The sequence below is a fragment of the Lactuca virosa genome, chromosome 7, assembly GCF_052849685.1.
Source record: "Lactuca virosa cultivar CGN04683 chromosome 7, Lactuca_virosa_CGN04683_v6, whole genome shotgun sequence".
Classification (NCBI taxonomy): Eukaryota; Viridiplantae; Streptophyta; class Magnoliopsida; order Asterales; family Asteraceae; genus Lactuca; species Lactuca virosa.
Genome location: NC_136432.1, coordinates 53,305,225 through 53,377,313, shown reverse-complemented (window position 1 = coordinate 53,377,313; position 72,089 = coordinate 53,305,225). Strand labels below are relative to the sequence as shown.

The 72,089-nt window shown below is 35.9% G+C and overlaps 4 protein-coding genes and 1 pseudogene across 4 annotated transcripts; 2 read left to right on the top strand and 3 right to left on the bottom strand.

The window, feature by feature from the left end:
• Positions 1–13,396: 13,396 nt before the first annotated feature.
• On the top strand, positions 13,397–15,773 carry LOC145126650 (uncharacterized). The gene is made up of 6 exons (XM_079061977.1): positions 13,397–13,781; positions 13,861–13,916; positions 14,055–14,591; positions 14,696–14,768; positions 14,895–15,319; positions 15,468–15,773. The coding sequence occupies exons 1-6, from the start codon at positions 13,397–13,399 to the stop codon at positions 15,771–15,773; spliced, it is 1,782 nt and encodes a 593-aa protein (XP_078918103.1).
• Positions 15,774–34,200: 18,427 nt separating this feature from the next.
• Positions 34,201–38,480, top strand: CIPK23 (CBL-interacting protein kinase 23). Its single transcript, XM_079059963.1, has 15 exons — positions 34,201–35,047; positions 35,367–35,429; positions 35,633–35,704; positions 35,798–35,905; positions 35,988–36,068; positions 36,515–36,568; positions 36,662–36,787; positions 36,869–36,958; positions 37,046–37,165; positions 37,255–37,380; positions 37,557–37,673; positions 37,775–37,831; positions 37,946–38,020; positions 38,136–38,211; positions 38,294–38,480. Exons 1-15 carry the CDS (start codon positions 34,874–34,876, stop codon positions 38,317–38,319), a joined length of 1,365 nt encoding a protein of 454 aa, XP_078916089.1. The 5' UTR covers positions 34,201–34,873; the 3' UTR covers positions 38,320–38,480.
• Positions 38,481–38,709: 229 nt separating this feature from the next.
• Positions 38,710–39,713, bottom strand: LOC145124562 (Mitochondrial transcription termination factor family protein). Its single transcript, XM_079059964.1, has one exon. The coding sequence runs from the start codon at positions 39,692–39,694 to the stop codon at positions 38,783–38,785; it is 912 nt and encodes a 303-aa protein (XP_078916090.1). The 5' UTR covers positions 39,695–39,713; the 3' UTR covers positions 38,710–38,782.
• A 3,606-nt stretch (positions 39,714–43,319) lies between these two features.
• LOC145124688 (Chaperone DnaJ-domain superfamily protein) lies at positions 43,320–46,400 on the bottom strand. Its single transcript, XM_079060117.1, has 7 exons — positions 45,563–46,400; positions 44,710–45,218; positions 44,539–44,624; positions 44,377–44,442; positions 44,208–44,297; positions 43,919–44,095; positions 43,320–43,787 (listed from the first exon to the last, which is right to left on the bottom strand). Exons 1-7 carry the CDS (start codon positions 46,108–46,110, stop codon positions 43,737–43,739), a joined length of 1,527 nt encoding a protein of 508 aa, XP_078916243.1. The 5' UTR covers positions 46,111–46,400; the 3' UTR covers positions 43,320–43,736.
• A 20,871-nt stretch (positions 46,401–67,271) lies between these two features.
• LOC145126649 (inorganic pyrophosphatase TTM1-like) lies at positions 67,272–71,340 on the bottom strand (annotated as a pseudogene).
• Positions 71,341–72,089: the final 749 nt, after the last annotated feature.

Below are 72,089 nucleotides of genomic sequence, written 5' to 3'. Positions count from 1 at the left end.
CTTCACTTCCATGACCCATGGGTTTGTAACTCCCATGGAGCATCCTATGGGTGGAACCCAACTTGATAATCCATGGAGCCTCTTAGCCCACTATATAAGATATGGAAGATTTACATAATCTACCCATATATTTAATTAGTTATCTTTTGATCACTTAATTAATTCTAAATTAATTCTTGATCAAACTAATTAAATAATATTATTAATATATTAGAACTTATAATATATTAATAAACCATAAGTGTTATTTCTCTCATTTTAGTTTATCCAATTGCATGGTGCCATGCAACCCAAATGGACCATGCCGGGTCAGGTCAAGTACATACCAGAAATAGTTATGGACTTAGACACCTTATCCAACAGTCTCCCACTTGGATAAGTCTAATAACTATAACTGCAATACCTCAGGAACCGATCGGCAATCGTAGCTCTTTCAAGGTCTCTCGGAACTGAGAAGATGATGATACGCCATTTAAGATAAGTGATCATATAATCCTCTGTTCTAGATATCAGCCGGACAAATACATGGAACAATGTCTTACTTATTGTCCAGCAGTTTGTTTCCTGGTTTCCGATTTGTTTGACAAAGAACTTAATTGAACACATCAACTTAGTTCTGACCGGGCCCGGTACATAGGTCAAAACAAAATCATCGAGGGGCCCAAATATCAGCTTCTAATCCAAGAAGGAACAGATAAACTTCGACTCATATGTTTGTTCTACCACTCATTGAATTATACACAAAAGCACGTTTTATAACATCGAGTTACCAATGCGTTAACGTACAATCAATGCATAACCAACTCATAAGTAACAAATCATATCTCTAGGTTTGAAGACTTATATGATATTACCGTCTCACGATCACTCGAGATAAATTCCATGAAGTGATTCCAGTGAGCGTGGGTTGAGTCCAATGCTCAGAACTTATGAGCACTCATGAGTGTTGTAGCCATGTCCAACAACTTAGACCTCTGCAACCAATCATGACAGTCTTGATTCATACCTACTTCCGACATATGACCGACTGTGGAGGTTCGAATAATATGATATACCAAACATAATTATTCTGGAAGTCAAAACATGTAAAAGAAATATAGTAAACGATCGACAAGAGATAGCAACACTTTACTCATAAATAAAACACCTTTTATTCATCATCTAATGTCAATTACACTTTACAAATTTCAAGGTTATCTAACTACTAAATCTAATATCATCCTTCAGCCCTATGCTCCGAGCATGCTGGAGATGCTTAACCCGAGTCAGTCCCTTTGTGAGGGGATCTGCTGGATTCTCATCCGATGATACCTTCTTTGCCACGAGGAGACCTTCTTCTATTCGATGTCTGATGAAATGGTATTTTCTGTCGATGTGTCTGGATCTCCCATGATCCCTTGGTTCCTTGGCTAAGGCAACTGCACTTTCACTATCACAGAAAATTTCCATTGGCTCTTTAATAGCTGGTACAACTCCAAGGTCTCCAATGAAGTTCTTCAGCCATATCGCCTCCTTTGCTGCCTCGCTAGCTGCTATATACTCTGATTCGCAAGTTGAATCAGCCACTGTCTCTTGCTTGGAACTCTTCCAAGAAATTGCTCCTCCATTTAAGGTAAAGACCCAGCCTGACTGAGAGCGGAAATTATCCCTATCAGTCTGAAAGCTAGCATCACTATACCCTACAACTCTCAAGTCTTCACTCCCACCGAGGGTAAGGACCCAGTCCTTAGTCCTCCGTAGGTACTTGAGGATATTCTTTACCGCAGTCCAGTGTGCCTTGCCAGGGTTCCCCTGATACCTGCTAACCATGCTCAAAGCAAAGGCTACATCAGGTCGAGTACACGTCATAGCATACATGATCGATCCTACAGCCGAAGCATAAGGTATTCGACTCATTTCTGCTATCTCAGCCTCAGTACTAGGGCTTTGTGTCTTACTCAATCTGGCATTACTCTGGATGGGTAACTCTCCTTTCTTGGAGTCCTGCATGCCGAATCTCTTCAACACCTTATCCAAGTAAGTACTCTGACTAAGTCCAATTAGTCTTTTACTCCGGTCTCTCAAGATCCTTATCCCTAGAATATAGGCAGCTTCTCCTAGGTCCTTCATAGAGAAACACTTCCCAAGCCAGGACTTAACTTCCTGCAGAGTTGGGATGTCATTTCCTATGAGTAGTATGTCATCCACATACAATACCAAAAAGCTAACTATACTCCCACTAGCCTTGACATATACACAAGATTCATCTTCACTCCTAGAAAAGCCAAATTCCTTGACTTTCTCATCAAAGCAAAGATTCCATCTGCGAGGTGCTTGCTTTAACCCATAAATGGATTTCTCAAGCATACACACTTTATTAGGGTACTCTGTATTGACAAAACCCTCTGGCTGACTCATGTAAACATCCTCAGCCAACTTTCCATTAAGGAAAGCGGTTTTGACATCCATTTGCCATATTTCATAGTCATGAAATGCAGCTATGGATAACAGAACCCTAATAGACTTAATCTTGGCTACTAGAGAAAAGGTCTCATCATAATCAACTCCCGGAGTTTGTGAGAAACCCTTTGCAACCAGTCGTGCCTTATAAGTGTGTACATTACCATCCATGTCAGTCTTCTTCTTGAAGATCCATTTGCACCCTACAGTCTTACGACCTGGTACATTCTCAACCAAGTTCCAAACTTCATTGTCATACATGGACTGTATCTCGATGTCCATTGCCTCTTTCCACTTGGCTGACTCAGGGCCTGCCATGGCTTCCGCGTAACTGTTAGGTTCATCCAGACCTATCAGTGTCTCATCACTAATAAGTGTATCACCTTCCGCAGTAATATGGAATCCATAGTAATGCTCAGGTGCATTCCTAACCCTTGTGGAACGCCTCAGAGGTACAGACTTGTCAATTGGCTCAACAGGAGTTTCCTCCTCAAGTTGAGTGCTAGGGTTTGAAGTTCCTTCACCACTTGACTCTTGAATTTCTTCAAGGTCAACTTACCTCCCACTGTCTCCTTGGCTTATGAACTCTCTCTCTCGAAAGAAAGCCCTCCTAGCTACAAAGACCACATTCTCACTAGGTCTGTAGAAGAGGTAACCAAAGGATTTATGTGGGTAGCCGATGAAAATACACCTCTCACTTCGAGGTTCGAGCTTATCATGAGTCTCGCGTCTCACGAAAGCCTCGCAACCCCAAATCTTAATGTGGTCTAGTTTGGGTACTTTACCAGTCCACATCTCATGAGGAGTTTTGGCAACTTTCTTTGTGGGAACTAGATTAAGGATATGGGCGGCAGTCTCTAAGGCATACCCCCAAAATGAGATTGGTAGCGAAGCTCGACTCATCATGAAACGAACCATATCCAACAAGGTTCGATTACGCCTCTCAGCTACACCATTCAACTGCGGTGTCCTGGGAGGTGTCAATTGTGAGACAATCCCACATTCCCTAAGATAGTCGAGGAACTCTGAACTAAGATACTCACCACCTCGATCGGATCGAAGCATCTTAATGTTCCTGCCCAATTGATTCTCGACTTCCTGTTTAAACTCTTTAAACCTCTCAAAAGTCTCTGACTTATGCTTGATTAAGTAGACATATCCATATCTACTGTAATCATCAGTAAAAGTCAAATAATAACGATTAGCATCCCTTGTGGCATGTTTGAAGGGCCCACACACATCCGTGTGTATAAGATCCAACAAACCTTCACCCCTCTCACAAGAACCTATGAAGGGTGACTTTGTCATTTTTCCAAGTAAGCATGATTCGCAACTATCATCTGACTTTAGGTCAAATGACTCCAATACTCCATCCTTTTGGAGTTGGCCTATGCGTTTCTTGCTTATATGTCCAAGACGACAATGCCATAATGATGCTTTATCCAAGTTATTATCATTAACAGAATCAATACACAATACATTATTTCCTAAGTTATCAACCACAGATACAGTTTCATACACACCATCACAAGGTAATGCTTTAAAATAAAGAACATTATTAAAGAAAGCATTAATCGAACCAACTTCATTATCAAATGAAAAGGTGAAACCTTGTTTATACAATGCATGAAAGGAGATAATATTTCTTGCCATTTCTGGCGAATAACAACATTTATTCAAATCTAAACTAAACCCACTACTTAGCGATAAAGTATAAACTCCAATCTTGGTGACAGGTAAAGCTTTCCGATTCCCCATGATTAAGTTTATTCTTCCATGCTCCACATTCTCACTTCTTCTTAGTCCCTGCAAATCAGAACAGATATGAATACCACAACCGGTATCAAGGACCCAAGAGTTAGAATGGGGTAAGTTATTAGATATGATAGTGTAAATACCGGCATGGTTGGGTTTAACTTTCCCATCCTTCACATCTTGCTGGTACTTTGGGCAGTTCCGCTTCCAATGTGACTTTTCATGGCAATAGAAGCATTCAGCCTCTTTTGGGTCAGAAGAAGGAGTGACGAAACCTTTCTTGGTTCCACTTGAAGAAGAGCCATCAAGGATCCTAGCCTTGGTACCCTTTGAAGAGCTCTTCCTCTTCTTCCCTCGACCTTTCCCGATTGCCAAAACCGGGGTGGAGTTTGGAGTAGGAGTGTTAACAACCGACTTACCCTTAAGACCTGTTTTTGCGGTCTTGAGGAGTCCCTGAAGTTTGCTGAGTGTGACCTCTTCCTTATTCATGTGATATGTCATGCGGAATTGATCATAGCACGATGGTAAGGAGTGCAAAATGGTATCTATTGCAAGCTCCTCAGGGAAGTTCACATTAAGCTTCAGCAACCGATCCACATACCTTTGCATTTTCTGCATGTGGCTCATGACGGATTCCCCGTCCTTCATCATGGTTGTTATGATAGAGCATATGATTTCATACCTCTCTTGTCGTGCACTTTGATGGTATCTTTCCATCAGATCTTGGTGCATTTCAAAAGGGTAGAAGTCCTCATAGGACTTTTGGAGTTCCGCTGTCATGGTGGCCAACATGATGCATGCCACTTTTGTAGCATCCCTTTCATGTGCCCGGAACTCAGCGATCTCCTGGGGAGTTGCAGTGGTCTCATCAATCTCCTTAAGCTCCTTGTCAAGGACATATTCTTTGTCCTCGTAGCGGGTAATCATCCTGATGTTTCTGATCCATTCATTGAAGTTGGATCCATCAAAAGTGACTTTCCCACACAAGTTCATAAGGGTAAAGGAGCCATTAGGATTAGAGCCAGAAGCAGCATTGTTTGAAGACATCTGAAAGAAGAGAACAAGATTAGTTTAGATATTAAGAGAGTCCTTAATAAAACACTCAAATGTAATATTAAGGCTAGGATCCAATCACAATATATTATAACTTAGAATAGGTATGCCGTAATCCAAGCTATAACATATTTGAAAGGTATGTGAATGACGATTCACCAATTTCCACCATGAAAAACGAAATATAAATATTAGGTTTTTAATTGGTTCTTAGAAATTCCTAGATTCTTTTGAGATTCAATGAACTTTTCAAAGGCATGTTTCAATCTCGAGTGTGCCCTCCAAGTTTTGTGACTGGGATACCGAGGATCACAAAACGAGGTGTGAAGTAACCATGCAAATCACTTGGTACCCTCAAGGTTTATCACTCAATCGATGTGCCGGTAAACCACACACGCTCCACCGACCTATAATAAACTTTAAGTCACCCTTTACCTACCTTGTTAAGTCCAAGTTAGTGTGCCGGTTAACCACATGAGCTCCACTAACGACTTAAACAAAGTGTAAAGTGTAATTTCATGGATTAGCACCTTATTCACATTTTCCTAAAGTAACTAAGATTGGGAATTTAATAAAAGTATTTAGTTACTTTATAATATTCATCATACTTTTAATGAGAATTTATAAGTCCTTGTCCTACCCGTTCGGCTAACGACCCTCCACCGATCAAGGAAGCGGTGGGTGAGAGTGGACACCCATTAAGTTGCCATTTTATAGGCAACAACCTTATACCCCCCTTATAGACCGGCTTCGTGAATGAGGCGTACTAGCGGTAAGACGACTTGACGTTATACATATATATATATATATATATATATATATATATATATATATATATATATATATATATATATATATATATATATTAGTAACTTATAATATTATAAAGTATAAGGGTTAAATTTTAACTTTTAAAATTCTAAGGGTTGGAACTAAAGTTTTAATCAAGACTTTACATGTTCCAAAACTTGAGGGCAAGTTTTGTAAACTTCCAAAACTTTTCATTTCTTATAACTTATGAATTAATTGAGTAATAAAAATGAAGACTCTTCATTTTTATAACTCTTGTGTTCTTTTAATGGCTTTAATAAAAGTGAGACTTTTGGTTTTCCATAACTTGAGGACAAGTTATGGACTCCATTAAAACACATTATGATCATGAATTAAACTACCATGAAGGTTACAAACAATTCCTATGATCATCTAATCTTCATAAGTTCAAGAACATGAATATAAACACTTTCAAAAATCAAAAATTACACTTAAAAAAACTTGTAATTTTAATAATTGCCGTTGTAAATGGATTAGCATAAACATTACACCATCTAAAACAAGCTTTAAAACATCAAAACAGTTTAGGGTAATGTTTCTAGTCCATTTCCAGCAACAAATGTGCAAACTTTTATACGAGCAGAAAACAGAAAAACGATTTTTTTTCAAGCTGTTTGCACACAAAAAAAAAACAACAAACAAACCTAGGCTCTGATACCACTAATGGGTTTTGAGCATTCTAACACTTCCTAAGTGTACATGCAACCCTAATAACCTTGGATCTATGTTTGTCTAATTATCATGCAAAGTTGAATTCCAAGGTTATATTCCTATGTAGCATACATGGGGAACAAATTTTAACTTGCATGAAAGATAGAATAACTTACCTTGTTGTTGCTTATGATCCTTGAAACCTTGTGAGCCTAGCACCCCAAGTGTGATGCCTCAAATTCTTCACACAACACCAAATGCTTTTGGAATGACTTTAGAGAGAATACACACTTCTAAAATCGGCCTAGCCCTCTTGTTTCTTATGTGTCACCGATTTTGGTGGAGAATGGGTTTCTTATATAGTGTTGACACATCTAGGGTTACACCATGTAAACCCTAATGTGTCATGACTCTTCATTTCCATGACCCATGGGTTTGTAACTCCCATGGATCATCCTATTGTGGAACCCAACTTGATAATCCATGGAGCCTCTTAGCCCACTATATAAGATATGGAAGATTTACATAATTTTCCCATATATTTAATTAGTTATCTTTTGATCACTTAATTAATTCTTGATCAAACTAATTAAATAATATTATTAATATATTAGAACTTATAATATATTAATAAACCATAAGTGTTATTTCTCTCATTTTAGTTTATCCAATTGCATGGTGTCATGCAACCCAAATGGACCATGCCGGGTCGGGTCAAGTACATACCAGAAATAGTTATGGACTTAAACACCTTATCCAACATAAAGGAAATATAATAATTCTTTCCTCCTCTTGTAGGTGTTGCTCTAAAATCACATAAATCAGAGTGGATTAAGCCAAGTATTTCATTAGATTTTTCAACTGATTTATGAGGATGTTGTGAAAATTTTGATTCTACACAAACCTCACATTTCATGTTTTTATCTAATGAACATTTTGGTAACATGCCAAGTTTTGCCATTCTTTGAATAGAGCGAAAATTGATATGTCCCAATCGACAATGCCACAAAAATGAAGGATCATGCATATACATAGAAGAGGGGCTAGTAGTGCCCATTATTGCATTAGCATTAACATTGGTTACATCATTGTTTGGTGCTTCAACACCATAGTACAAAGGTAAGACACTGACTTTGAAGAGACCCTCACTAAGGTATCCCTTTCCAACATACACCCCACCCTTGGTGAGAACAAACTTATCAGACTCAAATACAAGTTTGAAACCTTTGTTACTAAGAATAGGACCAGAAATCAGATTCTTAGTAATTTCAGGAGCATGCAAGACATCACTTAAAACAAGTTCTTTTTCAGAAGTCATTTGTAGCTTCACTTTTCCCTTTCCTTCAACTTTTGCAGTAGATCCATTCCCAATAAACATTGGTTCAGATTCCGAGATTTTTTGGTATGTAGAAAACATGGTTCGGGAGTTGAAAATGTGCCTTGTGGCTCCAGTATCAATCATGGTTTGCATCGGATGTGCATCGATTATAGGGAGTTGAACAAGTTAACGGTGAAGAATCATTATCTCCTTCCGCGGATTGATGATCTCTTTGATCAGTTGCAGGGAGCATCTTGGTTCTCCAAGATAGATATGAGGTCTGGGTACCATTAGGTCAGGGTGATGGAGGAGTACATGGAGAAGACCGCGTTCCGGACTCGTTATGGGCATTACGATTTTGTGGTGATGCCATTTGGGATCACCAATGTACCTACAGTATTTATGGATTTGATGAATCGGGTATGCAGGCCGATGCTCGGTCGCTCAGTTATCGTGTTTATTGATGATATCTTGGTATATTCCAAGACCAGAGAGCAACATGAGGAGCATCTCCGTAAGCTTCTTGGGTTTTGAGGCGAGAACGGATTTATGCTAAGTTCTCGAAGTGCGAGTTTTGGTTGCGAGAGGTTCATTTCCTTAGACACCTCGTTAACCAAGATGGGGTTTTGGTCGATCCGACCAAAATCGAGGCGGTGATGCAATGGGAGGTTCCGAAGTCTCCCTCGGATATCAGGAGTTTCCTGGGTTTGGCATGGTACTACCGGAGATTCATTCAGGATTTCTCCAAGATTGTAGTACCCCTCACTCGTCTGACGAGGAAGGGGGTGAATTTACGGTGGGGCCCTGAGCAGCAGTCCGCATTTGAGACCCTTCGGCAGAGACTTTACGACGCCCCAATCTTAACCCTCCAAGAGGGAATTAAGGACTTTGTGGTTTTCTGTGATGCATCCATCACCGGCTTAGGGGCAGTCCTCATGCAGAGAGGAAAAGTGATTGCTTATGCTTCACGGCATCGGAAGCCGCATGAGACGAGATATCCCACGCATGATCTTGAGTTGGGAGCGATGGTTTTCACTCTCAAGATTTGGAGGCATTATCTTTATGGGGTCCGTTGTACTATCTACACGGATCACAAGATTTGAGGCATATTATGGATCAGCCGAACCTGAACATGAGGCAGCGCAGGTGGCTGGACGTGGTCAAGGATTATGACTGCGATATCCTTTACCATCCGGGTAAAGCGAACGTGGTGGCGGATGCCCTGAGCCGCAAGTTGGCTGGACCTTCTGTTAAGGTGGCATGTATGAGGATATCTATGGATTCTCCAGTTGTGAGCTTGATTAGGGATGCTCAGTCTAAGGGTGTTTGAGAGGAGAATTTGAAGATTGAGAGGATTAGGGGTGAGATCACCAGATTTGTGCCAGATAGTCGTGGTTTTTTGACCCATTGCGGTCGAGTGTGGGTTCCTGTGTCTGGTGGGGTCAGACAGATTGTGTTGGAGGAGGCTCATAAGTCTCACTTTTCTATCCATCTGGGGGCCACCAAGATGTACCGGGATCTGAGACTGAGTTATCGGTAGTCGTGCATGAAGAGAGAGATCGCTTGGTATGTTGAGAGGTGCTTGACCTGCAGGATGGTCAAGGCCGAGCATCAGAGGCTGCATGGCAAGCTTCAGCCTCTGGAGGTTCCCATGTGGAAATGGGAGCAGATTTCGATTGATTTCATCACTAAGTTGCCAAAGACAGCAAAGGGTTTTGATGTTGTTTGGGTCATCGTGGATCGATTGACCAAGAGTGCCCATTTTCTGGCAATTCAGGAGAGCTTGTTGGCTGATAATTTGGCCGATGTGTATATTCGCGAGATTGTTGCTCGCCGTGGGGTTTCGGTCTCTATTGTTTCAGACCATGATGTTCAGTTCACCTCTCGTTTCTGGCATAAATTCCACGAGGAACTGGGCATGAGGCTGCATTTCAGCACAACTTATCATCCGTAGATCGACAGCCAGAGCGAGCGGACCATTTAGACTCTCGAGGATATGTTGCGAGCCTACGTCATTGATTTTGGTGGGAGTTAGGACTCCTACCTACCTCTTGCTGAGTTCTCCTACAACAACAGTTTCCACTCCAGTGTTGGTGCTCCGACTTTTGAGCTGTTGTATGGGTGGAGGTGTCGTACCCAGTCTGTAGGGGAGAGGTTGGCCACAGGGTCATGGGTTAGGCCGAGGTGGTTTTGCAGACTACAGAGATGATTCAACAGATCATGAAGAGATTCCAGACTGCTCAGGGTCGGCAGAAGAGTTATGTCGACCGGAGCCGATCTGAGTTAGAATTTCAGGTCGGTGACATGGTGTTACTAAAGGTCCCACCCTGGAAGGGTGTGATTCGCTTCAGGAAGAGGGGGAAGTTGGGACCTCGATATATTGGACCATTCCGGATTATTGACAGGGTTGACAAGGTTGCATATAGATTGGATCTTCCGGAGGAGCTCAGTCAAATTCACAGCACTTTCTATGTTTCATAGTTGCAGAAGTGCGTTCTGGACGAGGATGCAGTGGTATCATCGGATGACCTTCAGGTTGATGAGTGCATGAACTATGTTGAGAGGTTGGTGGCTGTTCTGGAAAGGAAGGTAAAGGTTATGCGTAACAAGGAGGTACCTTTGGTAAAGGTACAGTGGCAGCATCGGAGGGGATCCGAGTGGACCTGGGAGCCAGAGGCTGAGATGCGGGAGCATTATCCGGATGTGTTCACCGCAGTAGGCTTCGAGGATGAAGCCTAGTTCAAGTGGGTGAGAGTTGTAACATCCTGGTTCCCAGGTATGAGAATTTTATTTAAAAAAGGGCAATTTTTCCTTGGAACTCGTCGAGTTGATGGCCTCAACTCGATGTGTTGAAAGTCTATGGGTCGCGGATCTTTTTGGACCAACTCGACGAGTTGGAGAAGAAAACTCGACGAGTTGGTGGCTGAATATGAAACCCCAATGTTTAGGGTGTTGCACCCTATTTAAAGGCCTTAAGTCCCATTGTTGGCCTCCCTAATCGCCCCCTCTGTCCAGAAACCCTAGCCTCGTGTTTTCTCTCCCATTTTTGAGTGTGTGTGAGCTTAAAGAGTGTTTCCTTGGTATTCTCTTGAAGAAGCTTGAAGTTGGTGGTGCATAGCTTGAAGGGGGAAGCTTTAGATCTAGAATCTTCTTGAGTTTAGCTACTCTTTTGAGGTAAAATGTCGAAAACTTGCTCATCTATTGCTTGGATCTCTTCCTTGGAAGTTTATTGTCATTATTGGCTCATTTTTGGGTTTGTTCTTGGTTTGAGCATGTCATGAAGTTATAACTTCAGATCTAGACGTGTTGTGGCCTCCTTGGGCTTAAAGTTTCAAGCTTTATCTAGATCTAGGCTTCCTTCATGTTCTAAGTCCCCTAATAAGCCTTCTTTGAGTGTTTTAGCCTCTTGGTGTTATGCATGGACGTAAAGTTAGCAACTTTACGTGGTTTTTCAGCTCTTGGGATCCAGATCTACATTCTTGAACGTTAGAAGGGATGAAAAAGGACTGAATGAGTTAAGCTGGGAAAACTCGACGAGTTGTCCTCACAACTCGACGAGTTGGATGGGTTTTCCCTCTTTTTTGGGAACTGTAGGAACTCGACGAGTTGTCCTGATAACTCGGCGAGTTGGCTCGGGTTTTCCCCGTTTCTCTAAGTACTGAAGAAGCTCGACGAGTTGGTATGTGCACTCGACGAGTTGGGTCAACATGGACTGTTGACTTTGACTTTGATCATGGTTGACCAAGTTTGACTTTTGAGGGCATTTTGGGTATTTTGAGGTTTTGATGGGTTGGTCATGATGGTTGTAGGCTTTGAGTCGGGAACTGAGTTTTGGAGTTAGATCTTATCAGTTCAGCTGCTTGTGAGGTGAGTCTTCCTCATTATACTTTCGGGTCGAAGGCACCAAGGCCGACCCATTGGTTTAATAACCTGATATTGCTAATATGTTGAGTATGTTATAGTTATGCATGCTAGTCTTGCTATGCTAGTATGGTAGATCAGTAGGACTGCCTGTGAATTGCCTGTTTATCTGTTTACGATATTATCTGTTATATGGCGACATATTGTGTGGGTCGGGTTAAGGTTGTACTGTTTTGTGCTGTAACCAACAAACCCTGGACTATGCTAGATATGAGCTGAGCAGGGAGGGCATGCCAGACTCATACTGAGGACTCATGAGCATTCCAGATATGAGTTGAGGGTTGGGTCGGGCATGCCAGACTCGTACTGAGGGATTAGCGGTATTCAGTATGTTGACGGACCAGGACGGGGAGCAAGCCAGACATAAGTTGTGGGCCTGTGAGGCAATCCAGACTTATGTTGTGGGCTCAGGGGTAATCCGATCTGTAAAGTTTTGGACCCATTGCATGTTGTTATTATATTGTGTTATTTGTTATGTATTGGTATTTTGGGGGAAACTCACTAAGCTTTGGGCTTACAGTTGTTGGATTATGTTTTAGGTACTTCTCAAGATCGCGGGAAGGCGAAGGCGTGATCGTGCACCTCCTCTTGTTTTTATTTCATGATTTTGGGATATCTCTTATATGAATCTTATTTTGGAAACAGTTTGTAAACAATGATAATTTTGAATGTTTTAAAAAGTTTAATTATTTCATGAATTTTATGGGTGTTACAAACACAAGGTGGTAGTGTATCCACTGGATAACACAAAGGGTTGGGATTAAACATGGTCAATAGGTCAATGGGTATTAAAGATTGAGAAAATTGCAAATTTAGACAAAAACCCTAATTACTTTGTGGAAAATAGCCAAAAAAAATCAAAATTGCATTTTTAGCCACCCAAATCGCAGATGGATTAAACTCATCTGCAATTTCGCCAAGCCATTTGCGAACGTACAAGTGGCTAAAGCAGAGACGTGATTTAGCCACTTGTACATTCGCAGGTGGTTTTTTTTTTCACTGTATATATATACGCTGTTTCCAGGCTAAAATCGTAGATGGACTATGTCCATCTGCGATTTCCTCTCATTTTCACCTGCGATTTTGTGATTTTTTTGTTATTTTTTTTGTTTTTTTTTTAATTATTTTGACTACGAAATTGATAGGGTTTGACTACGAAACAAGCTTATTATATAAAAACTTTTTCAAAAAATTATCAGTTTTGTTGTTATTTCTTTGTAAAATTTGTTTAAAACCTCTCTAAAAAAATGAATGAATATTTGGTTTGCGTTGTAACTGGTGGGAGGTATTTCTGAATTCGCTTTGATATTTTCTGAGTATATTAGCTATAGTGAGTTTGTATATTTGGTGAGAAGGAAAACCGGTTTATTAGACAAATATAAAATTAGTCTTCGTTTTCATCATCCTGAATTGAATCATTATATAGCCATGATTGAAGACATGGATGTTAGAAAGTTGATCAATGTAATCAAATGGAGTGGAGGAAGAGCTGTGAAAGTGTTTGTGGTGGCTAATGAAGGTGATGCGGTTACGGAGGGTGGTGAGAGTGGAAATGAGTCGGTTGGTAATTTATGCAGCGATAAAGGGAGCAACAATTCAATAGATACTTTCATGACTCCTAGTGTACCTCAATTTCATAAAGTTGCTGAAAATATTAATGTGAGGTATTCACCTATTCACTATGTGGATCCTGAGAATTACAAGTATGTTGGTGATGATAATGTTGGTACATATCTTAATGACATGGGTGGTCGTTGTGTCGATGTTCCGAAACAAGAAGTTAAAGTTATGAATAGGCGTGTAGTAGATAAAAGTAAAAAAGAAAAAAGTTATGATTTAGAAAGATGAAAATGTACATGGTTACGGGGATTATGTTGATGTTGCTGATGTAGCTTTAGATATAACCGACTTAGAAAGCAATTCTGATGGAGATGAGTTGGTTGATGAAGTTAAAACTTAGTTTCCCGATAACCTTTTTTACAGTATGCCCCCTGTACCAGCATGTCCAGTTGATGTTAATGAAGATATCCCAGCACATATGATAGATATCAATGTTTAAAAGATTGAATGTCTCGGTATATTTAAGAACAAAGACCTTCAAAAATGGGCGATTGGGAAAAAATGTATTCGAGAAGGTTTTCAGACGATGACAAGTAGATCGACCAAATCAAGGTATGAGGTTGTGTGTGTTGGGAAAAATTATTCTTGGTTACTAAGAGCAAATGGAAATAAAAATGCTGACGGACTTTTCCAAGTGAAAAAATTTGTTGACGTACACACATGTTCTTCAACAATTTTGCAACATATTCATCGACAAGCAAACAAATATGTTTTGGGCGAATATCTTGCTGGTGTTTTGGCTGAAGATTATAGTAGAGTATACCGGGGACAATATATTATTAATGATATGAACGCTCAATTAAAAATCAATATCTCATACCATCAGACTTGGCATGCGAAACAATATGCACTGTTGTTGTTAAGGGGTACGAAAGAGGATTCTTTTACCAAACTTCTAGCTTATTTCCACAATTTTGTCAAACATAATTTGGGTACCGTGACACATATTCAAACAGATAGTGATGATCAGTTTGAGTTCTTGTACGTCGCACTTGGTTGCTCGGTTAGTAATATATATATATATATATATATATATATATATATATATATATATATATATATATATATTATTTTGGTGTATTTGAATAGATATACGATGTATTGTAGGTATGCGCTTTTGTAAATTTTCGTAAGCCGACCCTTGTAGTAGATGGAGCCCACCTAAAAGGCGAGTTCAAAGGTACCATGTTACTTGTAGTTACTAAGGACGGACAAAACCAAATATTACTGGTTGCATATGGTATATGCAAAAATGAGTGTACAGATTCTTAGGCATGGTTTTTTCAAAAACTACGTGATTGCATAGACAATATGGAGGAGCTTACGATTATATCTGATAGGTCTCCATCTATAGCGACATCTATTGCCAACATTTTTCCTCACGCTCATCACGGAATATGTGGTGTCCATTTGTATTTCAACATAGTAGCTAGATATGGAAAGAGTAAGACAGTTAAAGGAATTTTTTGGGAGGCTTGTAGAGCGTATACAATTAATGGTTTTGATGCTGCCATGGACCTTATGAAAAAGACAAAAGAACCGGTATGGGAATATTTAAAAAGTATAAATCCTGAAACTTGGTCTAGGGCACATTTTAGAGGGAACAGATACAATCTGATGTCGTCCAACAGTGCGGAGTCTATAAATGCATTATCTAGACGTAACTTTGTTGATCGACTTTTTTTCGTGCAACAATGCAACAATGGTGGTTTCAAAGACGTAACTTTGCAGGTACTAAGTTTTAATATTAATGTTTTTATTAAATGTTATTGATGTTGACTGTGTAATTTTGTCTATTTTTTAAGCGGAAGCAACAACAACACTTACCCCTTGGGTCGATGATATTGTAAAAGAAAATATAAATTCTTTTAGTAATTAGGATGTGCGCATGATCTCAAGTAACAAATGTGAGGTCAAAAAAGGGGCACAAAACGTGATTGTTGATTTCCAACAAAAGACATGTACATGTAGGCATTGGCAACTTGACGACATACCTTGTGGTCAAGTCATAAGAGCGTTAACAGTCAACAATTACCAAGACAGCTCGATGTTTGCATTAAATGCTTACCATACGGAAACATTGAGGAAAACATATGAGGAATCAGTAAACCCTTTGCCAAAGACATCCGAATGGGAGATCCCCGATGATTTGATGATTGTTAAGCCACCTATAATGGATAAATGACATCCAGGCAGACCAAGAAACACATACTTCATTCCATCCCAAGGCGAGGGTCCAATTAGAAAAGAGTGTTCTACATGCGGTCAAGCAGGACACACGAGAAACAATTGTTCTGGAAGGGCGTTCGGTAGTGGAGCACGTCGCACGAGAATTCCTACTACGGAAACGACATTTAATATTGGGCTTCTGCGAGTTGCTCACAATCCTATCATGCCGATTTTGATATAAAACAACCTTAAATTGAATAGTTGTTAATTTAGTATGTATTTTAGTGTTTTTATTAAATTTTCTAAGATGTTGTTATGCTTTTATATTTTAATTTAGTTTGAACATTATAACAACGAATGAAGGTTTTACATTGTAACATGTTTTTTTATGGTTTTATACTTGCAAAATTAACGGTAAACAAACATGTTAATCTAAAATAAATAGCAAAGCCAAGTCATGATAATGTCAAAACAGTTTTTTAACTAATTATTAAACTCAGGGAACTGTAATGGGTATTTCTCTTTCTCGATTGTTATATAGTCATCCCTAACTCTCATTTTATCTTCCAAACGATCCTTTTGCACCCTAAGATGTATCATCTTTGCATCCTTGTCAGCAAACCATTTTTCAGTCATTTTGATTGTCTTCTTACTTTTTTTTATCCATTCTTCATGATCTTTGATTTTCTTTTTATTGAGGTCTATCCATTCTTAAGCTTGTTTGCATTCTGATGCAATAACTTTACGACGTTGACTGAGAAGTCGGGATGCCTCTTTATCCTGTTTTTTTTGTTCTTCAGCCTTTTTCAATTATTGAAAATTTTCATCCGACATATATGGCCTGCCGAAGAGGGTGTAAAAAAGGGATCGACTAGATCACAATAGTAACAATCTACTTCGTTGCATGAGCAAATTTCGAACTTTGGGGATGAACTCATAATAAAGTCGAGATTATATATAGTATTTTTAATAAGAAAACGGTGTTATATGTCGTATTTATACATCCTAGTAATCTGTAAATCATAGTCCAAATTCAACAATTTCGTAGTCAGAGTTGAAATTCATAGTCAAACTTTGAAATGGCCACACATAAATGACAAGTCACTGTAGTACCTGCAAATCGTAGTCAAACTTCGAAATGACAACACATAAATGACTGTTTGACATGATAAGTCACTGTAGTACACATATATTCCACTACACTTGTCAAGTCCATGTTAACTCTCCTTTTTATGATTATTATAAATAGACGTGTAATCTATACGAAACGAACACCCATACCATCTATACGAAACGAACACCCATATTCAGAAAAGTCATCGAATGTAGAAACTTCTTCGAATGCACTACCGGGTTCCAATTCTCCACGACCATGGACAACAAACGAGGTGTTGGTTGTAACATGATGTTGGCTTAGTGTTAAGGAGGGTGTAACACCACTGGCTCCCCCGCATTGCCTGGTTGGTGATGAATGGACCCGCATAACATTTTTGTTCACCCATGAGATGGGAGAAGGACAACACCGACTACAATCTGATATTGTCAGTAAATGGATGGATGTAAAGGGAGAAGTCACATGGTTCAACCGAGCATGTAATTATGCGAAAATTACGAAAACTCGTGATGCAGACGAGGATGAGTTTTTGGGAATTGTTAAAGATTTTTACATTTTGGAGCGTGAAGGCAGAGACTTCGAATATGAGGACGTTTGGAAGCTTGTTAATAATAATCAATATTTCATGTAGACAACTCTATTATTATGAATATTTCATATTTGTAATGTTTAAAGTGTAATGCTTCCTGGAATTGTTATTTGTAATGTTTTAAGTGTAATGTTTCATGTAGACGGCTCTATTATTATGAAAATTATATATGTGTAATGTATTTGTAATGTTTCATGGAATTGTTATTTGTAATGTATTGTAATGAATTGTTAAAAAAAACCAATGGGTTTTCATAAATAACACTAAACAGAGGAGGTACATCTAATACAGACAAAATACATTTAAATAACCTAATACAAACCTAATAGATAGAAATAGATATTAAATAAATGAGACATATTTCAAAATATTCCAAGGGGCTTCATATTGGAATTCCAACCCGCACTTAATGATTTGTATTCATTCTTAGCAGCTTCCAAGATGACCTCCTCGGTAGCATTTAAACGGGCGTCGTCAATTTTGGTATAATGTCCGTTGAATAATAGAATTTTAGTTTTCATTTCATACCATTTTGTTGTGATATCTAGGTTGTCACGACGGTTTGCTGTAGTCGATCGAGTTTCAGCGTTGAAGATATTAGTTAAACGAGTCCAAAACATTGGATCGTTCAACTTGTTGGTCTCGTACACATGAATATATGCACGACTAAGAACCAAGTACTCTTCATCGGCCCATGGTTTTTGAAGTCATTTTTAGTGAAATAAAGAGAGTAAATTTCCAAATCTAATATATGAAGACTTAATATATCGTTAAGTAATTTTTTTTTTTACTGTAAGTAATTTTATAGTAGTTTCTACACAAAATCGAAGTCAAAATTTTTAATTGGTCTGCATTTCATAGTCCAACTTAAGTGAAGAACTCAGTGTACCTATTGACAACAGAAAAGATGATTGTTTGAGTTGACAAGTTATTGCATTGGCTGACAACAGAAAAGAAGATTGTTTGACTTGACAACACAGTATCAGTTATAATAAGAGGCCACTATAAATAATTGTTCATATCCATTTTAATTGTATCACATTACGATTTTACCTTGAAACTATGGACTCACCTGTACCACTTAGATGGAGCAACGAAGAAGAGGTCGCTTTGGTTCAGGCTTGGATTGTAACTATAGAGGAGGATTTTCCACCAGGGCCGCTAGAAGTTCGCGTTGGATCATTTTGGTCCCGTGTCTGTCATTTGTTTCACCATCAAATGGGTCGTACTCAATATTGAAGAAGAAGAGATGTCAAAGCCACGTGTCTGGATTTGAAAAAAAAGGATCAAGCATTTTCAACGTATTTACAACGAGCTGGAGAATGAACATGCGAATATGGATGAAGACATTCTCATACAGGTGACTATGGAACTATACCGTTTCGAATCTGATGGTAGCGAGTTTACGTATGGGGAGGCATGGAATCTTTTAAAGAATGTCCCTCACTTTTAATATGCATGTTAGTTAAATAAGATTAGATGTAGAATGTTCGTTAGTTACATTGTTTGTTTTTTACGTGTGTTTTGTTACTCCTTTAATGTATGTTGTTTCGGTAATGACGATTAAACATTAATTAAGAAAACACATCCATTTTCATTTCATTAAAACATTAACCCATAACAAGTACATAGTATGACATAAAATGCAACGGAGTACATGAATAACTAATACATAATAGGACATAAAATGCAAAGGAGTACATGAATAACTACTTCTATTTGGGAGGTAACAGGACCACCCTTTCATTTGGTATTTCCCATTGCACATGTGATGGTATAGAATTCACCGTCTCATAGAATGCAGCTCGATACATGGCAGCAGTCAACTTATAATCAACCATTTCGTGAATGGATTCAGACGTACGGGTTCTTAGAGATGTTATAACGTGCCCACAAGGTATACCACCTTTTTTTCCATTTCCCACAACTACATACCCTACGTTCAAGTTGTACTTTGCTGGTGTCGAAATTCTCATCGACTTCAAATGTATCCTCATAAATACATCTTGCCTCCCAATTATAAGAGTTGTTCACATGCTTTTGAACCTTATTCTCAACATAAGGGGTCACACCAACATAAATCCTCCCTACAATATTTGTTAATTTATAAATAATCTCTAAATATTATTAAAAGAGAACCCTTAATTCTAAACTGAAAAATCAGGACCATTGATTGTATTTCAATCTTATATTTTCCACCTTTGGATTATTTGCTGACATCATCTTTGTCAACCCTTTAATTTTGTCCACAAATTTATAAAACATATATAACGTTTTAAATTAGGAATTCTATTAATGACAACTAAATATCACCAAAAATAAAATGAATTAAATTAGGAATTCCATTAATTACAATTAAATCTCACAAAAATAAAATGAATTAACTTAGGAATTCTATTAATGACAACTAAATCTAACAAAAATAAAATGCATTAAATTAGAGATTCTATTAATGACAATTAAATCTCATCAAAAATAAAATGAAAAAACACCCCGCCCCACCCCTCATTACCAGTACTCCTACGCTCTCCCCCTCATTTCTTTATATAATTTATCTAACCTAAGTTTTGTAGTGGAGAAGAAAATTGGGGAAAGAAGAAATAGAATATTTGTGGGCTTCGATTTGTGTGGATCATTCGTGTGTTCGATCATCATGGAAGAAGAAGGAATGATATAGCGATACATTTCTTTGGATTCTACTTTAATTTGATCATAGTTTAGATCGATTTTGGGTACGTTTTAGATTATGTTTCTTTTAGTATGTTTTAACTATGAAGTTCCAATCTATAAAACTTTTCGATTTAAGTTTAAATCCATAATGGTTATGTTTTCTGAATCTACTATGATTTTTGTTCTTATGATATGTACTGTTGATTTTGATTTTTTAAGTTATAGGTATCTGGAGAGCAAAAGGATGGACACAACAGCACCACTACCTCTCATCCATTGTTTCGATTTGGAAGATATGTCCGTTAGGTAGTGAATTTGTATATGTCGATTTTATTTTTTATTTTTACATTTTTGTATATGAATTTAGTCGATGATTTTTTGTGGCTTACCAGGTCATGAATGGAAGATATACTCGAGTCAATGTCTATTATGCTTTACCCATTTGATCCCTTCCTGGATTTGGAGATGGAATTCAAACCCTTATACCAGTGAGTGATCCACATATTCTACAACTCAACAAAACTCAGGGGTGATATGTGTTTTGATTTATTGTAAAAAACATCTTTTTATAAAAATACAAATTGGGCTCTTAGAAATAAGTTATTCACCGATCCTTTTTTAATACTATAAAAAAACATCTTGTAGACTCAATAGCAAAGAAAAGACAAAGTTTTAGTATACCATGTAAATAGATTACATCGATAAATCTTATTGGAAAATGTTTGGGATTGATTAATTTTGGTTAATTAGCGGATTTTTTTTGTTTAACTTGTGTTGTCTGGGCATGCCGAGAAGTATAGTAAGAACATTGCATAACCTTATTCTTTCGTTTAACTGGTTTGAATCTTCTTATTGAGTTTACTTTATCAAGGATAAATGGGTATACCCTACACTCTTGAAAATAGCGTTGGGAACATTGTGAGTATCAAGATTTTCTCAGCAATAAGAGAAGATATTAGTATAAAAGTTGGAATATAAACCATTTTTAATTACATAATAATAACAAAACAAATATATGTGAAGGATTATCTTTATACTTTAAATTGCAATATATAACATAAAAATCGTATGAAATTTTCATTATGTTCCATTCCACGCCTCACAAACATGTTTTTGGAAGGGAATTACTCATTCTATTATCTTACTTTACGATTACCTATCCATTCCATTTTTTTGTTGTTCCATTCTTTGCAACCTAACATATCTCAAAGAAGTAATTCAAAAATCCATCACAAAATAGAAAATGTTTTATAAACTCCTATAAGGGAAGAAGAAAGATAATACTAAATGAGTGTATGGTGTTAATCTAATTTTGATGTTCTTTCGTTTCTATTTTCATGTTTCTAGCTTGTTTGTAGTATTGTCTATAAAATATTGTTGTTATATTTGAAAGTTCATTTTACCCTTTTTCATCTTTTTGTGTGTATATTTTAATCTTTCAGGTTTTTTAGAGTATTTGAGGCACCGTTTCTGCTTAGGAGTAGGGTGAAGTCAATGGCCATAAAACTGGAGGGTAGTTGTATTTAGAGCCACTTGAATATTGAAGATTTTTGTTAGTATTAATTTCAATAATCATATGTACCCTAGAAGAGATATCATAACTATAGTTTTTTTTATAACATTTTTTGTATTTTTTTTAAATATTGTACAAGTGATGGCTACAAGGTGTGGTCACCCATGTCTAGGATCAATGGTAATTTGGTAACTCTTTAAATATTACATTCTATTAAAGAGTACAAACGGATATTTTTGACTTTTGGTTCCTTATGAAAGATACAAGGGTATAATGATCCTTTTAATATAAATTGTTTATTTTATTGTTTATTACCTTCTATGTCTACAACATAATTACCACCTTTTGATTATGCTTATTCAATATGTCATAATATTTTATTTGATCTAAATTTAAGATTTTAAGGTGTCTGGAATTGTAAGAGTCAAAGACCGTTTTCAATTCGTTAATCCCAATCAATCTTTTATGTAACCATAAATTATTTTAAAAAATCAGAAACGAAATTTAAATTCCATTAAGTATGCGCGAAATCAGGGATTTATCCATATTTAAAACTGATAGGTATGCTTCCGCTTTGTAAATCTCCATAAACCATTGATGATTTCTATTATTATGCTATTGATCATCTTTATTCTCCATTCTCTCAAAAATACACATAAAGCAGGTTGTTTTGATTTTTACTTAACAATTTAGATTTTTAGTCGAACGACTGGAATTATAATCACATCAGGGAAAGGTAAGAAAGCAAGTAACTCAAATTCCACTTGACAACTTCTTAGTTATCTCATATATGCTTATTTCTTGATAACTGCTATTTGTACTCTTCATCGATATTTGTGCTAAAGTTTCAACAACATGAAAATGATTGTTACTCAAGTTGCTTGATTTTTTTGGATTTCTTGTAGGTTGAAATTGGAGTTAACGAACAACAGAAATGGTCGAATTCATTTGGGTTCTTGTTAATGTAAGTAAAATATATTTTAATTTTTATGCTATGAGGGTATCAAATTTTGTGGTTTGAAAATTAATTGCCGCACTTGTGTTATTTCGAAATTTGAATCAGACCTTTCTATGGGATTCCCCATTTTCTTCATACTTTTCACGAAGTGTTCAATAAGTTGAGCAATCCAATTATAAATGATGGACTCATACACAAGGTATGCCATGTCCTTCGCTTTTGGTTGTTAAAATCACAAATCTGATTTTTTTTATTTTTTCGTTTGTGTTGATGTGTTAGGATTTGAGACCTTGATTTGGATACTTGGAAATTTTGTTTGGTCTATCTGTCTACTACCTGTTCGATGAAATGCTTAAGGGAACAATATTGGGATACATATATGGCCTGATTTAAATTACTTTTTTTAATTACTTTATAAATATATCGGTTTAAATTACTTTAAAAATATACTTGTGGATTTTCTTATCTTTCATAGTTTAAATTTGCATGTTTTCTCCTTAAAGTTTCCCTTTTCATCACTAATATTTATTTGTTTATGTTTTAGTTATAATACCTCCTTTGGCCGTTGATCAGCTTGGTTAGTTTCTCATACTAAGTTTTCTTTGAAAATTATATTTAATTGCAAGTTAATACACTATCTAACACCCCAATAATATCTAATACTTGTATAAGATGGTGACAATTATTATTTTTTATTGCAACTTCTCTTCATTTTGATTATCCAATATGGTTTAAGTTCTGGAATGCTGCTACTCAGAGGATTTCACATTGTGGGGCTTTGAAATTCATTATAGAATGGGGATGATTTATATGCCTTATTTGGAAACGTTTAATTCTTGCTCATGTAGATCGATAAGTATTTTAGAATATGTTCTTTTAACCTTATATTAGGACCTTTTCTGGGAAAAAAATTGTTTTTAGTATTAAACTTCAAAAAAAAAAAAAAGTTCATATATGGCATCGTACTCTTAAAAAATAAATTTTTTGGATTATTTTTAGTTTATATGGAAAGTTACATTTTTTTGTATATTGAAGCTCATTTAAAGGATTGTTTTTTAGAAAAAAAATTCATTAATAGCATTAAACTTTGCAAAAAAAGTTCATCAATAGCATCGTAGTTTCAAAAAATGACTTTTTCGTATTCTTTTTGGCTAATCTAGAAAAGTTTTATTTTTTTTGTACATTAGAGCTCATTAATAGGATTTTTTTTAAACATTTTTTAATGGAAAGTACATTTCATTTTCTTTCACATATAGACCATTTATGTAAAAAAAATATTTCAAATATGGACCATTTATGTACTTTTGTTCACAAGTGAACCATTTATGTAATATATAAATTTAAATGTTAATTAGTAGATCATTAATATGACAATTTTCTAGGGAAAATTTGTTTTTAGTATTGAAATTTGCAAAAAAAAAAAAAAGAAGTTTATTAATGGCATTGTATTTAAAAATATATATATTATTTTGGATTATTTTTAGATGATATTGAAATGTTTCATTTTTCCTACATTGAAGCTCATTTGTAGGACACTGTTTTAGAAGCAAATTTCATTAATAGCGTTGAACTTTGCAAAAAAAATCATTAATAGCATCGTACTTTTAAAATAACTTTTTTTTTTGGAATTCTTTAACTGCAGGTAGATTCCTTGAATGCCTACCTTGATGAACATATGTGGAGAAATCCTTTTGGAAAAGGATAAAATCCTGATATGACAACCCAAACAAGAAAAAGAAAAACTCAGTTTTAACTAACCCAATTTATTTAAAATCTTTATTCATTTTAGTAGCTTACACACTATTTAGATGTTCTCAAAATAACATATGAAATAACTTCGAGATGTAATAAATCTAAAAAGTTATTTGACATGTTTTGTACTTTCTAATGATCATTACCTGGAAACATTTGAAGGATTTTTTTTACCAGAAAGAATGTGATCAATATACAAAACAATGTTGCATATAGAACCTAATGTTTTTAATTTACTTTAATAAGGTCTTCCTGTAACAGTTTATTGGCCCTACCCAACTCTCACATGCAAGGTAATGGATTTATGTTCTAAATGTGTCAAAATGCTTCACTTAGGTGTTACCTAACACATGGTCTGCGAACTATCCACATTAATTTCATGATTGAGAAGAACACATCACATCAACCAAGATCAGACAATCAACCATATTAGTGACCCCCACTAAGATTAGCAATGTACTTTGAGTAATCCTCCAAAACAGGCAATGAACTTTGAACTGTAGTAACTCTTGAATCAATTCCCAAATTGTACATCAAACTTCCAACATTAAACCTTGAACATTTTCAATTAATGTTATCGAGTTGCTATGCATTTGATTATTTAGGTATATCGTAAATTGTTAGGTTCCCCTGTTGATTTTACTACTTTAACCTGTACAAAGGATAAATACCTATAATACCTACAAATAGGAGAGCGTTGTCTTTTCTTTGTGAAATATCTAATAGCTAATTTGACAGTAGCGTTTTTGTTTTACAATAATAAGGTTTGAATGACTGATTTTAAATAATCATTCTATAAAATCATTTAAAAACCAAAACTATTCCTTTTTAAATACTATTACGTTAATAATGCAAAAGTTAAACCATAATCTTTTTGTTTTATTAGTTGTCTTAACTCTAAAATTTATATAATTATTATGTAAATCTGATTACTTATTTAGCTTTTAAAATAATTTACATTATAGTCATATTTATTTATTTGTGGAATAAAACTAGAATGATAACAATATATTAATTAATTTTGTATTTGTCATATATATATATATATATATATAAGTTTTTAAATAAGACATAACGAGGTTACCACCTTATAAAAATAAAAATAGTATAACAACCAATTAATCGATTCTCTATTTCATTATGATCTTTAAACGATTAATTTTTGTTATACGAAAATTTTGTCTAAATATATAAAACTAATCATGTTTTAATTCGTCAAATTATAAAAGTAATCATGGTTTATGTTTTTCATATATGAAAATCATAAAGAGTACAAGCATCAACTTGTTTTAAAATAAACTTCACATATTATTTTAGTTTTTAAACAGATATTTTGACAAAATAACTATTTATTTTGTTTAGGTTTAATGTATACTTATATATGAATGGGAGATGATACAAGAACAATATATTCCGTGTTCTTTAAAATATAGCATGTTCCCGCTAAGAACATATACAAATTTGCATTCATAAATAAGTTTAATTTTTTAACCAATTTGCTAATATTTATTGCAACACACCCTCCCTATAAACCTTAAACCCATAAATAAATGTCTGAAACTAATCATCGAAAGAAACTATTTGGTATCGTTGCATCACTAATAGTCGAAATAAACGATTCTAGAGATTTGGTCCAATGATTCCTCTATGTCCGCATGAAGATGACATGTTCCCAGTCAAGCTGACAAGAAAACAATTTCTAATTTGATTATGTTTTACAATGACAATCAATAAAGCTCAAGAACAAACAATTCCAAATGTAGGTATTTATCTCCCAGAATCGGTTTCTCGTCTAGCCAACTTTATGTGGCATTGTCTAGAGGAATATCACATGCCAATACAAAAGTATTAGAGAACTCGGACGAACAGTTCAATGACAGTGAAGTCTATACATCAAATACGGTCGACAAAGAGGATATCATTGCTTTATAGCTATTTATCTTCCATAATCATTTGGAGGCAAGACCATTTTATTTGGAGGTGACTTTAGACAAATTCTTACAACAATACAAAGAGATAATCATTCAGATATTGTGCAGACATCATATTCATCCAAAATATGGCGTGAATGTACAGTTTTACGTTTAACCATAAACATGAGGCTTTAGTTTGGTTGTCTAACTAATGATTTGGATGAGACAAAAACATTTAATGAGTGGGTTCTTAAATTTGGTGAAGGTAATATTGGTGGTTCTAATGATGGTGAAGCTGAAGTTGAATTTCCAGAAGACGTTGTCGTTCACTCTACAGGTGACCATATTCATTCAATTGTATCCACCATTTATCCATCCTTTGAAAACATTTTAGGATTGATGAAAGATGAAGGGAAAACATATATGAGTTCAAATTCTTTACGTGAGACAGAGGTACCAAAATTTTTTTGAGGAAGCAATCTACTCTTCAGCAGTGTTGAATGGTTTTAAGACATCTAGAATTTCCAACCATAAGTTTACACTAAAAATAGGTGTTCCAATCATGTTACTTCGTAATATCGACCAAACCAAAGGACTATGCAATGGTACTAGATTACAGATTGTTAGACTTGGAAGACACGTCATTGAAGCTTGAATCATATATGCTAGATTCTTCAATGAGACTACTTATATACCTTGCATGAAGTTAACTCCGTCTAATAAAAGAATCTCATTCTATTTTCAGCGAAGCCAATTCCCCATAGTTGTTTACTTTGTTATGGCCATTAACAAAAATCAATGACAATAATTATCAAATGTTGGATTATATTTGCGTAGGCATGTCTTCACTTATTGTCAGTTATATGTTTTTTGTTTCTCGCATCACAAGTGAAAAAGGATTGAAGGTATAAATATATGACGAGGAAGGTCATCCAACTAATAAAAGAAAAAGTTATGTCTACAAAGAGGTCGTTCAACGATTATAGATATTCAGGTGTTTCATTGTTTTTTTTCCAGACATTTCAATGTTACCAATAATGCTAAGTCTGTTTCTGTTACTTTATCTTTTTTTATAGTGCCAACTTTTTAAAACCTTTATATGTACATTTTTATATGTTTCCCCGCGTTTTATGCGGGTCATAATCTAGTAACACAAGAAAAAACAAACTATAACTATAAAGTTACCTGCAATTTCATCCCGTTCAATATACGCCAATTGTATCGACTGATTGATTAACTCAATTATCGTTGTTATAGGTAACTCATGTGTGGAGGTGGATATATTTTTCACAATTTGAGGAATATCAATCGATTTAACATTGTAACGTACTTTAGGGAAAAATGCATGTGCCCATTTTGAAATTGCTATATTCTCAAGCCAGGAAATTGTACTCCTAAGGAAGGTGCGGAAAGGTGGATTCCTACATGCACTTTTCAAGCTTTCCAAACACAAGTAAAATTTATGAACACTATATGCATTGCATGACTTCCAAAACAACGTTTCGACTTCCGTATCATTATGTCCGACAAAATCTCGTATTTTTCGAGCTATATCTTTAGGACAATACCCATGATACGAATCTGAGTAGACTCTCTCAACGGAAAAGTCTATTTTATCACATAGGTTGCTTATATCGTCACCTAAACATTCTTTTAACTTCATCATGAACCATTCCCAAGATTCCTCACACTCTAAGGTTCCCAAACTAACTGCTAAGAGTAGGGGTTCATGGTTTCCGTCCAAAGCCACCGCAAAGTACATTGTTGTTAGATAGTTGCCAAGTAGGGGTAAATAACCCACATATATTAACGGTATCATGCACCTAATGAAGGTACGGATCTGCATAAAAAAACATACTTATATTAGTGACAAGCAAAATCTAAATGAGGTACATTACCTACAACTGTTAATTAACTCAATAAAATAAAGATGTCATACCACGCAACCTAAAGCCACGAAACAGAATTGAAATCAGTTGGTATATGTTTTCTTGATGGCTGTGAAGGTATTAGGATTTGTTCTTTCAAGATTATGAAAGAATATTGGTAGGTGACAAAATCTTCTTTCGGTGTAAGTACTCATTTTCACAAGCAATGAAAGTGTTTTAAATCATCACACGAATCCAATTATAAATATAAACAAGTTGGTGCTTGTCTGCACTTCATAGAAAAACTTGAAGGATTCATAGTCAAGCCAGATGATTTCATAGTCAAACTTTACTGATTGAAAAGACAAGGCAGTGTCCTTGTCTGCACTTCATAGTTCAACTTGAAGGATTCATAGTCAAACCAAATGATCTCATAGTCAAACTTTACTTATTGACAAGACAAGGCAGTGTACTTGTCCGCACTTCATATTTCAACTTGAAGGATTCGTAGTCAAACCAGATGATTTCATAGTCAAACTTTACTGATCGACAAGACAAGACATTATACTTGTCTGCAGTTCATAGTTCAACTTTTTGGATTCATAGTCAGACCAGTTGATTTCATAGTCAAACTTTACTGATTGACATGACAAGGCAGTGTACTTGTCTGCAATAAAAATTCTTGTATAAATGGGTAATACTCACTCCATGAAAATTATATGTGAAGTCAGTCATATTTGATCAAATAAATCAGGCGAATGGCATATTGAAATTGCGGAGGTGAACGTATCATTAGGATATCGGGTACAACTAAAAATCCAAGAAGATTATTTTATGCTTGCCCATATATGGTATCATGATCTTTAGTTCCTTAATATTTACGCCCTCATATTTATATGACAATTATTCTTCTTGTCTATCTTTAAATTTACAGGGATCAAAATGCAGGTTTATCAGTTGGGTTGATGAAGAGAAGGACCAATCTTCTATGGTAATAGTTCAGGTAGCTAAGTCTAATAAACACTTTCAATCAAAAAATAAGAAGTTTAAGATAGCCTTGGTTTGTAGTTGGGTGTTGTTTTTGGCAATTATTGTTACAAGTTGTAAGCTTTTTAATTTTTTTTATAATTTTGAAGTTGTAACGTCAGTAACATGGTGTATTTGTTGTTATGTTTAAAGTTTTGAAGTTGCAACGTTAAAAAAAATAGTGGAGTCGTTGTTATGTTTTAACTATTGAAGTTATTACTACATTACGTATGAAGTAATTATTATTTAACGCTTGATAATCAAATCCAACATTCAATTATATATATATATATATATATATATATATATATATATATATATATATAGGACCAACACATGATCCCCAATAAATTTTTGCCATCCTTTGACGAAACTCTAAAGCTGCATTTTTTGGATCAATAAGTTCACGTATTGGTTGGCCTGAAACTAATTGTTCCATAAACATACAAACGAAAACAACGCAATCTCCCAACTCACTACTTTGTTGGGGAACATTTGTTTCCAAAATGAATTTCATATCCAGTGGAATCATTGGGATGTTCCTCTGTGCCCAGTAGTTTATCTTGTCTAAATGATCTGCCACCCGAGTCGCAAATTTGCTAAAGGTTCCACCAGACTCGAATTTTTCGTAAGTACTCCTACCGAGACTGTCATAAAGATGCACTTCCATTGACTCTAATCGTAGTTTCCCAAATAACCAGTGATTAGGAAATGAATGAATTGACATTAGGACCTATACAAAGTTTAAAATAATAATTATGTTTACATAACACAATACAAAAACAAAACGACAATAATGAAATTAATTTCAAAAAATATATAGCAGTTTACCGTATCCACATTCCACAAAGGAACCATGAAGTTGGGGTATGTAGCAATACCAGACATAAACGCCCTCCAATCGAAACCATCCTCGAGAACATGGAAAGCAAAAAAAAATTGGAGGCATTATTGTGTACTGATCACTATCAAATCGTCTCTCCATCAACAGTCTAATCCAAATTGTTAGATGCTGCGAAAGTTATGATACTTTTTTTTATTAATTAATAAATAAAAAGCAATTACAATAATAAAATAAAAGATAGTTACTGCTTCATCCAATCATCCGTTGTGTGTATGCCCAAACAATGCACTCCAAAACTCTCTATCTAATACAAAATTGTACAAACGGTGCTCCACGTTATATGCATGAAAAAAATAATTTTGTAACACAACCTCACCGCCTGCTACATAAGGTTGCAGGCGCAAAACCGAGAAGTCACGAACAACAGTGAATGCTGGAGGAGGAACGGGGGTTGTTGATTTGGCATCAACCTTTTTCTTTGGTCTTCGTTTTTGCTTTGGTGTCATGTGCAACTAAAACAATATTGAAATGTTTAAATCATTATGTTTCGAATAATTCATATAAAAACGTATAATCAGGATATAAGCTTTTAAATTCAATGAACACCTCGGTGTAAGGAGTACACCTATACTTTGATGGATTTCGAAGCCTAGGTCTATTGGGTGTAACTTCGTTGCCATCAACAACATGATCATCAAAATGATTTACGGTCCCTGTAATTATTACATCTTCCTCTAACACCTAAATTAATAAGATATAATCATTAATAAAAAAAATGTAGGAATCTATTAGCAAACAATAAAATAAATGTAAGTATAAAAACCTGTTCAACTTCATTATCATCAAAAGCGAACACATCATCATCGAATTGATTCGCACTCCGCCCTGCTTTGTGTATCCTCTCGTCCAACTCCTACATTAAAACATTATAATTATTAACGAAAGGCGCCTTAACATTTAACAATTTAAATCGTATTTGTAATATATATAATAACATTTTCGTCTTCAATATCACCAAAAACATTTTCATTGGCATTATTTTTATTCATCGCCTCATCATCTAAAACCTACATTTTCAGCTATAAAATATTAACAAAAATTTACAAACTTGTTAACAAATTATATCATAAATGTAGGGTGTCACTAACATTTTCACCAAAATTTGTTTGGAATTATGCAGGTTCCTCAAAAGTGACGTTGTTCCATATGCTTTCATTATCTACTTCTTCTACAAACACCTTAGTAGGTTCTCGGTTCATAAACACATGTTGCTCGAGTGCATGTAGTCGTTTCAACACCTCCTCTAAGTTTGGTTTCCCATTACGTCCATCTCTACCGTGAGAGCGACCACTAGAAGATATACTAGACGAATATTTGTCTTGTCTCCTAAAATGGTCTCGTACTGGAGATGGAACTGAATTCCGTTCACCATATTACATACTCTTGATATGACATATAATAAGAAGACGCCATCTCATCATCACTCGATGACATGCTATGTCTTGGTCGTCGTCCCTCCTAAAACAGTTTGACATATTAAAAATGCATATAAAAGTGCAATCATGAATTTTTTAAAATTAAAATAATATTTAAAAACCTTTGTCATGTCAAAAATCTTGTTCACATCAACCCATTTCAATTTTTTGGTACCACTCCATCGTCTGATCCGAGGTGTGTCTCGGTTTTTTCGTAATGGAAATCCACCAGCACGAACAGCTGGAAGCATCTCATATTGTCATATCTACAATTTTCACAATTATAATAATAAAAATTAAAATAACTAACATAACAATAACATCTTACAAATAATAATAAATTTGTATACCCTAAATGGCGCCGTAAATCCTGAAACGAAGTATTTAAAAGTTTGGCGACGCTCCAGCAGTGAAAAATATCTATGTATCTTGTTCCACGTATCCTCAAGGTCATCATAGGTAAACTCCCACAGATAGCTACCCCAAGCAAAACTGTCAAATAATAAAAATTAATTATAATGTACATTAACATTAATAATATGAAACTTTTAAACTAGACAAAAAATACATGTTCAACACATCCAAATTCTCAGCAAAAAAAAAAATCAGTCTTGCGGCACCCGGTCATTTATTTCTTTTCCCAAAAATTATTCACACAAAACGTATATAAGACACACTATAACTGCATCATTGTCGGTAGCTTCTAACAAGGGATGATTTAAAATAAAGCTTTTCAACTCACATATTTTCACCGAACTATTTGTATGGTTCGGAAATAGACGTTCCCGCAATAAACATCTTTTTTTACTACCAACTATTTTTTCTAAAGACTTTTTCCCAATCATTTTGGGATACACACCAACATTAAACCCAATTATCAAACAAAACTCTTCCGAACCATAAACCATTTTCGTATCCCCCAGTCTAAAATATAACCGTTTTATGCCATCTAGGGATAAAACGGCATCCGGTCGTAGCTGATGAAGAAACATTTTATAGAACATCACCCCGTCCCTTTGTAATTGAGGGACGTCTAACAAGTAACCAAATACGGTCTGTCTAAAACTTTCGCGTCGTGCACCATGTAGCACCTCCAATACTTTCCAAATGTTGCACCCCGATCATTTTTGGTTGACAATAGCTTTAACATTTAAATTTGTATAATCATGTTGAAAAACAACATGTTAGAAAACTAAACAACTACTTTCTTTAAAAATATCCGGATATTAAATGAAATAAATAAACCAACATTCAAATTACAACCATAACAATGCGTAAACCAACATTCAAATTTCTATAATCATGCTGAAAAACAACAACATATTGTAACCATTTTTTCATAGTAACGACAAGTAAACAAACACTAATTTAAAAAACTAAACCGCATGTAGACTAAAAAAATGCAAATGTAATACCACATCAATCAAGAAGAATCATTATCTTATTAAAAAAACTCATTTCACTAAACTTATTAACAAAAAATTATCAAATGTACAACTACCCAATGCACACTTTACGCATTGTATACTTGTACATTCATACAACCACTAACCAAATAGCATCAAAACTTCAAGGCTACTAATAAATACTACTCTATCTATCAAATACAACACAATTACCCAATAACACACAATATATTTTTTTTTTCAAAAACTAATAGAATAAATCATAAATAAACAAAACCTACACTTGATAAATGTTGATTAAAACACAGAATGCGTTAAGATCTTACCATATTTTCGGGATTGTTGAAGAAATCGTCAATGATGGCTCTAAGGAAATCGCAGAGAGAGAGAGAGAGAGAGAGTGTGTGTGTGTGAAAAATGAAGAAAAAACGTTTTTATACTAATCCATTACGAAATCGCAGATGGACCGAAGGAAATCGCAAATTAACTGTTCCATCTGCGCAAGTACAAGTGCCTAAAGCACATCTGTGCTTTAGGCACTTGTACGTTCGTGGATGGAAAAGCGAAATCGTAGATGGGCTTAATCCATCTACGATTTTAAGGGCTATTTTTGTAATTTGGGATTTTTTTTTGCTATTTTCCACAAAGTAATTAGGATTTTTGGCTAAATTTGTAATTTTCTCTTAAAAATTTTAGTGATTTTGCTTCGTTTTTTCTCAATTATACATTTGGTCTTTATAGTTTTGGAAAATGAAGAATAACAAAAATAAAAAAGATGTATATAGGTCTTTTACTTTGACTTAGGGCGTGTTCGGCACGGAGCGTTTGGGAGTGTTTGAGAGCTTCTAGCTTCTAGCGTTTGACAAAACGCTCCGTTTTAAACAGAAAGTCTCGTTCGGCACTACAAGCTTTTAGCGGTTACTTTAAACAAAACGTTTCAAATCCAAATGCTACTTCATTTAGCGTTTAATAAAACGCTACAAGCTACAAGCCACCCGCTACCAGCTAATTTTGCCGAACACGCCCTTAATGTTGTTAACAACGACATCCACCAAAAGGGACTAATGGCGCTTGTTTGAAACCACATGGACACAACCAATCAATCTTTTAAAAATTAAACCAAACTAACCAAACCACAATAAATTTATAAAAAGAAAGACATTTTGATTTTTGCATAGATTTAAGGAAGGAGATTATTTTATGATATCTATGAAAAGATCTTATTTTATTTTAGTATTTTAGTGATTAAGGAATATATTATAATTCTATGAAAGGCGACAAAAACAAAAATTAAGCATTCTTTATACACTAATTTAGAAGATTAGGGAGAGAGGTTGTACTGGGGAAGAATTCATGCGAATATGAAATTCTTATTCAAGTAACCAAAACCACGCCATTCAATTATTGTGATTTCTGTGTGCGTCAACCCCCTTCGTTTTGCCCTCCGTTTTTACCAAAGAGATCAAGATTCTCAAAACCCCCCAATTTCCCCAAAATTGGCATGCCAAAAATCCATTCATTTTTCCCAATCTTTCTCTTTGAATGTTTAATTTTTGGAAATTGAAGACCTGTCATGTTGTGATCCCGTTTTCAGCTAATTATGATCATGCTTTAATGTTTGAAGATCTCGAAGGCGGTTCCTACGAGGTTAATTCGTTCTAGGGTTTCTTTCTCTTTGCTTCCTCTCCTTTCTTAATCTGAAATTTTAGGGAAGATGAGTGTTTCCAGATCTCAGGTTTGGCAACCTTGTAAGAAGAAGAGACTTTGATTTGATTGAAAAAGTTCTTCGGGGGAAAATGGATGGTATATGCATATCTTAACTTGATATTTCTTTCGATTTCGAATAAAGAAGATGGAATAATACAATTTTTGGAAAGATCGTCAAAGATTCATAGGAATATACTTGTATATTTCTGTATAGATAGATAACAGACGGGGGTTTCATTTGGTATACAAAACATAGAGGGTTAGAAGGAGGGGGTAAACAGATGTCGTCGTCGCGACCTTCGAGGACAAGAGTCGGTAGGTATGAGCTCGGAAGGACGCTTGGGGAAGGGACGTTTGCGAAGGTGAAGTTCGCTAGAAATACTGAAACAAATGAGAATGTTGCCATCAAGATTCTCGATAAGGAGAAAGTTCTCAAGCATAAGATGATCACTCAGGTATGGAGTCTCTGTTCATAAACGTTGATTTCGTAAATCCTTCATTCAAGTGCCTGATCTCAATCAACTTTCGCGATTCGTTCTTTCATGATTAAAGTGCAGAGGGATCATATTGAAAATCTGTAATATGATCTAATAATCATTTAGTTATCTAGTTTTGTTTCTTCACTCTATAGCTTGATTCTTTATAATTGCACTGGGATTGTTTTTTGAACAGAAAAGTCCATCTGTTGCCATGTTCGATAATCAGTGATTTAGTTCCTCTGTGTTTTCTTTTGTTTGCAGTTGTTTTTGTAACATTTCTTTTGGAAAATTGCAGATCAAACGGGAGATATCAACAATGAAACTTATCAGACACCCAAATGTCATTCGAATGCATGAGGTTAGTATGTCAATCTGTACATTTCCACTATTAAGTCACATATAGAAATTAGAATCTTAGCATTAATTACACATGTGTATCTTCTATAAAAACTTAGTTTACCCTTTCAAGTTTCAATTCATATTAATGAAAAACATTCCTTTTTACGTTTATTTTTAAGCTTTTTGCACTAACATAATCAAGGGATTGTTGTTTTGTATTAGGTTATGGCAAGCAAGACAAAAATATACATTGTTTTGGAATTTGTCACAGGTGGAGAACTATTCGACAAAATTGTAAGTTTTCATGGTAGCTTTAAATTGTCCATATATTTCATGTCATATTTCCACAATCCGCATAATAATAAAAAATGTCCTTATATTTTTCAGGCAACTAGAGGTAGACTTAAAGAAGATGAAGCAAGAAAGTACTTTCAGCAGCTCATTAATGCTGTAGATTATTGCCATAGTCGTGGTGTTTTTCATAGAGATCTCAAGGTCATTTTTCTTACTTAAAGGTTTTTATACATCTTCTTTTCTCTTATATAAACACCACTATTACTTTCTTTATTTTTTTCAGCCTGAAAATTTACTATTGGATGCAACTGGTTGTCTCAAAGTTTCTGATTTTGGATTAAGTGCACTTCCTCAACAAGTTCGTGTGAGTGTTTTATTTTTCTTACTTTTTCCCATTAAGTTTTGTGTGGATAAATGATGTTTAAAAGATATTTTAGAAAATCACATCACACTTAGGGAAATGGAAGGAGAAAGTAAACGAGGGCAATTTTGTAAAAAGTTAGGGTTTAATCGGGAAAGCCTCCTTTTTCCTAACTTTCTCTATTAAGTCGCTCATTCTGCATTAAGTCAAAAAGAAACACCCGTTGGGTGTTTCCTTTTGACTTTCTTTGACTTAATGCAGAAAGAACAACTTAAAAGAGAAAGTTAGGAAAAAGGAGACTTTCCCGATTAAGTCCTAGCTTTTTACTAATTTGCCCTCGTTTACTTTCTCCTTCCATTTCCCTAAGTGTGATGTGATTTTCTCAAATATTTTGTAAGCATCATTACCATAATATAAAATAGGGGGGATTGAACTAAGTTTCTTTACAGGAAGATGGATTATTACACACAACATGTGGGACCCCAAATTATGTTGCCCCTGAGGTAAGTTATATTTTGGTCCCACATATATATTTTTTTTATTACAGATGTTGATTAAGCTAATTTTGTCAGGGTTTGGTTTATGTATTTGATTAGGTAATCAACAACAAGGGTTATGATGGAGCTAAAGCTGATTTATGGTCATGTGGTGTAATTCTTTTTGTTCTTATGGCTGGATACCTTCCTTTTGAAGAATCAAATCTTATGGCTTTATACAAGAAGGTATTTGAATTTCTAGCATCCTTTACATTTACATTAGGGTTAATATCGGAATATTTTGTAAGATAATTGAAGTGATTGCAGATATTCAAGGCTGACTTCTCTTGTCCTCCATGGTTCTCTTCAAGTGCAAAGAAGCTAATCAAAAGGATTCTGGATCCTAATCCTTTAACAGTATGTTTATTAAGTTGTTTTTTTTCTGTATTAAGTCAAAATAAAAAGTCAAAATCCAATATTGTAATTTTTTTTTTTTTATGACAGAGAATTACAACAGCTGAAGTGGTGGAGAATGAATGGTTTAAGAAAGGATATGTGCCACCTAGATTTGAACAAGAGGATGTTAGTCTTGCTGATGTGGATGCTATTTTCAATGAAGCCGGGGTGATTATGCTCTCTCTAAGATATGATGATGTGTCATTTTACGGTTATACCCTCCTTGTATTGATGGTGTTTTGTTTTATGAAATATAGGATTCTCCTATCCTTGTAGTGGAAAGGCGGGATGAACGCCCTGCTCAACCTGTCACCATGAATGCTTTTGAGCTTATTTCTAAATCTCAAGGCCTCAATCTCAGTTCTCTTTTTGAAAAACAAATGGTAATTTTTTTATTCCTGAATAATTTATGTTTAACAAATGATTTGAGAAAATGAAGTAAGAATTTTGTAAAGGTTAGGCACTTAATGTGGAAAAATTCATTTTCCTGCCTTTTTTATGTCAAAAAGAGATTAAATGACTATTTTACCCTTACATTCGGAAAAAAACAATTTGATAGGGGCTTGTGAAGCGTGAAACAAGATTTACATCTAAATGTCCAGCCAATGAGATTATATCAAAAATAGAAGAAGCTGCTGCACCACTTGGATTTGATGTCAAGAAAAATAACTACAAGGTGAATTAGAAAGAAATTTAAAAAAAATGGTCCATTTTTTTAACCTTGTATTTTAATGTTTTAAACACCCGGTTTTTTTTTTTTTTTTCTTTTCACAACAGTTGAAACTTCAAGGCGAAAAGACAGGACGCAAGGGTCATTTGTCTGTTGCAACAGAGGTATACTTTTGTTTTTTATTGAACTGGAACTTTTTGCTATTTTTTTGGCTATAAAAATAAGGAAGTTATATATGTTAATATAAAAATCATGTATTAAAATATTGCTCTTTTCAGATTTTTGAAGTGGCACCTTCATTGCACATGGTTGAGGTTCGAAAAGCAGGAGGAGATACATTAGAATTTCACAAGGTATACAAATAAAAATGTCATGAATTTTTTGCATTCATGTTTCGTTTTAATTTTGTAAATCTTTTTCAGGAGAAATGTTGTTAATATGTGTATATATTTGTTGTTGAGTATGCAGTTTTACAAGAACCTTTCTACTGGATTGAAGGATATTGTGTGGAGAAATGGAGATGAAGCAAATGGAGATCTGAATGGTATTTTTTTGTCTGTTTGGATTAAGTGCTTAAATGAAAATTTTAAAAAAATATTTTATTCTTTTTTCATTTTTTTTTTCAGGTACTACCACTACACTACCTCCTTGATAATGGATTTTTGGATGTTTTGCCTACTATTTTTAATTTTTTGTTTTTGTTTGATCTATATATAATATATATTTATATTTATATATTGTCATGACTTAAACACTAAACTATGTAATGTAATGGTTTTCAGACTATTTTATGACAAATGATGTTTAATAGAACACTTGCATTGTCAACCTTATCTTTGATATGTCTGTTAAAAGTCTTTAAAAATAAAAAATGATGTTTGATCCACAAATAAGACTTGTAGGCATTTTCTATAGAGGGCTAAATGTAACAAAATAGTTACATATTTGTTACTTTCACTTCTTTTGTTATAAAGATCTATCTAATTAAACGAATGTCATCCAAAAATAAAAATTTCACTATAAAATACTATAAATAGATAAATAAATAAAAGTAGGTAGCTATTTATTGCAAGTTAGCTTATTCTCAATACTTACAAAGAGAAGAAGGAATGAATTTACAAATATCTTGATTTGTTGTTATTCCCCTGCTTTAACAAATCTGCAAACTCTTCATCAGTGGTTTTAAGTAAAAGGGGTAATGGAATCTTAATCCCACATTCCAAAGCCTCCAAATGCCTAGGCTTAATCCTCTTCTCCAAACTAAAAGCAAAATACTGTGGGAAATCCTTCAATTCACTCAAATCCCCCATCATTTCCTTCTCAAAATACTGGAATTTCGGCTTAAAATTATTCTCAAGACTGAAAGTAAACAACCCAGGACACCTCAAAACCATCTCAATCGCTTCCCTTTTCGAAAACCCAAGTCCAATCAAGTAATCCAGCTTCGGAATCAACGTATTCTCCACATTCGACACCAACAAAACACAATCCTGATAAGCCAACGCCTCCAAATCCCGAAACCCAAGTCTTTGAAGGTAAAACAGAGCAGGTTTCAGTTGGTTTTCAACGCTCGAAACTAGCAATCGAGGGCATTTATTGATGACTCTTCGGAAATTGTGATCTGGGATTTTGAGATCGTGTGAAAGGAAGTTGAAAATCGGAATGAGATCGTTGGTGATGGTGGATGTGAGGATTTGAGGGCACATACCGATGATTCTTGGAAGGTCTTTTTGTTGGATGCCTTTGGATTGGAGGAATGTGACGATGGAGTGAATGGAATCGAGGGAGGTGGAATGGATTGAGGGGTTTAAGGAAAGGGCTTTCCCTGAATCGATTCCCATGACTTCGAGACAGAGGATTTTTTCTTGGAATTGGAGGGAGAGTTTTGAGTGGGTTGGAGTGTAGAGAGGGTGTTTATGGAGGAGGGTTTTGGGTTTTTTTGAAAGTTGAGGGGTGTCTGTTGATTCTTGTGCTTGTTCTTGAGGTGAGTATGAGTTGAATGCTGTCATTGCTGTTGTTGCAGCCATGGTGTTTTTGTGTGTGAAGGATGAGAGGGGGTGGGGTGCATATATCTATATATCTTATATATCTGGTGCAAAGAGAGGGAGGTGGGGTAGGGTAGCGTAGGGTAGGGTGGTGTAGGGTGAGATGAGGTGGTCAATTTTGCTAGAAACCCATTGGTTGTTGGATGATTTTATGGATGAGGTTATTCTCAATCTTTTCTGCAAGGAACCATTCATGAAATTCTCTTTTAGACACGTTGATTTTTCAATTTTACATTAATAGTCCTTGTATAGAGTTTTATGACATGGTAGATATTTGAATTGTAAACCTAGCTGCTTAGTACCTTATTTAAAGTTGTTGGAAATCTACCTTTAGGGTTTGGTAGAATACTCAAATTGTGTTGTCAAGCATGTAGTAAATATGCATTGTGTATCCTCATAAAATTGAATGATATGTCAACCGAAGGTTGTGGGATTCAAACATAGTACTTACTTCATTTTGGATTGTTTATATCCCAAAGTTAAGGTTATGAGATTCGAACATGAAATTAATTTCATTGTGTATTCAAAATGAATTTGTTTTGATACCAAACATTGTCTACATTTGGACTAGGGAAAACTGTAATAAAATCTTTACATATTAGTTTCATAATCGATTTAGTCATTATATATTTTTATTCAATTAAGTCTTATAAACCGGTAATCGTATTCAATTAAACCCTTGGACCCGATCAACATGTCATCCAATTTTAAAAAATTACATTTTTTGCCCAGATTTAGAAATTAATTACAAATTTGGTCCAAATTTTATACTTTTGGCCTAGATTTTAAATTTTATTACAAATTTGGTCCAAATTTTACCCTTTTGGCCCAAATTTTAGAATTTCGTTATGAATCCATCCTAACTTTAGTTTTTTTACAACTTATTTTCTCAAAAATTTATTTCGAATATGTTTTTTCTTTATAAAATCATATTTATACAAAAAAAAACATATTTTCTCGGTAAATTAGCATAATAATAATTTATTTATCTTTAGAACTTTCCTCTAATTAAGGCAAATTAAATCAATTAAATATTATTAATTTAAAATCCTATAATTAGATAAATCCTTTCAAAGCCGTATAACACACTATCTCAACCTTAATACCTTGAGCCACCGTCATCACTCTAACCCAAACATCTCCATCACAATCCTCTTTGGTCATTAGCTTCATCGCAACCAACATCGAAGTTTGAGATCACCAAACCACCAGCCAATACCACGATCTGCTTAACAACGTAGTGATTGGTGGTTTTTAAGGCGTAGTTTTCTAGCGACGTTAGTAGAGTAGGTGACGATAATAACAGGGATGGGTAATGTTGGTTGCTAGTTATTTCATAGGAAAGAAAAAAAACAGTGAGAGATAGTGGTGACGGGGAATATGAGTGGTTGAAGTTGGTGTTTTATGATGGTTGTGGGTCGTTATGGGGAAGGAAAGCTATAGTGTTTGTATACGGTTCTTTTATAAAAATGTGTTTGAATAATTTTTTATATAATACGTGTTTGTATACATTTTATATATAAACATGTTTGAATACGAATGCATTTATTATAAAATAGGTGTTTATATATATATATATATATATATATATATATATATATATATATATATATATATATATATATATATATATATATATATATATATAAACACTTATTTGAGTGCATATAAATATGTTTTTACAAAAGAATCGTACACGTTTACTATGAAATAAGTGTTTGTATACATTTTATATATAAACATGTTTGAATACGAATGCATTTATTATAAAATAGGTGTTATATATATATATATATATATATATATATATATATATATATATATATATATATATATATATATATATATATATATATTATAAAAACGGATTTGTATACAAATGTATTTGTAATAAAATATGCTTTTTTTTGTATAAATATGACTTTATAAAGAAAAAACATATTTGAAACAACATTTTGAGAAAAAAAAAAGTTGTAAAAACAACTAAAGTTATGATGAATTGATAACAAAATTATAAAATTTGGGCCAAAAGGGTAAATTTTGGACCAAATTTATAATAAAATTTAAAATTTAGGCCAAAAGTATAAATTTTAGACCAAATTTGTAATAAATTTCTAAATCTGGGCCAAAAATGTAATTTTTGAAAGTTGGATGACCTGTTGACCGGGTCTAAGGGTTAAATTGAATACGGTTGCCGGTCATTAGGACTTAATTGAATAAAAAAATATAAAGACTAAATCAATTATGAGGCCAATATGTAAGGATTTTATTGCAGTTTTCCCTTTAGACTATTTGGCAAAGTATTAATGATTTTTTATGTATAATTGATTTATACAAAAACATTTATATTTTATACATCTTAAAATTCAAGATAAGACTAGTATGTTATATATATATATATATATATATATATATATATATATATATATATATATATATATATATATATATTCGAAATACAAGTTTATTTCGACTCCTATTAAATAGATATTGACCAAAATGGTGCAATACTGGTTGTATTTTAGGAGGTGTTAGCATTCTAGTACCATATAAGTTTAAACATTTTACAAGAAAACATAAGTAAAGACCCATTAATTTTTAATGAATATAATTGTGTTTACAATATGGTCGTCAATAGTGTTTGATGTCTACAAATGAGTGGAGTATTAGGCTTGTATTTACCGCGTATAAGACCGCTTTAGACAAGAGACTGAGAGAGGCAGCAGAAAGAGAGCAAGATTATGGGTCTGAAATCGATTCCAAAACAATAAACTACCTTAATTTAATTTAATGGATGGTTAGACCACACAACTAACTTATAAATTGCTAAACTAGCTTATAATTTAGTTTTTTATAAGCTATTTATAATAGCTTATAAGGCTTAAATGTGTATCACCAGGTTGTACTGCAGTGGTGCGGTGAATAACACACTTTATGGTCTGAGGTGTGCGGTAAATACCCCCGCGCGACACCTTTTTACTGCCACCTATTCCCTTCGGTTGTTTCTTCTCTTTTTTCTTCTTTTTAATTTTTTTTAAATTTATTATTAAATTAGTATATAATCTTGTACTACGGAACAAAAGAACTTTATTATAATTATCAACTTTTGTTGATACAATCTTTAACGATACTAAAATTTTAATCAAATTAGTTATTTATAATGTTTCATAATTATAAATAGCTAAAATTGTTTTTCTTTATATTTTGAATTTATAACTTTTTTTTTTTTGAGATTTCATTGCATTGTATCCAATATTTTAAAAACCGATTTTTTAGTTGAAGAACCAGTATGGTGATCAGTTTACGGTCGGTATACAAAATTTAATAAAAGTGATAAAACAATATTTCTTTGACTAACTTTTACACCAAAACCAATCATATAGAAAGAAAAAACACACCAACAAGGAGCTTGATACAACTAGTTAATACAGGAAAAGATAAACAACAACGCCTATAAACTAAAACCACAAACAAACAAAAACAAAAGCCAAAAGCCAAACAACCAATTAAGGTAAAACTCTAGCAACTCGAAGAATAAACTCAACCCGTTATCAATTTGCAGAAATACTTGCTATGATCATCAAACTAGTAAAAAAACATCAAGGGAAACTCAAATAACAGTGTTATATAACAACAATCAAAAAGCACCAACTATGTATGTTTTTATACAACCAACACGTAACAATTTCACACACTCATTAATTCAGATTACTAATCTCAAGTTTATATAAATAAATAAATAAAAACCACAAAATTTATAATCAACATGTCAGAATATCCTTACTTGACACAAACAAACACTATCTTAATATCTTCTATATCTCTTCAAAACACACCACTCTGCAAATTCTTCTGCAGTCATCTTCTCAAATTATGCTTTTCCCTTTTTATCATACACAACCCATCACACCTTCCCTTTACATATATATACTTACATACATACATGTGTGCGTTTTTTATGTGTATGTGTGTATGTGTGTGTGTGTGTGTCTAAACATGTTCACACAGATTCTTGCATCCACTTTCATGTTACAGATGCACGAACATCTTCTGATATAAAAGTAGCCCATGCATCCTAACCAAAAACATTATCAAGAAACTCATCACTAACCATATTTCAAAACCCACCCTCATTGTGTGTGTGTGTGTGTGTGAGAGAGAGAGAGAGAGAGAGAGAGAGAGAGAGAGAGAGAGAGAGAGATTTACCTGTAGGATTGGAAATGCTTTCTCTGCAACATATTTTTGTGGGATGGTGGCACCTCTTTGCTGGAGTTTATCAGGGTGCAGACATAATCGTGCTTTCTGATAAGCTTTCTTCACATTTGAACTATCTTTGAGGTTTGTTAAAGGTATCATAATCCACCCACTACTAGGCCATAGAATCTAAATTCATCCAAGATTAACAATTGAGTCAATGAGGGCAATTTTGTAAAAAGATAAGGACTTAATGGATTAAGTCATTAAGTAAAAAGAAACAACATCCACATCCACTTACATGATGTAATGTTGATAAAAGTAATCGGATGTTTGGTTCTTTTCCATCAGACCACAATTTTATATCCTCATCCAGCAATTCTAAATCCATCTTGTTTTAATAATTCAAGAACACAAGTGTTAAAAGAAAATTCATGGGATTCATGTATATATATCAAGGTTTTTATTACCTGTTTACATGCGCTTGCATCTTTTTCCAGTGGTTCTTCTGTTGTCCATTCCTTTTGTTTATCCAACTGAAAGTGAAGATTAAGAAGAGTTAATAATACAGACACAGTCAGTATAAGAAGTTAAAGAACATATGAACTGAAAATTAGTGCTAAAATGTTCACCAATGGTGATTCTCTTGATGAATGTCCGGTGCTCTGCACTTCAGGAACCTGTTTTACACCAGCTGTGTTTGTGTTTATATTTGTGTCTGAAAAGAAACATAACATACAAATCGAAAATTAGTAATGTAAATGCTACTTCAAAGTTCAAATAATTTGGAATTGTTGCATCACCTTCAACTCCACCACATTCGTCTACCTCAGCTTCTTCTTTACTCCATACTTTCTCCAAATTACGCGTTTCACACTTTTGTTTAGCCCAAGCAATCGCTTCATCTATACCGATCCCTTCGCCTATTCTTTCCCGATTCCTAGGGTTTATTTCAATTACGTAAGAGCTCATAACTTCGTCGTCGTCTTCTTCGTCTTCTGGATCAATGTCTTTTCCTTCATCTTGCTCCTGATAAAACGAAGACACTGCAGATGATGCAGGGGAATTGACTTGCAGATCCTCTATGGACTCCTTGAGAGTACTGGTGTATGAATCGAGTCCAAAACTGATAATTTCTGGAGATGAAACCCTTTGTGAGAATCCGGAATAGCAGCCTTTGAATTTCTGGATATAATCACTCTCGACGCTTTGGGTTTTAGCGAAAGAATTACAACTCCAAGGAGGATCCGGTTGTTCCTCCGCCGTTTGCATCTTCTCCGATGTGTTCCATTTCGATGAGACATTTATTGGCCTTCACAAAATCATAAACTTCTATGAGCTTTCCATTTTTATACGAAGCTAATTTTTTTTTGAAGGAATGTAGCTTTGTCAAAGGAATTGGAATTGGAATCGGAATAAGATGGAATTATAATATCAAAGAATAGTAAAAGTGTTATATAATTCTAGCAATTTATCATTTATATAGTTCTAAAATTGTCAGTTATGCTTAGCAAAATTATATTTATTTATTTATTTCAATATATTGAAGGTGTTTTAATCTTTTAATATAAAGGAAAGGAATGGAATTGAATTCCATTCAATCCTAAGACGGAATCTGAAGTAATTTTGGAATTTTACGGACTCAAGTACACTGACCTGAGCTTGGAAGCAAAGGAAGAGAAAGAGACGTCGTCGTCGTCCACCACCGCCGGCCGAAACGGACTCACTTCCTCCGAACTCAAGATTGAAGACGAATTCGACTTTGATTTCGAATTTGAGTTGGTATGCGACTTAGATCTAGACCTCGATCTTCTGGAGTTACCAAATATATCACTGTAAAACTCTTCTTCAGTCCTCCGCCTTTCTCCTCCTCCTGTTCGACTCTCCGGAATTCTAAACTCCGGCAACGTCCGATCACTCCTCCCTCCCAAATCCATATACCCTTTGGGTTTCCTAAAAATATCTTCAAATACCAAATTCCTTGACCTCGCGAAGTCGGCTTCAACGGAGTATTGACGGGAAAGCACACTGCGAGGTGGACCACCGAACACATCATCAAAGTCCTCAGGATCTAGGGCTTCGTAGCCGCCGTCACCATTCTGGCGATCTGCTTCATCCGCCGAGCGTCGCGGAGGGAGGTTACTGGGTTGGTGTTTGGTTGCCGTTGCCGTTGATCCCATTCTCATCCTCCATGATTCGTCCATTTTTGGTTGGGCGGCGCCCGGTGGTGGTGGTGATTGTTGTTGTATGGGTGTAATGGAGTTTTGCAGAGTGGGTAAAACTCCATGGTTTAGGTATATGGTTATCTGGAAAGTTTGATGTGAGGGGCCATGAGAAATGATTGATGTTTTTCATGCCTGGGGACAGTGGAAGACGATAAAGATTGCTTTCTGATAATTGTGACACTTTCCTCAGGGATTAGGACATGGGTAATCGACATTTTCGCTATTCCTTTTTGATGAAAGTGGGTTCTTTTAGCTTCAACCTCCATGTGGTAGAAAATATAAAGTAGAAAGATAGAAGGATACTAAACAAATGGAAATAACAGGTCATGGGTGACAACTGACAAGAGAATGTTTGATATGGAACATAGTTGATAATAATAGAAAAAAAGAAAGAAAAACAAAACAAAAACGACACTTCTTTTTAAGTATTTTAAAAAAAATAACCAAAAAATATGAGTTTCTTTTAATAACCATTAATTTTGTAGGGTCCATTGAAAAATGAGAGAAGACCCTTTGAAATAGTTATAAGGTTATTCGAGTGAGTGGGCGTCATAGACGTGTCCTGCGCGTGATAGACACGAACGACACCCGGGCGGCTTCATTGGTGTAGTGGTGATGGTATGTAGTCGGGTTTATGCTTTTTAACGTCTTCTTCTCTCTATCTATATCTTCTCCCCTCTCTATCTCTATATCTTTATTCTCCTCTCTTCTTCCTTGTGTCAAGAGTAGCCTAGTGGTGGTGGTGGAGGGACGTGGTTGACCTAACGGTGAGGTGGAAGGTGACCACGTCGGATGATGCCCTTCCCACTTCGAACAACCTAACGACATCGTTTTTTTTCATTTTAACAGTGGTTCTCTGCAAAATAGTTTTTTATGTTTAAAATATTTGTCTAGAGAAAAAAAAAAAGTATTATTGGATGGTAAGTATGTTGTGCCCTATAGAGGAGGGCTACTTAAATGAAATTCAACATAAATCTCAAAAACAAATATTAACTCTAACAACTATTATCGTAAAAAACGAAAAGGAAAACCCTAATACATACACAACTATCTACACTCATACAACTCACAATATGTTGACTCTCTCACTCATATATTAATGCAATAACAAGCTAACCAAGATGATTAAGTAGAATCTCTCATAACTCACAATACGTAGAGTACACATGATATGAATTAGGGTTTTCATCTTTGAAATGAGATATAAATCTCCATCTCTTCGTATTTATATGAACACTATTTACACTTTGCACCTTTGAAACTCAAATAAGCTCCTTTGGTCCTTGACACATTATCTACACAACTATAACCTTCCACCTTTAGCCAACTTAACATGTTATGCCCTTTAAGATTTATTTATCTACTTTCACAGACTAAACAAAATAAGTCAAAATAAAGGGACTTTACACATTTAGTCATTAGAGATTTATGTTGACAATGTTAAAAGTATAAGCTTTCAACTTTCTGTGCTGAACTTTGAATGCATTTGAAAAACATAGTTTTTGACAGATAAGACTATGCTCATTTGCCCAAGTGGGCTTTATAAATACATCAACTATTTTTTTTTTGAACGGCAAATAATTATTTTTTCTCCTCTCCCGGGGATTGAACCCGGGACCTCCTAGTTAGTTTGTTAGTTTAACAACTCCTTGTTAGTCAAGTGGGCTAGCCACAACTTGTATACATCAACTACTTGTTTACAACCTTAATTACATATTCGGACGCCTTTTCCCTTACAAAATTTGTCGATTTCTATGTGTTTAGTTCTCTCGTGAAAAATTAGAATGGATGAAAGCAAGATTGTTGAACGATTATCACAAAATACATCAACATGTAATGCACAATTAGTTTTTAAAACTTTTAATAATTTAAAAATCCAAATGACTTCATACTTATAGTGGTTAAAACTTTATACTATTCTTTTGTAAACGAGTAAGAAAGAGTAGTTTGTGTTTTACTTTTCCAAAAAATGTGTGAATTTCCAAAAAAAAAAAAAAAGATTTCGTCACAGATCTCCTAGTGTCAATGCACTTTCCCATAAGGGTGTCGCGGTGCGGTTTGGCGTAGTTTCGTGTGGTGCGGTGCGGTTACAAGACAAATCTACAAATCGCACCGCATATGCGGTTTGATAGTTTTTGAAATCACAAACATCACATACTGTTTTTTGCTTCCGAACTTATGAAAAGTATTGAGTATTGTTAGGAAACTTGTAAGAAACTCAACGCGATTTTTCAAACAAAATCTAAGAGATTGACTAGATTATGGTTAGTAAAATTAAATCTAACTAAATAACTTGTTTTTAAATAGATAATTTGACAAGTAAAGTGATAGTAGAAGTTTTTAATATTGCTTAGTACCAACGTAGGTTAAAAATTGTCTAAACATCAAATCACGAATCAATTGCATATAGTTGAAATGGATACAGAACTGGATTTGTCTTAAACTATGATTTTTCTTAAAAATATATTCTTTACTTTCTTTTATGCAATCGTTTGTCTTAGTTTTTTTTAGTTAATTAAAAATCCCCTTTTATTTTTATTGTCATTATTTTTGTGTCAACTCACAATACCTTGTGCAAAGAGGTGTAAACCAGCTGTTTTTGTGTCTATGTGGATTCGATTCCTACTTTAGTTATATTAGGTTTTGATATATTTAACAGTATTTGTACCCCTATTATTTGTTGGTTTGACGACCTAACACTTATACTTGATGTACTTGGGTTTATCACATTAAACAGTCTAATTTCTTGACAATATGCAACAATTTCAAAACTCTTGTCTAGACGCAACATATAAAGTGTTTCCGGTGTGCTTAGGGGAAATACACATTTAGTGATCTCAGTTACTTGCATCTGATGGTACCATACACCGATCATCGTCTATCGATGCTCCTAAAAAAACATTATTGCGGAAAGGAAACACTGACATTTTTTTTGAAACTATGTGGTCTTTGTTACTATCTTCTAGGTTCCTAGTGTTTTTAAAGAGAATCACTTATAACTTGTCCATGTGATAAATCGGTTCCCTACTTCAAATTATTTTGGGATGTCTTCGATCGAAAAGCTATATGGTTATTTACCTGATTATATCATCATTATGTGTTTTTGGGTGTTCTTTTTTTGTGATCCACCCTCATGTTAAGTGAAATAAGTTATTGTCACAATCGGTATTATGTGTTTTTAGTGTATGATATCAATTTTAAAGGATATTATTGTTTTGATCTAGTAAGTTTGGAAATATATGTCTCGTGACATGTCATTTTTGTAACATCCCAAAAATACAACCCAAAAATTTTTGTTTGAAAACATTACTAAACCATAATATCAAATATCAAAAGATAGAAACCATGAATCGTGTGTCTCAAAATGTCATAATAAATTATCAAATCAAAACTAGTGTCAAGATCATATCAAAATATCAAAGTCAATCTCCCAGGCTAAGTTGTGGTGTGTGTCATGCCATCATCCCGAGCCCTTCCCTTTGCTAGTTGAAGTACCTGAAACCAAAACTGAAACTGTAAGCACGAAGCTTATTGAGCTCCCCCAACTACCACATACCATACAATAACATATAAAGCACATACTGGGCCTTGCCCACTGCATCAGACCTAAGTCCGGAACTAACTAGGGCCTTGCCCACTGCATCGGACCGAAGTCCGGAACTGACTGAACATAGCATAACATAATCATAGCATATAATATGAACACATATATTGCATACTGCATCGGACCATAGTCCGGAACACATAACACATACCATGCATGTATCACAAAGACACCAAGCATACTGAACTACTGCATCAGACTGTAGTCCGGAACTACCGCTAACTAAACGGGCCGGCATTGTGGCCGTAGACCCGTTCCTACTGGAAGGAAAACTCACCTCGTAAGGCTGGCTACTGAAATGCTGCTCGAGAACTGTCTGACTGCTGCTCCGGTAACTCCCCGGCTACAATTCCCAAAAGACACTTAATCAGACGCTGATAACTAATCTTAGGGTAAAATGACTATTTTACCCCTGGTCAAAGTCAACAATCCGTTGACCTGACTCGCCGAGTTGGGCCGCCAACTCGTCGAGTCCCTATCTTTCCTTCTACTCCCCTTCCCGACTATACTCGTCGAGTTTAACCAAAACTCGACGAGTTCTCCTTCTTTACTGATATCCTGTCAACCTCCATCTGACTCGCCGAGTTGTATGAACAACTCGTCGAGTTCACCTTCAACATAAGAACACGTCCAGTCTGTGACTCGCCGAGTTGTATGAACAACTCGTCGAGTCTGTTCTTACGGGTAATGAGATTGCCTTGGACTCACCGAGTCAGGGCGTAGACTCGCCGAGTCCCTCTACACTCAGATCCATGTCTTAACTCACCGAGTCTTTACTCCACTCACTAAACACACTCGCTACCACTGAACAGGGAATCTAAGACTCGCAACCTGACTTGCCGAGTCATAAGAACGACTCGCCGAGTCCTTTGCATGCAGTTTCTATTCAGTCGATTCTAATCAGTTTTAGTGCATCCAATTCATAGATCTGGGTTTCTGGGACTATCTGAACACGTAAAGTTGCTAACTTTACGTGTATCTATGATACAATGAAGCAATAACACTCAAACTTGGCTATTATGGGGGGTTACTTGACTAAAACAAAGCCATGGCTGCCAAAAGGTGGCCTTCTTGAGATTCTGGAACTCAAGAGAGGCTAGATCCGAGATATGGCTTGATTACAAAGCTTCATCATTAGGGATTTGGGGTTTTTGAGCTCAAAACCATCAATTTGGGGACAAACTAGATCTAGCAATACAATAACCAAGATGAAAGCTTTATTACCAGAAAGGATGGCCAAAGAGGAGTACAATCTGGATCTACTTCTTCTTCCTCTGATTCTTCTACCTTCTCCTTCTTCTTCTTGCTCAACAATGCACCAAGATTCCTTCACAAGGGCAAAGATCACTCACACACACTTCAAGGAGGCTAGGGTTTCGGGAGTAAGTCTCTGAGAGGTGAAGGAGGCTGGTTTAGGGCTATAATGGTGTTTAAATAGGGTACACTCCCTGAAAATTAGGGCTTCGTCCAGACTGGCGGACTCGCCGAGTCCGGAATATGGACTCGTCGAGTCGGCACGCCAACTCCACATGTTGACTCGCTGCTACTCGACGAGTTAGGGCCACTGACTCGTCGAGTAGCTTCTAAAATAAGAAGAAAAATAATGTTTAAATGCATACCAGGAACGGGGCGTTACAATTTTCTTGGACCATATTCCAATTTTCTCCATCCATGCTCGGCCACATGACATGGCATACTCACATCTTCAAGTTATTTATCATTTTTGTATTGTTCTTGATAAAATTGCATTTGATGTCTCAGTTCATGATACATGACCAAAATTAAACATCGCCCCTACACCTATGACCGCCCCTTCACCTACTATGTCCTCAAGAGTCTGAATCGTCCTCTCGCTCTGCCCATCCGTCTGAGGGTGGAAAGCGGTGCTGAAAAGGAGACGAGTCCCCATCTCGTCATGGAACCGCTTCCAAAACCTGGAAGTGAACCGGACGTCTCGATCTGATACTACCAAAACAGGCACTCCATGACGTGACACAACCTCTCGCACATAAATATCGGCTAACTTCTCAGCCGATATACTCTCCTGGATCGGTACGAAATGCGCGCTCTTGGTCAACCGATCCACTATGACCCAAATCGCGTCAACTCCACGTGCAGTCCTGGGAAGCTTAGTAACGAAATCCATGGTGATATCCTCCCATTTCCACACGGGAATATCTAATGGCTACATCTTGTCGTGGGGTCTCTGGTGCTCTGCCTTGACCTTCCTGCAGGTCAGGCATCTCTCCACGTACCAAGCTACGTCCTGCTGCATGCAGGGCCACCAATAATCGGGTCGAAGATCTCTGTACATCTTCGTCGCCCCTGGGTGGATAGAGAACCGAGACTTGTGGGCCTCATCCATCAACACCTGTCGTACTCCTCCCCAGTACGACACCCAAACTCTCCCATGGAGGGTCAACAATCCTCGACTGTCATAATCGAAAGAAGCTACTCGGCCCACGATCCTCTCACACTTCTGTCTCTCCTCCTTTAGGCCCTCAACCTGTGCCTCTCTAATCTGCTCCAACAATGGAGTAATCACTGTCATCCTCAGACATATATCCCTGATCGGGGCCGACATCGCCTTGCGGCTCAGGGCGTCGGCCACTACGTTGGCCTTGCCCGGATGATAAAGGATCTCATAATCGTAGTCCTTTACCACGTCTAACCACCGACGCTGCCTCATGTTTAGATTCGGCTGATCCATGAGGTACCTCAGACTCTTGTGATCTGTGTAAATGGTACAACGGACCCCATAGAGTTAATGTCTCCAAATCTTGAGGGCGAACACCACTGCCCCCAGCTCTAAATCGTGCGTCGGGTAGTGAGCCTCGTGAGGCTTCAACTGTCTAGAGGCATAAGCTATCACATGCCCTCGCTGCATCAACACTGCTCCCATACCTGTGATCGAAGCATCACAGTAGACTACGAAGTCATGCACTCCCTCTTGCAGGGTAAGAATCGGTGCCTCACACAATCTCTGTCTGAGGGTCTCAAATGCTGCCTGCTGCTCAGGCCCCCAGCGAAATGCCACCGACTTCCTGGTCAGTCGAGTGAGCGGAGCTGCTATCTTGGAGAAATCCTGGATGAATCTCCTGTAGTACCCTGCCAAGCCTAGGAAGCTCTGAATCTTAGATGGAGACCTCGGGACCTCCCACTGCATCACGGCCTCTATCTTGGCCGGATCTACTAGTATACCCTTCTGGTTAACGAGGTGTCCAAGGAACTGCACCTCGCGCAACCAGAACTCACACTTGGAGAACTTTGCGAAAAGTTTCTCCCTCCTCAGTGTCTCTAGCACCTCCCTCAGGTGCTCCTCGTGCTGCTCCTGAGTCTTGGAATAGACCAAGATGTCGTCGATGAACACTATCACAGACCGATCTAACATCGGTCTGCATACGCGGTTCATGAGATCCATGAACGCGGCTGGTGCGTTGGTGAGCCCAAATGGCATCACCACGAACTCATAATGACCATAGCGGGTCCTAAAAGCGGTCTTCTGTACATCCTCACCTCTGACCCGCATCTGATGATAACCGGAGCGCAAATCAATCTTGGAGAACCAAGATGCTCCTTGGAGCTGATCAAACAAGTAATCTATCCTCGGAAGTGGGTAACGGTTCTTCACCGTCACCTTATTCAACTCCCGATAATCTATACACATACGGTGTGTCCCGTCCTTCTTCTTTACAAACAGGATCGGGGCTCCCCATGGTGAACTGGTCGGTCTGATAAAACCCTTGTCTAGCAGCTCCTGCAGCTGCGTAGACAACTCCTGCATCTCGGGAGGAGCCAACCGGTATGGTGCCTTGGCTATTGGAGCCGCACCAGGAACCAGGTCAATCCTGAACTCAACCTGTCTCTCAGGAGGTATCCCAGGCAAATCCTCTGGAAATACATCCGGGTACTCGCATACTATCGGTACATCGTCAACTGTCGCCTTGCCCTTCTCCCGGGCATCTAAAACATAGGCGACGTACCCCGTGCAACCCTGCTGAAAGTAGCGCCTCGCTCTCGCTGCTGAACACAGAATCGGTCCGCGTTGTGGCCTCTCGCCCTGAATCACTAACTCTCCCCCACTAGGAGTGCGAACCCTCACTAATTGTAGCTCACAATCAATCACCGCCCCATTAGGGCTCAACCAATCCATACCCACTATGACCTTATTCCCTCGTAGGGGAATAGGAACCAGATCTACTGAAAACTGCTCATCAACTAACCGCAGCGAACACCCCCTATGTACCCTCGCGACCATGACGGTCCTGTCATCAGCTATCTCAACCTCAAGCGACTGTCCACCTCCCCCGGAGCTCTGCTAAACCGCTTGCTAAGCGCAAGCGAGACAAACGATCGGATGGCCCCCAAATCAAACAATATTGTAGCTGAAATGTCGTTCACTAAGAACGACCCTATATACAAACACATAACCATGAGAAATAATCAATACTAAATACAGAGATAAGAGGAAAATACATACCCGTCACCACATCAGGAGTCGCCAGCGCCTCCTCTGCTATCATCTGGAAAGCTCTACTCTTCGCCACTGGCGCCTCAGCCCGACCCTGACGGCCGTCTGTAATCCTCAAAGTAGCAGGGGCAGGTGCTGCCGCTAAACTCGGGCACTGGGACTTTTTATGTCCCCTCTAATTGCAATGGAAGCAAATCAGATCAGCTGCTGTGGTGGTGGTGGTGGCTGTACAATCCCTACTCATATGCCCGGTCCGACCGTACTTGTAGCAGCCAGAGATCACTGCCTTGCACGCCCCATCGTGCAATCTCCCACACTTGCCACACAGACTGTGGCTCTGCTGTCCTCTAGATCTATGATCCGATACCTTGGGCTTTTTGCCCGAACTCCCTATGCCAGATGCCGCCTCTGGCTTCCTCTTCTTCTCCATCTCCAAATCTATCTCTCTCTCACGAGCCCTCGCAATCATGTCATCCAGCGTTTTACAGCTGGATCGGCTCACGAACTGTCTGATATCACTCCTCAACATCTCATGATAACGGGCATTCTTCATCTCCTCATCAGCCGCATACTGAGGGACGAGAAGAGCCCTCTCCCTAAACTTGGCGGTAATCTCCGCCACAGTCTCAGTAGTCTGAGTAAGATCCTGAAACTCCCTCGCTAACTGTTGCACCTCGATAACCGGTGCAAACTCGGCTCTGAACCTGGTAGTGAAATCGGTCCAAGTCATCGCATCGAGAGCTGCGTCATCTCCCATGACATGTCCGATCTCCTCCCACCAATCTCGTGCCCTGTCCTTCAGGAGACAGGATGCTAGTCTGACCTTGTCCCCCTAGGGACATCTGCTGGTGCGGAATGCATTGGTGACATCCGTCAACCACCTGGTACTCGCAATGGGATCCCACGCCCCATGGTAATCAGAAGCTCCACATGCTCTGAACTCCCTGAAAGTGAGGGTGCGCGACCCCATCATGGCCGCCACCTCAGCACGGAATGTGCTCAACTTCTCGTCCATCAGCTCTAAAATACCCTCCTTGATCGAACCGAAGATCACAGGAGTCTGCTCGAGTATGATGCGAGTAATATCTGAGGAGAGAAACTCCCTAGTCTGCTCATCCAAATGCTCGGCCCCCGAGCCTGATCCGGATCCCTCACCGACACCTGAACTGCCGACTGCTGGTCTAGGGCGTAAAACCACCATTCTCGTAAACACATAATGACAATGTCAGGAATACAGATATATCTCGAGGGATCGCTACTACTACAAGTTTCCTGGTCTCATCTCAGCCTTCCTTGATTCGAGTATGGATCCTCTGCTTTCAGTAGTACGGGCCCATACTACCTTCCACATCTATCCGTACTTTCCTCAAGAACTGCCTTGACTCCACCAAGTCCCTTCTACTACCACTGCTCTCTGCTACTCTCATCCTAGGTTTGCCCTAGGGTAATCACCAACCCACTCTCCGCTATCAGCTACACAAGAAGTCTCGGCTACCTCCCCCTAACTAGCTCGTGAATACTATTACATATCGCTACGACTAGATAATTCTTCGAATGAGAGATTCTACCCTACAACGGTTGGACTCAGACAAGAGCTGCGCAATAGAGCTAGACCTAACCTTCTGAGATTATTTAATCCTCACAATATGTAACGTAACATATTCATTTACTAGCTAGTGAAAGATAACTAAGACTCCTAAAAGCACAAATCAAGCAACATTCGAGCATCGAGTACACATAATCAAGCATATACTACTCTGGCTATCATACTGACAATTCTATACTAGCATGCAGTTTTCATAGAGCTGAAACACATATAACAGGCACATAAGGCATCCTTCCAAGATCCTTAGTCCTAATCTAGCATGTTGTTCTAATAAAGCTGATAATCATAACATATCATAAACTTGTATGAATAATTTGGGAGTACTTACTTGAGCTCGACTGATTGCATGCACCGCACCCTTTTTCTCTTTTCAAAGTTCTTTTCTTTCTAAAAATTCTTTTTTGCTTTTCTAAAACTCCTTTCTTTTTAAGTTTCTTTTTGCTTTTCTAAAACTCTTTTCTTTTGAAAACTTTATACCACTTCCTTAGTTTGAGTTCAGACACACTCGGGAGTGCGCCCGAATCCCTCAAACCAAGGCTCTGATACCAACTTGTAACATCCCAAAAATACAACCCAAAAATTTTTGTTTGAAAATATTACTAAACCATAATATCAAATATCAAAAGATAGAAACCATGAATCGTGTGTCTCAAAATGTCATAATAAATTATCAAATCAAAACTAGTGTCAAGATCATATCAAAATATCAGAGTCAATCTCCCAGGCTAAGTTGTGGTGTGTGTCATGCCATCATCCCGAGCCCTTCCCTTTGCTAGCTGAAGTACCTGAAACCAAAACTGAAACTGTAAGCACGAAGCTTAGTGAGCTCCCCCAACTACCACATACCATACAATAACATATAAAGCACATACTAGGCCTTGCCCACTGCATCAGACCAAAGTCCGGAACGAACTAGGGCCTTGCCCACTGCATCGGACCGAAGTCCGGAACTGCATCGGACCGAAGTCCGGAACTGATTAGGGCCTTGCCCACTGCATCGGACCGAAGTCCGGAACTGCATCGGACCGAAGTTTGGAACTGAGTGAACATAGCATAACATAATCATAGCATATAATATGAACACATATGCTGCATATTGCATCAGACCATAGTCCGGAACATATAACACATACCATGCCTGTATCACAAAGACACCAAGCATACTGAACTACTGCATCGGACTGTAATCCGGAACTACTGCTAACTAAACGGGCCGACATTATGGCCGTAGACCCGTTCCTACTGGAAGGAAAACTCACCTCGTAAGGCTGGCTGCTGAAATGCTGCTCGGGAACTGTCTGACTGCTGCTCCGGTAACTCCCCGGCTACAATTCCCAAAAGACACTTAATCAGACGTTGATAACTAATCTTAGGGTAAAATGACTATTTTACCCCCTGGTCAAAGTCAACAATCCGTTGACCTGACTCGCCGAGTTGGGCCGCCAACTCGTCGAGTCCCTATCTTTCCTTCTACTCCCCTTCCCGACTCTACTCGTCGAGTTTAACCAAAACTCGACGAGTTCTCCTTCTTTACTGATATCCTGTCAACCTCCATCCGACTCGCCGAGTTGTATGAACAACTCGTCGAGTTCACCTTCAACATAAGAACACGTCCAGTCTGTGACTCGCCGATTTGTATGAACAACTCGTCGAGTCTGTTCTTACGGGTAAGGAGATTGCCTTGGACTCGCCAAGTCAGGGCGTAGACTCGCCGAGTCCCTCTACACTCAGATCCATGTCTTAACTCACTGAGTCTTTACTCCACTCACTAAACAGACTCGCTACCACTGAACAGGGAATCTAAGACTCGCAACCTGACTCGCCGAGTCATAAGAACGACTCGCCGAGTCCTTTGCATGCAGTTGCTATTCAGTCGATTCTAATCAGTTTTAGTGCATCCAATTCATAGATCTGGGTTTATGGGACTATCTGAACACGTAAAGTTGCTAACTTTACGTGTATCTATGATACAATGAAGCAATAACACTCAAACTTGGCTATTATGGGGTGTTACTTGACTAAAACAAAGCCATGGCTGCCAAAAGGTGGCCTTCTTGAGCTTCTAGAACTCAAGAGAGGCTAGATCCGAGATATGGCTTGATTACAAAGCTTCATCACTAGGGATTTGGGGTTTTTGAGCTCAAAACCATCAATTTGGGGACAAACTAGATCTAGCAATACAATAACCAAGATGAAAGCTTTATTACCAGAAAGGATGGCCAAAGAGGAGTACAATCTGGATCTACTTCTTCTTCCTTGAGTTCTTCTACCTTCTCCTTTTTCTTCTTGCGCAACAATGCACCAAGATTCCTTCACAAGGGCAAAGATCACTCACACACACTTCAAGGAGGCTAGGGTTTCGGGAATAAGTCTCTGAGAGGTGAAGGAGGATGGTTTGGGGCTATAATGGTGTTTAAATAGGGTACACTCCCTGAAAATTAGGGCTTCGTCCAGACTGGTGGACTCGCTGAGTCCGGAATATGGACTCGTCGAGTCGCCACGCCAACTCCACGTGCTAACCCGCTGCTACTCGACGAGTTAGGGCCACTGACTCGTCGAGTAGCTTCTAAAATAAGAAGAAAAATAATGTTTAAATGCATACCAGGAACGGGGCGTTACAATTTTCTTGGACCATATTCCAATTTTCTCCATCCATGCTCGGCCACATGACATGACATACTCACATCTTCAAGTTATTTATCATTTTTGTATTGTTCTTGATGAAATTGCATTTGATGTCTCAGTTCATGATACATGACCAAAATCAAACATCGCCCCTACACCTACGACCGCCCCTTCACCTACTATGACTACGGATCTTCTGCCACTATGTAAGTCCACTCGTACTTACATGACTAACAAGCTCCTAAAGTTTTCATATTCTTTGTATTCAAATTCTTTTTCTTTTTGCCATATATATCATATGTTAGAACTGGAGTCCTACAGAGAGACTGCTTCTAATCCCCTTTGACAAGATGTTATGGCTAATGGGATTATAACTCTTTATCAGAATCGTGTGTGGGATATGGTTCCACTCCCACCCGAAAAGCATACAATTGGTTGTTGTTAAGTATATAAAATCAAAATAAAACATGACATGACAGTTTAACGATATAAGGTCAAACTTGTTGCAAAATGATACTTGTAAAAGTATGGTATGGATTATGAGGAGACTTTTACTCCGATTGCAAAAATGACGATCGTTCATACTTTGATAGCAATTGCATATGTTCGGAAGTGGAAGATATTCTACCCGACTCCTCCCCCGAAGTATTGCTCACCAGTCGGGTGAATTTGGTAGGCTTTAAAAAGCTTGATACGGTCTCAAACAAACCCCTCGTGCTTGGTTTGCGAAATTCTCTATTGGTGATTACTTATCTTAGTTTTCTTCCTAGTAATCATGATTCTACATTTTTTATAGATGAATGAGTGCAGATCGAATTATCCTTTCCTTATATGTAGTTGACATGATCATTAACAATGATGATTATGATTCTATTAAGTCTTTAAAGTTTGATTTGGCTCACTATTTTGCTATGAAATACTTGCACTTAATGTGTTATTTTTTTAGGTATCGAAGTTGTTCAATCTAAAAAAGGTTATCTTCTATCTCATGGCAAAGTATAAATTTGATCGGGTTGAACATATACGACTCTCTGGTAATAAAATTGTTGATATGACTCTTCAAACCAATGCCCGATGTTCTTCGACTAATGGTGCTCCTTTATCAGATCCAAGCATACATCATGATATTGTGTTCGGTTTGATTTACTTTACACTCACTTGTCTAGACATAGCTCATGTAGTCAGGGCCGGTCCAAACGTATATGGGGCCCGGGGCGTAAGGAAAAAAAGGGGGCCCTCAAAGACAAATATAATAAAGATTAAAAAAATATCATTTATTTTTCAGTATAGACGTGTTCAATTAGCAATAACAAGCAAGCCAAATTGTTTATCTTTTGAATTAATTTGAGTTTGAACCAACTTTAGGCCCTAAAAATTATTTATGTAATAATTTTTTTTTATATATATACACTACATAGCCCATAAATTTTGGGCCCCCTGGAGACGTGGGCCCTGAGCGGTCGCCCGGGTTGCCCACCGTCTGGACCGGCCCTGCATATAGTTCATTAGCCAGTTTCTAATTGCTCATACTATTATTCACCAGGGATCTATTCTTTGTATTTTGAGATGTCTCCGTTTCACTCAGTTTCAAAGTCTCTTGTTTCCTTCACGTATTTTATAGAGATGCATGTCTATAGTGATATTGATTGGGATAGTGTTCCTAATGATGGCAAGTCCATTGTTCGTTTTTGTATTTTTAATGGAGTTACACTAATCTCATGGAAAAGTAAGAAACATGATATTTGTTTCTTGATCTTCTACATAGATTGAGTATCTAGTTATGTATATGAGTACTTGTGAGATTGTTTGGTTACGTTGGCTTCTTGCATATATGGGTGATGATGTTTCTCGACCTACCCTTACATTGTTTCAATCACAATGTGATGCATATTACAAAGAATTCAATTTTTCACGAGCGGGCAAAACATATTGAGAGTAGTAAGTGTTATTTTACTTGCTATCATCTACAACTCGGTACCATCTCGCTATCATATGTTCCACCAGCCTCGCAAATTACTAATATTTTCAATGTTTATTGATATCACATTGCAGTGTAAGAGATGTTAGCATAATAAACTATTGTGCTATTTTTGTAAGAGGAGTGATTTTTACATAATATTTTTTACCCATATAAAACAGTTTATGTTTTAGATGGTTGTATTGTATAGCTGTATAAAACACAAATCGTTGTGTATGAATAATAACATTTTTGGAATGAGTTTGTATTTAGCTTTTATCTAGGTTAACCCGTAATAAACGTTTCTTATTTATAGTTATTTTTTTGGAAGTAATTTTTCTCTTAATAATGAATTCTTATTTTTTAATTTTTTTTAGACCTTATATATTAGGAAGTAGGAATAAATCCAAATGCCGCTTAAATGATTATCAATGTGATCTAATGATATTCGTCGTAATGTGTTGACAAGAGATTAATTATTGATGCAAAAAGCTTGGCATCATAAATATTAAGAATACGCGTGATAGTACTATTATTGTAGGTGCATTTAACCCTATCTAGCGCAAAACTTGCATTCAGGGCCCTAAGTTATTATGAAATCAATAAATCATGAACTAGTCAAATGAATATGGTCCACTAGTTCGATAATGATTCGATGGGTCAGAGCATGTACGGATATAACCATTTTTAATGTCGTATCTGCCTATAGAAAAGAAGGAGATCAATTCATTCAGTCTATTTAGACGAAACAATACCGATGTCATAAGGGAGACGATACTTCCACTGCTGAAGTATTAATTCAGTACCCAAAAAATAACTAACTTGTTGGACATATAGTACACCGAATGATAAATAGTTAAATACTCATTAACTATATTGATTTTTGTTTTGATCGGCTAACTATGCTGAGTTATAGTAGAGTGCTAGTGTTTATTATAGACGAGGACAAGAAAACATACATAATCTTGACATAAGATCGTTAAATTAACATCAATACTTTTCGACCCACGACATGGTATAGGTTTGGCTTTTGACACATATTTGAAGGTAAGTTCTCAATTATTGAGTCATCACTTTGATAATAGACAATAAGTTTTTTTTTTAGAACCGGCAATTATTATTAGCGGACCACCACCTAGCAAGGTGCTAGGCAGGTCCAGAAAAAGAAAGTTACATTTGAGTTTGAATTACAAACAATTCAAAGGGCAAATACACCAATCAGCCCATTTAAAACGACAAACTACTCTCATGTGCCTAAGTCAAGTGAATACAAGAGACTTAACACTATCAATGATCTGGAAGTGGGAAATTCGTATGCTCCTGAACACCCATTCACATCTTGTTTTCCATAATATCCACATTACACCAAAACAAACACAAATTAGGTTGTTTCTCCTTCTCCGACATCTCCCCCAAGTTTTCACGAACCCGATAAGATCCCCGATGGTTTGGAATTGTGGTTTCGGAATATTGCACCATTTAAATATCAGATCCCAAACATTGCTTGCCACTGGGCAACGTATCAGAATGTGCTCCTTATCTTCGTCCTCAAGATGACATTGGGAACATGATGCGTTTATAATTGTGACTCCTCTCTTTTTCAACGCCAGGTTGGTTGGGATACGTCCCAGATTAGCCTTCCAAATAAAGGTATTGACCTTTATAGGGATATCATGAATCCACGGGATGATTACTTCGTTGATTGCCGACTCTATATTATCAATTTTTAATTTGATCGCCTCTACGTGAAAAGTACCATCATCCGATAAGGGGCAGATCCATGAGTCCGGATCTGGAGATGGCCGGTGCTCACCAATGGCCTCGTACAGCATCTGAAAGCTATGAATATGTTCATCAGTTACAGGGGTTGATCTCCATTCCCAAGTATAGCCCTCCATTTGCACTCTTTGACTAATCCTGCAAGCTTTACGTCTTTCAAATTGATATAGTTATGGGAATTGATCCTTTAGTGGCTCACCATCACACCAATCGTCCATCCAAAAGAGGGTATCGTCACCACTCTTCACTTTTTTCTTTAGAATGTCTCGAAAGCTTATCCCAACTTTAGATAGTTCATTCGTCACCTCCGCGATATTGTTCCACACACCTGCAATAGTTCTTTTTGATAAGATATTAGCAGGTTTGTTTTGCAGATTATGAATACCCATAATTACCCGACTCCATAAAGCTGTTTTGTTTGTTTTTAATGCCCACCACCATTTGACAATCATTGATATGTTGAAGGCCCTGAGTGATCCAAGACCAAGTCCCCCTTTATCCTTTGGGGCAACGATCTTTTCCCACGATACCCAATCAATTTTATACTTGTTATCACTCCCACCCCATAAGAACTGCCTACGAATCTTTTCAAGAAGGTCAATAACTCCCACCGGGGCCACGAATATAGAGAAATAATACGGCGGTAGGCTGCCCAGGACTGCTTTGGCTAAGGTTAATCTCCCTCCAAAGGAGAGTGCTTTCGATTTCCAAGGCGAGAGTTTAGAGTAAAAACGATCAATTATAGGCTTCCAATGCTTCTTTTGCTTCATGTTCGCGCCTATCGGGACCCCAGGTATGTGAAGGGTAGTGACGCTGGTTGACAACCCAAAGGTGCAACCCATCGAGATAACATGTCAAAACCGGTAGATTTTTTTAGGGTAAATTGGATTAGTTTGCCGACCTACATTAAATAAACAATAAGTTTATTGAGCATAACTACTAATTATTATTAAAATAAAGATTCAGTTGTTTAAATAAAGAGATATTTACCAAAACAACTACTCGTATATGACTGTCAAAATACCAATGTTTTAAAACCCGGGTTTTTAGTTGACCCGGTGTGATGACCGGTTCACGGGTCAACCGGTTCAACCGCCGGGCCAACCCGGTTTATGGTCTTTTTCTATTTTTATATATTTTTACTTTCCCGCATAATGCATAAACATATAAAACCAATAATTTGATGTCCACAAAGTTTAAACATTGAAAAACATTAAAGAAACCGCAAACGATTCGTTGTTTTGGCGTTCGTTACTTGTTAACCAACTATCCAAGCCTTATTAAAACGGGTCAATCCGGTTTTAACCGGTTCAACATAAGCGGTCGAACTGCGGTTTAGGGGAAACCCGGCCGGTTCGATCCGGTCCGTATTTTTACAAAAAAACCGTTATCAATTGACCCGCCTTCTACCCCGGATCACGGTCCAACCGGTTGAACCGGCCGGGTCGACCCGGGTTTTAAAACATTGCAAAATACACCAACGCTGTCTACTTTTCAATTTCGTCACAAAATAAATGATTAAACCATGAAAAAGGTCTCACAAAATCATGAAGTGAGAAGTGACTTGCTCTAACAAAAAGCACGCGAATTTTAGACGTAAATTCGTGAGTATACTCGATCTCAAGATTTATTTTGAGAAATTTTAGTGAGTTTAATGTAGTTTCTGTGAGGTTGAAAAAATCTCAAAATTAGCAATGATATTTTTTTTAAAATATATGAAAATAATTAAGATGAATGGTTTCTAAAGTCAGGAGTACGGGATCAAATATCATCAAATACATTTTTGCACATGTAAAAAAAAAGGTCTTTTAATGTTTTTATTGAGTTAGTCAACTGTGAGATTTTTTAACTTGTGAAAAATGCGTTAAGCTACACAAAGATTTTTAGAAAGGTTACGATTTGGTAAATTTCCGAACTCATAGCTAAAATTAGCAAGCTTTTTGTTTAAGGTCTTTTCCTATCAGATAAACTAATCTTACATCGGACCTTTTTTCAAAATTTACATGGTGATTAATGTTTAAAAAATGAAAATATAGTCATTTAAATATATTTGACATCCAAATATTATCATTTTAGTAAATCTACTAATAAACATTTTATGAACTTACAAACACTTTAATTTGCCACATTTCATATATATTTTTTTATTCTGCCCATTATAATTGAGGAAGTAATTTATCCTCATTATTTAAGGTAATAAGTGTTTATACAATCTTCCTATTAAAACTAACACTATTTATTATTGGTTTCAAACTACAATAATTGAATATAACAACAACAACAAATTCCCAAATCTCATTAGGCTAGAAGGTATACAACGGGAAGGATGAACGGGAACCTTTCCCTCACCTCGGAACACCATACCTAGGGTGAGGGAAGATGGGTGTGGGAACCGAGTGAGGGGAGGCTATCCCTCACTCTTTCTCCTCGGTCGATATATTTTTAAAATTTTTTTTTTCAGTTTTTTTAATATTTATTAAATTATATATATAATAAAAACTTATAAAAAATATATTAAAATTCATGGTTTTTAATTCCCTACAAAACGAGTATAATATTTATATAAAACATATTAAAAAAAATTAAAGATAGTGAAAGATAGTGAAAGATGACAATTTCTTATCTTTTGGTGAGTGAAAGAAGAATGAGAAAAAAACTGATGTGACACTCAACTATGTCAAATAAGATGTGATATAAAATCGCTTCCGATTTCTCATTTGTGTAATGATGTGAATGTTCTCATTTTTACCATCACAAATAAATGAATAACATACTAGAAAACTTGTGTAGTCTAGACTTCTAGTCGGTCATATCTTATGCAACAAATTACGCAAAATATATCATGTTTAATTTGCTCTACATAAGACAAATAACATAAAGAGATGAACAAAAACTATAATTAAGAGTGACAACTAAATACCAAGGTAAAAGTAGTCGTACAACTTCAAAAGAAATATTCATGAAAGACATTGAAGTACAAAAATGATAAAAGATGGGTTGAACGAATAGTCAAAAGCACCAACAATATTTTATACAACAATTGTGAAATCATTTGCCACTTACTAGGTTAAATTATTAATCTCGTTGAACATTGAACACCAGAGAACAATTATAAATTAAAGAAAAAGTTAACCATAAAATTTATAATTAAGATGTCAAAGCCCTTGCTTCATATAAGCAAACATTAGTTTTCTTCTATATATTATGTATTTACCACCATCACCCACCTAAAAAGATATTTTGACCAAATTTTTCTAGGATCACTTTTGGAAATTTAATGTTTGTTTATACAATACCGTTCCAACTTTTCTTAATTTATGCACCAAAAATCGCCTTTTAAAACGAAATATGCAACCATACTTTATTTTATGACCAAAAGTTACAACATTGTAAGTCATGGTATTCACTGGTTTTTCTGCTTATTTATACAATAATATTTCAAATTCTTTTCCAACTTATGCATCTAATAGGAATTATGCAACCATGTTTCAGCCGATTAAATAAGTTAGAGCATCACTACATGGTTTTAGAAGAACTATTGTGCAGCATATATGGTTGTTTTGTGTTGCAAATATCATTATTCACCCACCCTCCGCGATAGGAACGTAATATTTGAGATGTCAAATTTCACACATGAGGTCCATGGTTTGAATTCTGTCACGCCTAAAGTATCACGTCAAGATACTTGAAAAAAATGATAATAAAAAACACACATGTATGTATATTATGCATCTATATTTTATACACATGCATATGTGACATAGTTTTCACTTGATTCCTATGTGAAAATTGAAATAGTTGTAGTATATTTGTGTGTACGTTGATTTTTCTCCAAGACGTCTTCCATTGTAACATTTTTTTTTTGTAAAATATTATAATCATAAGGAATAATGCAAACAATGATTCTTCTCTTAATCATAACCCAATTTTTACACCCAAGAAAAAAACAAAAATAGTATTTTCATTATAATTCTTAAAAATACGCCTTCTATTTATTAGTTTTTTACAAATTTATAGTAGGATATTTTTGTTATAAAAACTTTACAAGTTATATAATTAAACAAATATAACCTAATAATATATATATATATATATATATATATATATATATATATGATCAAATGAGAACACCTAAAAAGTTGAGAAGGCGAGAACAATTATGGACCAATCATTTCATAAGGACATAAAAGGAATTTGACAAATGTAATTAAATATGGATAAGTTATGATAATTAATTAATTTCTATAATTATGTGATGCATTTATTTTCCCTCATATTAGGAATGTAGTAAACTAATTTTTTAGTTAACAAAATTAATAAAATATCATTTAACATGATTTAAAAAAAATTATTTTATATTTTATTTACCAACGACATATTAAAAATATTGAAGAACTTATCATATTATCCAAATATTTTTAACGACACATGAATATTTTAACGACATATTAAAAACACATTTGTAATCATATATGAATATTGTTGTAAGCTTTAATGTATAAAACATAATTTGGATATAAAAAATTTCTATACAATCATATTATAATCTTAAATGAATAAAACACAACTTTTATATAAAAAGCTTTCAATAAAATCATAATTATAAATGAATAAAACACATTGCATAAATAAGTAGATTATATATCTCATCATAAATGAATAATACAAAACAAAATTACAATATACTAATTAACTATTTTCCCTATAATCAAAACTAATACAACTCAAACAAAAATTTGAATACAATAATTAACTATTATTCTATAATTCATAAATGAATAAGTCACTTTGCAGTGTTCGGTTGAATTCGATAATCATAAATGAATAAGTCTTCAACATTTCCACTTTATAGTGTTTTCTTGAACACGGCCATTCCAACATTACATTCCAGAAGATCTTGGATTTCACTGTACAAATGTAGAAACATAAATCTATTACAATTCTAATCATAAATGAATAAAATACAAGACAAAGACGAAAATACATAATAATCATAAATGAAAAAAATCATATTATTCAATTCATATATGATTAGAGTCTTATTTATATATGATTAAAGTCTTATTCATATAACTTGATTTATATATTTTTATTAGTTTCATTTATATTTGACATAACAACGGTCTCTTCCTTGCACCTTAGCCAATCAAAATAAAGAAACATGAAAAAATAAAAATAAAAATAAAAACTTTTTGCCAAATTAACAAGATGGTGTTCCAATAAGATACCTGAACATAGGTGCGATTAAGTTGCTCTAACCAATCGGTTTTCACGCAGACCTTTCATCAAAGAAAACATGGCTACTTCTTTTGAGAATGGCAGCAATGGTGTATCCTAATGCCATTAATCCACCAAGAAGACGCACACTCACTTCAAAGGTGATTTTAGGTGATATAATGAACGGACTATCAGACACCCATTCCAAAAAAATAACAAATAACAAATTACTTTATCCTTACAACTGATCTTTTAATATAAAAAAAATCAAGATTTGGAAAAGATACATACCTCAAACATAAGATTGTACTTTCCATCCCTGTTTCTCATCCTGAGATATGATTGACAAGCTTCAGGGTCTTCACTAGGTGGAAGAAGATAAATGTCATACGTTTCTTCTTTTCTTTCTTGATGATCTGGAGAAAGAACTGCTTTCATTTGCTCTGGTGTCACTAACTTTTTAGACTACAAAATTAAACAAAAACCATTCACTAAAATGAGCCTTGTAAATTCCCTTTTGAACAGTAAATGAGGAGCTAACCTTCAAAATAGAAATGGGATTCTGAAATCCGGAGAAAGGATTGAACCTGTTTATAATTTTTATATGTGCAGTTTGTAGATCAGGCTCGATGAAAGCTTTTTACATAGGATATACCTGAGTGCAAGGATAGCTTGAATCATATAGAGAACAAAACTCGAAAAGATATATGATTAGTCGATTATAAAGATAATCAAACTGAAATATACGGTTTCAGAGATTTGATGAGTGATTTCTTCAGGTTCTTGACCAACACGTTGAATGTCCCTTAAAACCCTCTTGACAAGATCAAAGTGTACTCCACCAGTTACAGAGACACGAAGATCTAGCAAAGGTCGTAGCTTTTCACTCAGTGCATAAATTCCTTCTATAATGACTATCCGAGAAGAAGGAACTTCGACTTTAAGTAACGACGATCAAAGCAGGTAAACGGAAGGGTCGGGGAAGGGATGTATGGTGGTGACGGCTCAATTAGGGTTTAAAGGTTTGAAACTTGTATTTAGAGAGTGAGAGGAAGAAGGATACGTGAGTGAGAGATAGGGGGAGAGAGAAAGAGAGATTCCAGCAACTTGACAAAAATAGGCTAACGTTTAATGACCATATTACCCTTTAGTCTATTAAAAATTTACAATCTCATCCCATGACTTTTAGAAATTTACAATTTCATCTCATGACTTTTATAAATTATATTAGCCTTAGATCGTAATTTTTGAAGAGCTTAGATCTGTTCTCGTGTTCTCAACCTTTTTGGTGTTCTCATTTGATCCTACTCCTATATATATATATATATATATATATATATATATATATATATATATATATATATATATATATTATGTGAGAATTTGTGATAGTAATTCATAAATAACTAAGCAAACATAAGCAAAAAAAATTATATAATTAAACAAATATAACCTATCTTGTAAGACATGCATCCGTGACCACCGATTTTTTAAGGCCCAAAAGGCTGAAACATTAATATAAATTGGATACATGTTTGGGCTATGGATATCGAGGATTTGTGTTTTTTATTGCAAGAATTTTTACGCATGTGAAATCATATATGGACCAAAATCAACCTATTTTCATGTAAATTAGTAAAAAAGTTTGTGCTTTGTCGTGGGTTTTTGTGTGTTTGTTAAGGGTCGTGTGCTTGTAAATAAAAACAAATAAATGCAAGATTAGCAACTTACTTTCATTTATTTGTTTGTTAGAGCATTGTACTTTCACTTGTCCATATTACAACATTGCACTTTCATAGTATAAAACAATAAGAAACAATAAAGGAAAGTACATTGTTGTTTCTTCTAATTAAGACATTCATTGATGTTATCTAAAAAGAACAATTTACAGCAACAATAAAAAATATGGTGAAAGTTATAAAAGTTCATAAAAACTTGCGAATACTAAAGATTCCATTCTTACATACAACACGTAACCACAAGTTTCTCTTTATTTAATTGCAATCCTGCGCTACTTCCATCATACCAAACATTATCTAGGAATGATAAAAATATTTTACTTACTATTGTAGAAACGTCCTTAGGAGTTGAAAAGACCACAAAACCTAACCCTTTGCTTATTCCATTAGAATCTTACATAATCTGATATAGAAAAAAAAAGATTTTGTAATAAGTCAGCATACCCAATAAATTAGCAATGTACTTTAAATTATCACAATGTCCTACTTTTATTTTTTTCTGTTACAACATTATACTTCAAATCTTTTTTTCATTAAGGAAGTGTACTTAAAAAAGCTTTCAATGTTGTAATGAGAAATGAAAGTATGATGCTATAATAAACAAATAAAGTCAAATTACATTGCTATTTAGTGCGTTCACGATATAAATATGAAAAATACACCAAATAGCAATGTACTTTGGTTTTTGGTAAATAAATCAAAATAAATTGTAAAAAACAAAAACAAAGTGTGTAAATTCAAAGCACATTGATATTTAGTGCATTTACCACCTAAAATGGAAAAATGCAACAAATAGAAACGTACTTTGGTTTTTGGTAAAAAATTCAAAACAAATTGCAAAAAAACAAAAACAAAAAGGTGCAAATTCAAAGTACATTGCTATTTACTGCATTTACCGGCTAAATATGGAAAATGTAACAAATAGCAATGTACTTTGGTTTTTGGTAGAAAAACCAAAATCAATTGCAAAAAACAAAAACAAAGCGTGTAAATTCAAAGAACATTGCTATTTAGTGCATTTATCACCTAAAGAAACTGTTTAAAAGTACATTGATAAAATTCAACCGAGCCATCATAGTATGCTAATATGACCTGGTTGGACCTTTCATATATGTGTGCCAAAAGAAGATGTGATATATCGCTGAAATAAACATGGAGTTCATTAGAACAAAATAATAGTGAAACAATTGACATTTTAACCAATTTGAGATTGCTAATACTTACATACCCCATGGATAGAACTTAATGAGCAACCAACTTAATCATTGTCCAGTTGTAGAATGTATCTTCGATTTATTTCTGAATCCACTGTATGTGTTAAATGTTATTGTTGTTGCCTCATGTTGGAACTACAAATCGACAAACCATGTAACAACTTCGTATACCTAAGAAAATTGAGCTTCCCACACTCATCTTTTGGTTCTAAGAGATCAAACTGAGCACTTAAGTATCTAAGCTCATCCTTAGTTAAAGCTTTTGAGAGAGCCTACAAAAATATCACCAAGAATTAAACAAAAAATAATGTGCAATTTGTTCGAATTCAAATATGATTAACACCCAAAAACTACCAAAAGAAAAAAACCTTGATTGCCACATGGCCAACAATACTTTCAACAATGTATACGCATCATCAGGTGTCATAGATGCAACTGTTTCTACCATCTACCCTTCAAAATATTGGATAATATAAATAAAAAGGTATACTCACCAGAAGATTGTGGAAGCAGTATGCTTAGGAAGAGTGTTAGTGTAATTTCTCCAAGGAGAATAATCATCATCTTCTCTCAGCCTTTCCTTAATAAGAAACAGACCAACCGAAATCCATGGCTTTAATCCATTATACAGCCTACCGATTTTAGAAACACAAAAAATATTGGTATTATGATAACATAGCCGACAAGAAATATGAAAAATGAAATCCAAGATTCCATAATTTTCACAGAAAAATGAAAGAGGATAAACAAATTACCTTAAATTAGGGTACATTGAGACGTTCAACATCTCCGTCCATTCATCTTTAGAAAAACACCAACCTGACAATCAAAATAGAGAACAAAAATCTGAATAAATTATGCTGTAAATTTGAAATGTTTACCTTATTACGCAAGAATCCAAAATGAACCTCGAAAAATGAGACTGGTCACACAGATTGTACTGATTTAGGATTTTGAAGGAAAGTCAAAATCGTTTCTAGAGATACTATATACACATTACTTCATTCACTAAAAACTAAATGTTATTTAATTGAGGATACTTACTTAAAAGCACAATTTCAAAGTACTTATAAAACCATAATAAAGAACTTGTTGACAATACCTTAAGAACTTTATAACATAGCAAAAATAACATTTTCAATAACCTTGGAGCTGGCCAACACTGTTATGCTAAGTATCATGTGAGATGTAAATCAGATGTAACATCCGGATTCCCAGGTATCTTATTTTAAGTATTTATATTGAATTTTAGAAAGGGACTCGGCGAATAGGCACTCAGACTCGCCGAGTGGGATCGCGCATTTCTGGTTTGATTTAGTGAAGGACTCGACGAGTCGATGAGTGGACTCGGCGAGTCCGCGCTGTTAAGTGAAACCCTAATTCTCGGGGCCTGTGCCCTATTTAAAGGCCTTTATAGCCTCCATTGCGGCCACTTCCCCCCTGAGAAACCCTAGAGAGAGAGAGAGCGTTTGTGGTGCTAGAGGAAGGCTAATTCACCATTTCTTGAGTGTTTTAGCAAAAGAGAAGTGGTTTCTAGCAAGAGGAGGTCAAGGGAGTTGTGGATCCAGAGTTTTCAAGTTCAGATCTACACTATTGAGGTATCAAATCGAACTTCCCTTCTGTTTTGGGTTAAGATCTATGATTTAGGGTTTTCTATAAACCCTTTTAAGGCTTGGAAGGTTGAGGTTTTGGTCCCTTGCTGGGTTAGACCTCAGATCTGGACCCATAGAGGTCCAGATAACCTTT

Coding starts and splice junctions, on each gene's coding strand:
- LOC145126650 (XM_079061977.1), top strand. CDS start 13,397: ATGATTGAAGACATGGATGTTAGAAAGTTGATCAATGTAATCAAATGG. Junction 13,917..14,054: donor GAGATGAGTTGGTTGATGAA/GTTAAAACTTAG, acceptor GGTATATTTAAG/AACAAAGACCTTCAAAAATG. Junction 14,592..14,695: donor ACGTCGCACTTGGTTGCTCG/GTTAGTAATATA, acceptor GATGTATTGTAG/GTATGCGCTTTTGTAAATTT.
- CIPK23 (XM_079059963.1), top strand. CDS start 34,874: ATGTCGTCGTCGCGACCTTCGAGGACAAGAGTCGGTAGGTATGAGCTC. Junction 35,906..35,987: donor TTTTTCATAGAGATCTCAAG/GTCATTTTTCTT, acceptor TATTTTTTTCAG/CCTGAAAATTTACTATTGGA. Junction 37,832..37,945: donor ATTTGTCTGTTGCAACAGAG/GTATACTTTTGT, acceptor TGCTCTTTTCAG/ATTTTTGAAGTGGCACCTTC.
- LOC145124562 (XM_079059964.1), bottom strand. CDS start 39,694: ATGGCTGCAACAACAGCAATGACAGCATTCAACTCATACTCACCTCAA.
- LOC145124688 (XM_079060117.1), bottom strand. CDS start 46,110: ATGGACGAATCATGGAGGATGAGAATGGGATCAACGGCAACGGCAACC. Junction 44,625..44,709: donor CGAATGTGGTGGAGTTGAAG/GTGATGCAACAA, acceptor GTTTCTTTTCAG/ACACAAATATAAACACAAAC. Junction 43,788..43,918: donor AAGCATTTCCAATCCTACAG/GTAAATCTCTCT, acceptor GTTTTTGGTTAG/GATGCATGGGCTACTTTTAT.